Consider the following 57,482-nt stretch of genomic DNA (forward strand, 5'->3'; position numbering starts at 1 on the left):
TTTCTTAGACATACAAGACGCTCGGGAGTGCAGGAACTCAGCTTTCAGAGCTGACACCTGCATACTTTTTGAAATACCAGCAACTGATACGGAGCTGTTGTGGCTGATCCAAACCAGGCAACTCTCTGGCAGAGCAGCTGACCCCATGGATCCAACTACCCATCCCATTGCCACCAAATTCTGATGTCAGCTGATGAATAGGTGTCTTGCTGTCCCAGGGCATGTTGCTGGTTTCCCACGTGCTTCAATGTAGGCAGAAAACAGCAAGCATACAGCCAGCAAAACATGGCTTGGATGCCAGTCCAAGCTGAGGACCTGAGAATTTTGTTAAAACATTTTTTTTGTTTTGTTTTGTTTTTCAAAGTAGGGTTTCACTCTAGTCCAGGCTGACCTGGAATTCACTATGTGGTCCCAGGGTTGCCTCAAACTCATGGTGATCCTACCTTTGCCTCTTGAGTGCTGAGATTAAAGGTATGTTCCACCATGCCTGGCTTGTTAAAACTTTTTTTTTTTTTTGGAGAACTTTAATACATGAACTATAATTGAACTATAATTCCAATTCCATTACCCTCTTTGGTTCCTCTCCTGTTGCCATGCTCCTGGGGCCCTCCTCTTTCCAAGTAGTACTTCTTGTTTTGATGTCTCATTTCATCCTTCATGTCAAAATGTTTATGGAATCAGAATAGTGCAGGTCTTGTGGGAGTACTGACAACCACTGTGAGGCCATGAATGTAATAGTTGGTTCATGTCTGGAGGACAGTGCTCAAAGCACTCCTTCCAACCCTGTGACTCTCACATTCTATTGTGTTTAAATAAACTTTGCTTGAGAGAAATGGAGAGAGAGAACGGGTGCGCCAGGGCCTCCAGCCACTAAATGAACTCCAGACACATACGCCTGCTGTGCACCTGACTTACATGAGTTGAACCATGATCCTTTGGCTTTCAGGCAAACGCCTTAACCACTAAGCCAGCTCTCCAGCCCTCTTACATTCTTTCTATCCACTCTAACACATTTTCCCCGAGTCTTGGAGGGAGTAACTGAGATGCGTCATTTACTGTTGAATTCTCCCCTGCTGCCTCTTATTTTCAGCTTTTTTGAGTCTCCTCAGTGTCTACTGCCTTCTCCATAGAGAAGCTTCTCTGGCTAGCAGTGAGAGCGGTACAAATGTTCTTTCTGCCACTTCTCTGCTATGTTCCTTGAGCCTTGGTGGGTATGATAGAGATGGGGAAAAAAGGAGGGTTAGCCTGTCATGGTGGCACATGCCTTTAATCCCAGCACTTAGAAGACAGAGGTGGAAGAATCACTCTGAGTTCAAGGCCAGTCTGGGACTACACAGTGAGTTCCAGGTCCAGCCAAGGCTACAGTGAGAACAAAAAATACAATAAAAAAAAGTAGGTGGGCTATTAGTTGAAAAGAGAAAGGATGTAATGGTTAATCTGTCTGTAAATTGACAGGATTTAGTGATCATGGAAATAGATTGCTGGGCATATCTGTGAGGAATTGTCTAGATCATGTTGAAGTAGAAGACCCATCCTAACTGCAGCACCATGGGTCCAAGGTCCTGGACTGTATTAAAAAGGTGAAAGCTATCTGAGCACCAGCATCCCTTGTGTTTGTTTCCTGACTGTGAATTGAATGGGACCAGCTGTGTCAAGATCTTATCTCCGTGATGTACCTTTGAACTGTGAGCTAAAAAATAAACTGTTCCTTAAGTTGCTTTTGTCACAGTAACTAGTACAGGGGCAGGGGAGAGGTTCTGGGCTCAACAGAAAGGGCAGTGGGGAAAAAAAAGGGGTAATGTGAATAAATATGATCAAAATACATTATATACATGTGTGAATTTTTTTTTTTCGAGGTAGGGTATCACTGAAGCTCAGGCTGACCTGGAATTCACTATGTAGTCTTGGTGGCCTCCATTTTTTTTTTTTGTTCTGTTCTGTTTTGTCAAGGTAGGGTCTCACTGTAGCTTAGGCTGGCCTAGGATTCACAATGTAGTCTCAGGATGGCCTCAAGCTCATAGCGATCCTACCTCTGCTTGCCTGGATTAATATACTTATTTTTTGGCCAGATGTATTGAAATTTTATATAGGAAGTGCTATGTCTAAAATTTGCTGACATATTAGCAAAAGGTGGATGGGAAATATAGACTAAACAAGATTGGCCATAAATTGGCAATTGTCAACATTTATTGAGGCACATATGTGAGAATTTTTTTTTTTTTTTCATTTATGAGAGAGAATGAGTGTACCAGGGCCTGTAACTCCTAACAAACTCCAGATGCATGCGCCACCATGTGCATCTGCCATATGTGGGTTCTGGGGAATTGAACTTGGGTTTTTAAATTTCACAGGAAAGTACCTTAACCACTAAGCCATCTCTCCAGCCCCGTGAGAATCTTTTGATTCTTGTTATTTTTATATGTGTTTGAAAGCTCCCACAGTAAGATTAAAATAATGTTAAAGTTAGCTGGGTGTGGTGGCGCACACCTTTATCCCAGCACTTGGGAAGCAGAGATAGGAGGATCACTTTGAGTTAGAGGCCAGTCTGAGACTACCCAGTGAATTCCAGGTCAGACTGGACTAGAGTGAGACCCTACATCAAAAAACAAACAAAATAAAACCAAAAACAGTTTAAGTTTTCAGAAGCACCAGGGCAGTCTGACTTTTTTTTTTTTTTTTACCTGTTTACAATTAATTTATAGTAAATAGTAAATCCACTTTATCATAGACTGTTCCTGTCTTAGGTTTGTTTTTTTTTTTGGTTTTCTGAGGTAGGGTCTCACTCTAGCCCAGGCTGACCTGGAATTCACTGTGTAGTCTCTGGTTAGCCTGGATTCCTACCTCTGCCTCCCAAGTGCTGGGATAAAAGGCGTGCACCACCACTCCCAGTTTTTCTTTTTCTTTTTTTAATTTGGAAGTTAAAAACTTTATTTGGGGGCTGGAGAGATGGCTTAGCGGTTAAGCGCTTGCCTGTGAAGCCTAAGGACCCCGGTTCGAGGCTCGGTTTCCCGGGTCCCACATTAGCCAGATGCACAAGGGGGCGCACGCATCTGGAGTTCGTTTGCAGAGGCTGGAAGCCCTGGCGCGCCCATTCTCTCTCTCTCCCTCTATCTGTCTTTCTCTCTGTGTCTGTCGCTCCCAAATAAATAAATAAAAAATTAAAAAAAAAAAACAAAACTTTATTTGGCTTGTAAAACCCCATGTTACAAAAGCACATTTGGAGCAGTGTGGGAAGACAGGATGCTGTCCCTGGACAGGAGTCAGCAAGAACCACCTCTGGAACTGATGGTGACCCCCTAGCCCAAGATCCAGGCAGACCACAGGACTGGTGACTATGAAAGCATAATGGCTACCACCCATGGCACCTGGCTGTCTGGAGGCTGCCAGCCCCCAGACCAGGTAGAGGTAGAACAGGCGGGCAGCCAGTGGGTTCACCTGATGTCAGGCCATGGTTATGGCGGCTGCTGCCCCACTGATAAGCAGGTCTGCCAAGGCCCAACCCATCTGCTGGACGCCAAAGATGTTCAGAGACCCAATGGAACCATAGCCTCCTCTCTGAATCTCCCCCCCAGCTCTTTCCAGGACATGTAGGAGCCATAGCCCATGGCTGAATACAACATGCCCCAGAAAGGAACCAGGACCCAGTGGGGCAGATGCCAAAAGGGCTTCTGCAGGCCGGCATATCATTGGAGGCCCTCTCCACGCACAAAATAGGCACCCACAAAGCCCCCAGGCTGGGCTTGGTGAGAAGCCATGATGGCTGCTGTTCCAGAAAGTTAGAGGGGAAGTTCCATGATGGTAGGGGAAAACAATGACATGAGCAGAGGGTGAATGAACATCACCACCTGGCCAACACCAAGTGGACAGCAGCTACAGAAGAGTGTGCCTGTCTTACTTTCTGTTCTTTGCTTGCTTTTGTTTTCAGGAAAAGTTTCACCCTAGCCCAAGCAGATGAAGAACTCACTCTTGTTGCCCAGGCTGGTTTCAGAGCTCTCAGAAATCCTCTTACCTCAGCCTCCTGAGTGCTGTCATTAAATGGGTAAACCACTACTGCCCAGTTCTAGTTTACTTTTTTTGAGGCAGGGTCTCACTCTAGCCCAGGCTGGCCTGGAACTCACTCTGTAGTCCTGTGTAAGCCACATACACCAGGTAGTGCATGTGTCTGGAGTTCATTTGCAGTGGCTAGAGGCCCTGGTGTGCCCATTCCCTTTCTCCTACCTTCCCTTCATCTCTAATCAAAAAAAAATCAGAATAAAAAGCTTTAAAAAAAGCTTAGAACAACCTTAAGGATTTAAATGAAAATATAAACCAGAATGAACATGAGAAATGCTTCCCTTTGTCAGGGATCTAGCACCTTTGAGTTCTCCAAAGTACATCTCCCCAGTGTGCTCAATGTGGTATGCTGGTAAGATCCACACTTCATATACCTAAAAACTACTTTTAACTCAGGTAAGATCACCTTGAATATTTTCACATTAATTTTTATTTGTCTTCAACCACTGCAAAGGAACTCCAGAAGCATGTGCCACATTGTGCATCTGGCTTATGTGGGTCCTGGGGAATCGAAACTGGATTCTTTGGCTTTCAGGCTAGCATGTTAACCACTAAGCCATCCCTCCAGCCCTGTTTTATATTTTTAATGAGTACCTTTCAAAATACAAACTACATCCCTATTAAGATGTAATTATAGAGTTCCTGTTAAGTACTGTCTCATCTAAATACCTATGATTTTTCATATAAACTGAACACAATAATACCAATTTAAGAGAGGTTAAAAAAAAAAAAGGCAGGAAAGCCTGCACTTGCTAGAAATCAAAGGTGATCTGACTTCTTTTTATTTATATTTACTTTTATTTTTTGTTTTTTCGAGGTAAGGTCTAGCTCTCTAGCCCAGGCTGACCTGGAATTCACTATGTAGTCTCAGGGTGGCCTGGAACTCATGGTAATCCTCCTACCTCTGCCTCCTGGGATTAAAGGCGTGTACCACCCTGCCCCCACCTGCCCTCCCAACTAGACAAACCAGGACTCCTCCTGGGAGGCAGGTCTTTCAAAGGATTTAAACATTGTAGTTGATCAAGTTTAACCCCTGGAACTTGGTGTAGGGGCCTAGCCTCTTCCTGAGACAATCCCTAGCCCTAACCATCCAGCTATCCCTGTTTTACCTGAGCTGGAAGACAGCCCACCACTATAAGGTTTTAAATACCTCTGCAAGGGGAGAGCAATCTCTGACCACTTGGGAATTTGCAGCTGTGGGTGTTTTTCCCCCTAAACTGGGCCTGGGCCTGGGTTGGCTGGGAGGTCCCCTAGCCCTTACTCTTCGCATGGCTTCTTTATCCCCTCCAGATTCCTACATGGCTGAGCTCCTTAACCCTTCTTTGCTCTTTTCTTTCCATGGTTTTCCCAGGCCCTCCATGTAGGATCTCTAGCCATGTGGATGTCTCCTTGGCTCTGTGCTTCCATCAATAAATATAATAATTTAATAATTATCCTTCTCTGTCTATTTCTATTCAATTCTTTGCTTAAAATTAGAAATGAACTGGGTGCCTTGGCACATGCCTTTAATACTACCACTTGGAAGGCAGAGGCAGGAGGACTGCCATGAGTTTGAGGCCACCCTGAGACCACATAGTCAATTCCAGGTCAGCCTGAGCTAGAGTGAGACCCTACCTCAAAAAAAATTAAAAATGAACCTACGGTTTGGGTTCCAAGGACTTTCCTGGACCCCTAGCACTCCATTACAAACTCACCTAGGAGGTCAGTACTGGAAAGTGCTACATCATCTGACACACAAGGTTATAAATTTTTAAAAATTTTAATCATTATTACTTTTTTTTTTTTTTTTTTTCGATTGCAGGGTCCTGCTATAGCCTACGCTGGCCTTGAACTCACTATGTACTCTCAGGCTGGCCTTGAACTCAAAGATCCTCCTACTTCTATATCCCAAGTGCTGGAATTAAAGGCATGTACCACCATACCTGGCTTAAAAATTTTTTTTTTTAATTTTTGTTTTTTTGAGATAGGGTCTCACTCTAGCCCAGGCTGACCTGGAATTCACTATGTAGTTTCAGAGTGGCCTTGAACACACAGTGATCCATCCACCTGCTTCTGCCTGGAATCAAAGGCATGTGCCACCACAACTGGCCCCTCCCCCCCCAAAAAAGTAAAATTTCATATTTAGAGCTTCCAAGCTTACAAGTATGATTGAGTTTTTAAAATGTTTTATTTTTCTTTATTTATTTGAGAGAAAGAGAAATAGGCAGGGGGAGAGAAATTGAGAATGAGTGTGCCAGGGCCTCCAGCCACTGCTAAAGAACTCCAGATGCATGCGCCTCCTTGTGCATCTGGCTTATGTGGGTACTGGGGAGTTGAACCTGGGTCCTTTGGCTTTGTAGGCAAGCACCTTAACCACTAAGCCATTTCTCCAGACCCTGATTGAATATTTTAAAATTTTTATATATTCATCTTTTTAATCTTTTGAATCTTAAGATACACAATTTGTCCTTTAAGTACACAAGTTATACACATACTTTAGAAACTCAGTCTCCAAAATACTCGTTAAAGATGTCGGGATGACACTTTGAGAACTGACCTAGCAGTTTCTTCTTGTCTTTGGCAGACAGCTTTGAATCTTCATCAATACTCTTTAGTAAACTCAACATTTCCTCTTTGGTTGTGCGCTGGGTAATCCTGGAGTAGTCATTTCGATCAATTCTCTGGCAATAAATATAGCCTTAAGGTTTAAAAGTAAGAAATTCCATTAATGACTATTTCTCAGATGTAACAGAAAAGTCAAGCATTATTTTCATATTTACATTTTTCTTTACCATCTGGTGAAAATGAATTGGCAAGAATAAGAATAACCTGGATCTAACTGTTTTGACCTGGGGGCTTGCTGCTAAATGTGGGTGATAATGTTCAAATTCTGTTGAAATTAACTATGTATAGCAAGACGCTTCCAAATAAGCACTCACAATTCTTTAGAAGATCATGAAAATAACATTTTCAGATTACCTGGGTCTATACTTGGATCTCTTCCCTTCTGTAAGGCCAGAAGCTTAATGCTAACAATTTTATGTAGAGTTCCAGGAATCTTGAGGAAAAGAAGGGACACAGGACATTCATTCAACACAATAATGATTGGTTACAAACAAGTTAAATTTAACTGCTCTCAGGAGTTTACCTTGAAAACATCCTTTTGGTGATCCATTAAAAAGAGCACTAGCAGATCCGTTTTGCCTTTTGATAAGTGTTTATTGTTGACGATAGCTTTGGAAAATATCCTTTTCACAGCCATCCGATTGTCGCTCTACAATAAAACATACTCTATAGGACGCACTTAAAAGACTAAGTTTCGCCAGGCATGGTGGCACACGCTTTTAATCCCAGCACTCCCCAGCAGAGGTAGGAGAATCGCAGTGAGTTCAAGGCCACTCTGAGACTACATAATGAATTTCAAGTCAGCTTGGGCTAGAGTGAGACCCTACCTTAAAAAAAAGAAAAAAGAAAAAAGAAAAGAAAAGAAAAAAGAAAAAAAAGACTAAGTTTTGGCCTGGAGAGATGGTTTAGCAGTTAAGGTGCTTGCTTATGAAGCCTAAGGACGAGAGACCAATTCCCTAGTACCCATGTTAAATTAGATGCAAATGGTGGTGCATGCATCTGGAATTTATTTGCAGTGACTAGAGGCCCTGGCGTGCCCATACTCTCTCTCCTTCTCTAATAAATAAACAGCAAAATATTTTAAAAGACTTAAGTTTTAAGCCAGGTGTGGTGACTCATGTCTTTAATTCCCAGCACCTGGGAGGCAGTGACTCTGAGGCTAGCTTGAACTACAGAGTGAGTTCCAGGTCAGTATGGGCAAGAATGAGACCCTGCTTCCAAACAAATAAGAGGATATGTTTAAGTTTAGTACTAAGGGAATATTAAGTATGAACAGCTATCTTCTATTTCAGCATTTGATACCAAAGAAGGAATAATCTGATGTGAGTCTCACAAATATTAAGGACGCAATTAACATTTAAATAAGACTTACGGGGCTGGAGAGATGGCTTAGCGGTTAAGTGCTTGCCTATGAAGCCTAAGGACCCCAGTTCAAGGCACGATTCCCCAGGACCCACATTAGCCAGATGCACAAGGGGCGCACGCGTCTGGAGTTCATTTGCAGTGGCTGGAAGCACTGGCGCGCCCATTCTCTCTCTCTCCCCCTCTGCCTCTTTCTCTCTCTCTCTCTCTGTCACTCTCAAATAAATAAAGAAAAAAAAATAAGACTTACTTCTTTCTGTAATTTAAATTCAGAAGGATGTGCAGCAATAGCCATGAAATACAGCAATCTTCGAAATTCTTCTCTATTTTGAGAATTCAGAAGCTTCAGAAAGAGCTGAGTAGCTTCTAATGCTATTTCATTCTTCCCATTTACTTTTGCCAAAAGAAAACAAAATGCTTTTATTGAAGCAAATAGGACTATATTAAAGAGAACAAAACTCAAGTTACAATTTATGATAAGTAGCATAGTTATTCAAAATTATTTCCAGGGCTGGAGAGATAAGCTGAGCAATTAAGGCTCTTGCTTTTAAACCCTAAGGACCCAGGTTCAATTTCTCAGTACCCACATAAGCCAGAAGTACAAGGTGGTGCATATGTCTGGAATTTGTTTGCAGTGGCTGGAGACCATGATATGCTCTCTTAACTCTCTCTGCCTCCCTCTCAAATTAATCTTTTGGGTTTTTTTGAGGTAGGGTTTCAGTGTAGCCCAGGCTGGCCTTGAACTCATGGTGATCTTCCTACCTCTGCCTCCTGAGTGCTGGGATTAAAGGCGTGCACCACCACACCCAACTAAGTAAAAATATTTTTAAAAAATTATTTCCACTGGGCATGGTGGTGCACGCCTTTAATCCCAGTGCTCAGAAGGCAGGTATGAGGTATCACCGTAAAATCAAGGCCACCCTGAGGTCAGCCTGAGCTAGAGTGAGACTACCTCGAAAAACCAAAAATAAACAAATGATTTCCAAAACAAAACCAAACTGGGAATTAAAATGGATGACCCACACCATAAAGATAACCTGTTCACAGACTGAGAAATAGTTTGCAAATGCTTAAGTTTTTGTCATATATGGTCATAAAGCATTAACTCTAACTCTTGGCTTTTGTAGTTCCGCCATTTCTCATTATTCCAATACATTTTGAGTATGCTATGAATACGATGTACCCAATGCTACCTGAGAAAAATAAGAGCCCACCCTCCCACCAACTTGTTTTCTGAAAATCCTATGGAACAGTCTGAATCACCAACAGAATAAAAAGCAGAGTGTTTGACCTTTTGAAGACACGGAGGGGGCATGGTAGTAATGCTGGTGATTCTGAAAAGAACTTCTGCTCTATGCCCAAGCTTTCAGGGAATGACAGCAGCCTTCTCCCGGGGCACCAGAAGTGTCTACCCAACATTAGAGTTAAGCCTCACAGTGAATTCTAGAGGTTTTGAAATACACATACTTTAAATGGATTAGTCTGTTAGTCCCGACCTATTTCCAGCTTGAAGCAGTAATATTTTGGTTGATTATGGGACAATTAACTTATTCTTGATTTCTCAAAAAGATAAACAGCTGGTAACCAGTAAGACCTTACCAAGGAGTTCTGCAATCCCATTATGAACATCAGATAAGTGATTTAATAGAGGTTCCCGATTGCTATAGTATTTGGCAATAGCATCAAATAGAAGTTCCTTCACTAAGTCTGTTCTGTCTGGTTGCTCAGGAAAGTTCCTGCTTATGTCCACCACCATCTGGCCCGGCAGGTAATCCAAGCAGTCAGTTGCAGCGGAGAGCCACTCATCTTCCCTAAGGTGAAGAGTGTTGTTAAAGCAAAGAAGACCAAGTATACACATAGTATCTAACTCACTAGTTATTTCGAGCTTGTCACCTGGATAAATTTCACACATTTAGATAAGTGTTAATTAGTTAATGCATATCCAAATTGCATATGCCAGATTGAAAAAATAGCTTAGTATGTTTTCTTTAAAAAAAAAAACACTTAAGAGGAAACAAACAAGGCCTTAAGACATGTCCCCAGCTCTAATAGTTGTAATTCTATAATAAGGAAAAACAACCATAGATGTCAAAAGGGTTAGTTTCAAATCTGGAATAAATATATACACATACACACATATGACCATAACCAAAAATCACTTAATTCAAAAGATTTCTTTGGCTGGAGGGATGGCTTAGTGGTTAAGGCACTTGCCTGCAAAGCCCCAGGACCCACATAAACCAGTGGCATATGCATCTGGACTTCATTTGCAGTGGCTGGAGGCCCTGCCCTGCCCATTCTGTCTGTCTCAAGTAAATAAATAAAAGTAAAACATTTCCTTATACTGGGAACAACAGTAAATCTCTAACTTGTGCCAGGATATCCTTAAACAAGTTCTGAGAACACAAGTGAATTTGTACAGCCTTTAATGGCACCCTATGGCTCTATGGTACCAACCTTTGGCTCTGACAACCAGGACAAATTTGAAAAGGTACACTCTGGAATGCTATTATACGAAATATGGAATCAAAGTTAAATGTTGTGTATATGTTTCTGATAACTGCTAATATCTCGTCTGCTTTACAAACCATATGGAAACAGATGCAGGCCATGTCAAACACTACTGTGCCATTCGATGAATAGTTCTGCAAGAAAATCTCAGCCAGCTCATGCTCAGAAGGTCCTGAGATAATCCAACTCCATCTACCTGGGTTCTCTCCAATGCTCCCCAAGGCCTAAAAGTCCATGAAAAGGATAACCCTGAAGGCAACCAGACTGCTGTGTGCTCACTTCTCATTAACTCCTTACTTTTATTCTTTCTCCCCAACATTCTCTTCCAAGACCACCTTCCTGTACTCCATCAGCCCCCAGAGCTAATCTCTTCCTGAGACCCATGTAAGTCAGATGTACAAGGTTGCACACCCATCTGGAGTTTACAGAGGTGGGAGGCCTTGGTGCACTGGTTCTCTCTTGTTCTATCTATCTCCCTCTTTCTCTCTCAAATAAATAAATAAATAAACATTTAAAAATGTAAAATTCTGCCGGGCGTGGTGGCGCACGCCTTTAATCCCAGCACTCGGGAGGCAGAGGTGGGAGGATCGCCGTGAGTTCAAGGCCACCCTGAGATGACAGAGTTAATTCCAGGTCAGCCTGGACCAGAGTGAGACCCCACCTCGAAAAACCAAAAAAAAAAAAAAAAAAAAAAAAAAAAAAAAAAAAGTAAAATTCTGTTCTTTACATTGACAATAATCAATTCCAATTTCAAATTAGTGCCTCTGTTCCTAAGCAACACTAGATCTCAGTTCTAACATTTTTTTCATGTAGCCCAGGCTAGGCTCTAACTAACTATGTACCAAGGGTGACTTGAACTTTTTTTTCCCCCCGTTTGTCAAGGTAGAATCTCACTCTAGCCCAGGCTGACCTGGAATTCACTCTGTATTCTCAGTGTGGCCTCGAACTCACGGCAACTCTCCTACCTCTGCCTCCAGAGTGTGCTACCATACCTGGCTGAATTATTTTTTTAATCATTATTTATTGAGAGAGAAAATGCCAGGGCTTTCATCCATTATGAACAAGCTCCAGATGTGTGTGCCCCCTTTGTGCATGTGTGACACTGTGTGCTTGTGTCACTATGTCTGGCTATATGGAACCTGGAGGTTCAAATATGAGTTCTTACACTTTGCAGGCAAGCACCTTAATCACTAAGCCATCTCTCCAGCCCATGGGCGATTTGAACTTCTGATCTTACTGGGCACCCGGGTGTACACCACCATACCTGATGTTACGCAGCACTGTGGACTGAAACTAAGGCTCTGCTCATGTTACATATGCAAGCACTCTACCAACTGAGCTCCAGCCCCAGCCTCAAAATGTTACATTGCAACAAATTAAAATGGCTAATACTATTCAGTTTGTTCGCATATGTGTCTGCTGCTATAGGCTGAAGACAACTAATTCTACCATGACCCAGGTGAAATTTCTCAGGAAGGCCATTTCATCTCTCTGGGCATCAGCTTTATCAAGTTTATAAAAAGATGCATCTTTGCTGGGTGTGGGGGTGCACGCGTTTAATGCCAGCACTTGGGAGACAGAAGAAGGATGATTCTACATAGTGAATTCCAGGTCAGCCTGGGCTACAGCAACCCCCCCCTTCAAAAAACACAGTCAAAAACTCAAAAAAAAAAAAAAAAGGCATCTTAGAGATGTGGAGATGGTTTAGCCATTAAGGCACTTGCTTGCAAAGCCTAAGGACCCAAGTTTAATTCCCCAATACCCATGTAAGTCAGATGCGCAAGGTGGCATATATGTCTGGAGCTCATTTGCAGTAGCTAGAGACCCTGGGGTGGCCCATTCTCCCAAATAAATAAAAGGGGGGGCTGGAGAGATGGCTTAGCAGTTAAGTGCTTGCCTGTGAAGCCTAAGGACCCTGGCTCAAAGTTCGATTACCCAGGTCCCATGAAAGCCAGATATACAAGGCAGTGCATGCATCTGGAGTTCGTTTGCAGTGGCTGAAGGCCCTGGCACACCCATTCTCTGTCTCTTTCTCTCTCTGTCTGTCATTCTAATAAATAAATAAAACAAAAAAATTTTTTAAAAGATGCATCTTAGGTGATTTAAAAAAAATTTTTTTTGTTTATTTATTTGAGAGTGACAGAGAGAGAAAGGGGGTGAGAGAGAGAGGGAGAGGGAGAGAATGGGCGCGCTAGGGCTACCAGCCACTGCAAACGAACTCAAGACACATGCTCCCCCTTGTGCATCTGGCTAACGTGGGTCCTGGGGAATCGAGCCTCAAACCGGGGTCCTTAGGCTTCACAGGCAAGTGCTTAACTGCTAAGCCATCTCTCCAGCCCTTAGGTGATTTCTAAGGTCATTTGTAGCACAAATTCTGATACTGTATGTCAAAGTTAAGGTAATTGTAAAACTGTTGCTTTGTTACTTTAGTTTACAGAAATGTAAACCTGTAGAATAAGCTCCCTGTTCCATATGCAGACATTACTAACCAGTATGTTAAGATTAGATCTTTCAAACCAGGCATGGAGGTGCTCACCATTAATTCCAGCACTCAGGAAGCCAGCCTGGGGCTACACAGTGAGTTCTAAGGATCAGCCTGGTCTACAGTGAGAACTTGACTTGGAAAAAAAAATTAGCTTTTTCCCATAAGGGTTTAAGCTACCTTTTTTTTTTTTTTTGGTTTGTTTTTGTTTTTCAAGATAACTTTTAACATTCAGATATTTATCTTAATAGTTTGTTGGAATGCAGAACTAGGAAGTACTAAAAAGGTAAGTTGATTACATTCAAACATTTCCATCTCATTAATGAGACATTACCTGCTAAGGCAAAATGCCCTAGAACAGTATCTGCTAAGGGACAATATTAATTTTAACTGAAAACAAAGAATTCATTTAACATTTTTGCTTTGTTTTATCAAGATAAAGTCTTACTCTCCAGGCTGACCTGGAATTCACTATGTAATCTCAGGCTGGCTTGCAACTCATAGTGATCCTCCTACCTCTGCCTCCTGAGTGCTGGGATTAAAGGCGTGTGCCACCACACCCGGCTTGCCTTTTCTTTCTTTTTCTCCCTCCTTCCCTCCCTCCCTCCCTCCCTTCTTCTCCTCCTTCCTTCCTTTTTAAGAAAAAGAGAGTGAAACAGAAGGAGAGAGAATTGGTACACCAGGACATCAGCCACTGCAATTGAATTCTAGATGCTTGTGAAAGGCCCAAGAATTCAGGAGCCCAGAAATACTATCACGCTCCAAAGGGAGCTTAAGCGGGCCCCTGCATACCTCAAACTCCAGGCTTTACTCTCTGTTGAAAGCAAGTAAAGAATCCCTCTTCTCATTATATCAGAGCCCGCTCCTATTATAAAACTAGGTAAAAAGGGCATGAGATAGCCCTCAAGGATGGGAAATGAGTAATAAAGTGAACCACTTATTTGGTTTCTGTAAATAGCCTACACCATAAGCCTTAATAGCCCACACTGTAAGCCTTAGTAGCCTGCACCATAAGCTGTAGCAGCCTGCCTCAGACCACCAAGGTCATAGGAGACTGATACCACACTCTGCTACCCCCACCCAAGGACCTGCGCAAATGCTGACCTCCAAGGTCATAGGAGACTGATACCACACTCTGCTACTCCCACCCAAGGAACTGCACAAATGCTGACCACCAAGGTCATAAGAGACTGATTGGTCCACGAGGGGCTTGAACAAATTAAACTAATTGGCTTAGAAACTATGGAGTGGCACAAACTGACTGGCTCGCACCCCGCGGGCTCCTGATGTTAAAAAAATGATTGGTCTAATGCACAGGCTTTGTTAGAAACCCTATAAAAACTGTCCCGTTCCTACATTTGGGGCTCTGCAGTCCTCTACCCCTGTGCGGTGTATGACTGTGGGCCCCAGCGCACTTGGAATAAAATCCTCTTGCAGTTTGCATCAAGACCGCTTCTCGTGAGTGATTTGGAGTGTCGCCATATCCGGGCAGAGCGTGGGGTCCTCATTTTGGGGGTCTTACACTTGTACCACCTAGTGGGCTTGTGCGACCTTGTTTGCCTCACCTTTGTGCATCTGCCTTATGTAGGATCTGGAGAACATGGGTCCTTAGGCAGGCAAGCACCTTACGCACTAAGCCATCTCTCCAGCCGTTACCCTACCTTTAATAAAGAAAATGGTATTTAATCATTTTCTTCATTTGATGTAAAAGTAAGTTATATGTAAAACAAAAATGGATATGAAAATTATCTTTCCAGGCTGGAGAGATGGCTTAGTGGTTAAGGCGCTTGCCTACGAAAACTAAGGACCCATGTTCAATTCCCCAGGACTCCATGTAAGTCAGATGCACAAGGCAGCGTATGCGTATGGAGTTCATTAGCAGTGGCTGGAGGCCCTGGTCACCCAATCTCTCTATATGCCTCTTCCTGTGTCTCTCTCTCTCTCAAATAAATAAGTAAATAATCTTTCCTAAATATAACTAATGCAATTTTTGCTCATTTACTCAAATACTGAACATCAACTGATAATGTATATCATCTTCTAAAAATAGAATCCAAAAGATTATCTTAAAATCAGCATCTAGGGCTGGAGAGATGGATCAGCAGGTTAAGGTGCTTGACTGCAAAGCCTAATGACCAGGGTTCAGTTCCCCAGTACCTACGTAAAGCCAAATGCACAAAGTGGCAAATGCATCTGGAATTTGTTTGCAGTGGCTAGAGGCCCTTGTACTCCCAGCCCATTCTCTTTTTTTTTTTTTTCTCTCTCTCTGCTTACACATACTTTTTTAAAAATCAGCATCTATAGTCTCCTACAAAAATATTGAAATGATTATATATATTTGCACATACTGAGAGTCACTATAGGCCTTGAGAATCCTCCGGTCCAGACAGCTACTGGTGTTGATCATGTCAGGCTGTTTCTTAGATTGAGGAACTTTAGGTTCAACCTCTTGCTGTTTGAGTAAGGAGTCAAGAAATGGAAGATCTACAAGTTGTAGTAGACGCCCAATTGTTTCTTCTTGCCATACTTCATTAATAACTACACAGGAAAAATGACAAGGTGAAAAGTAGCAATTAAAAGTTACTATGTACTCACCACAGTATCTGTCTAGACAGGTCTAACCTATTAAAGATTTTGGCAAAGAAAGAAAAGAAAAAGGCAACTTATTTTATGAAGTACTTTCTTAGAACACAGTAAAACAATTCAAGACTGTTTAAAGTGTAGGAGAACAGACTTTGAACAACAAGAATTCTTTTCATTCTTTGTACTATACAGAGCAATTTCAGAAATAAGACATCAAGTCATGTGACACGTTAGTAAGGACTTTGGAAGAAAGAAAGGCTCATTCAGTCTAAAAACGGGCCTGAAACTATTGGCTGCAGATTATTCCACTCAAGCTTTCCATAACCATGATAGGGAAGGAAAATAGAAATGAAAATCATTAGACTGCATTCCACTGCCACAAGGAAGAACATAAAAATTAATGTTTTAATGGAATTTCAAAGTTTCATTTAACCTAATATAATCTTAGGGGAAGGAACATCTTAAAGCATACTTGAAGTAAGAATTTGCATGCAAGACATTTTAGATTTGAACCTCTGCCAGCTGATAGGACAAAAGTCAATGTTCAAGAGTGTAACACTGATGTATTTGTTAAAGATAATAGACTTCTGTTGAAACTTAACTAAATAGCTTTACTACATAGTGTACTCTTTCTCTGCACTTTGAATATTTAAATTCTCATAAAGGTTAGGACTGAAATACTGTCAACAACTTAATTTAAATAAAACTTCCATTATTTACTTTACATCATCTTACCTTGTGGAGACAAGGTTGCAGAGATATTTACATGAGAGGAGTTAGTAGGCTTTAAACTCAGATTTTCCAACAGATCTTCTAAACTGTCCGACTTGATTTCAGATGACTTAAGTAATGCATCTGAGTACCTAAAATGAATTTAGTATGCCCACAAGAAATATTTTCATATTAGAAAGCTACAAATTTCTAAAGTGTTCATATATCTAAAAACAAAAGCACATTCAAGTAGAATAAAATATAACAAAAAGCTCCTCATATTCAAGCCTGTATATATTTATACAAATACATACACTCACTCAGACTTTCCTTGAATTTGCTGAAGATGACCTTGAAGTTATAATCCTTCTGCGTCTACATTCCAAGTGCTGGGATTATAGGTATGTGCTATCTACCATTTTTGGTGCTAAGGTATATATGTATCTCCTAAATAAATTCTGAACACATACAATTAAATCCAAACATCTAAAAATGTAACTCTCTAAAGTTTTAGTCACCAACTTAAAAAAAATAAGGGGGGATGGAGAGATGGCTTAGCCATTAAGCACTTGCCTGTGAAGCCGAAGGACACCAATTTAAGGCTCAATTCCCCAGTACCCACATAAGCCAGATGCGCAAGGTTGTGCATGCATCTGGAGTTCGTTTGCAGTGGCTGGAGACCTTGGTGCACCCATTCTCTCTTTTGCTCTCTCTGCCTCTGTCTGTCACTCTCAAATAAATAAATAAAAATAAACAAAATTGAAATAAACATAGTAAGGGCTGAAGAGATGGTTTAGCAGTTATGGTGCTTGCCTGTAATCCCTAAGGACCCAAGTTCGATTGCTCTATACCCAAGTAAGCCAGATGCACAAGGTAGTACATGCGTCTGGAGTTTGTTTGCAATGGCTGGAGGCCCTGCTGTGCCCATTCTCTCTCAAGTAAATAAATTTTGTTTTTATTTTTCGAACTCATGGCAATCCTCCTACCTCTGCCTCCCCAGTGCTGGGATTAAAGGCATGCACCACCATGCCCGGCTCCAAATAAAATATTTAATTTTTTTTTTTAACTGGTTTTTGAGGTAGGGTCTCACTCTAGCCCAGGCTGACCTGGAATTCACTATGGTGTCTCAGGCAAATAAATACTTTTAAAAGCATAGTAAAACAAAACTGGAGATGGAGAGGTGGCTTAGCAGTTAAGGCGCTTGCCTGTGAAGCCGAAGAGCCCGTGTTTGAATCTCCAGGTCACACGCAGGCAGACGCACAGTGACACAAGCACGCAATGTTGCACAGGCACCACAAGGGGGCGGATGCATCAAGTTCGTTCCAGCACCCGAAGGCCCTGGCAAACCCATTCTCTCTCTCGCTCTCTCTCTCAAAAATAGAAAATAAAATAATTAAAAACAGAAAAACATAAAGCCAGACGTGGTGGTACATGCTTTTAATCTCAGCACTCAGGAGGCAGAGGTAGGTGGATCACTTTTGAGTTTGAGGCCACCTTGAGATTACACAGTGAATTCCAGGTCAGCCTGGGCTAGAGTGAGACCCTACCTTAAAAAAAAAAAAAAAAAAAAAAAAATTAAAAAGAACTGAAGGGCTGGGGAGATGGCTCAGAAGTTAAAGGTGCCTGCTCGCAATGCCTTCTGGCCTGGGTTTAATTCCCCCGGGTACCTACCTAAAGCAAGCATCTAGTGTTTGTTTACGTTGGCAAGAGATCCTTGGATGCCCATACATACATACACAAGCACAAAGACACACACACACACACACACACACACACACACACAAACACCCCACTTAGCTGGGTAAGTTAATGAACATCTGTAATTCTAACCCCAGGAAGGAGAAGCAGAAGGGCAGGAGGATTGTGATTTCTACCTGGGCCTGGGCTAGACAGTGAAACTTTGTCTCAAGAAACAAAAATAATCTTTTTTATTTAAAAAATTATTTTTGGATTTTGAGGTACAGTCTCACTCTGGCCCAGGCTGATCTAGAATTAACTATGTAGTCTCAGGGTGGCCTCAAACTCACGGCGATCCTCCTACCTCTGCCTCCTGAGTGCTGGGATTAAAGGCATCCACCACTTTGCCTAGCTCAAAAATAATCTTGAGATTATCACAGCCTTTGTTTATCCCAGTTAGCAAGAATATCCCTTTGCCACAGGAACACTAATATGCTTCATTACCAGGTGCTCTCTGAGATCCTTCTATCAGTATTCTCCAAAATATATATACAAAATGACCTATCTAAAATCTCCATAGTTGCAAATTCCTAAACATGTCTAGTCACAAAGATTTTAAATAAAGCATGAAGGTTGGGCCTGGTGGCGCACGCCTTCCTGCAGAGGCAGGAAGATCACCGTGAGTTCGAGGCCACCCTGAGACTACATAGTCAATTTCAGGTCAGGCTGAGCCAGAGTGAGACCCTACCTCAAAAAAATATATATAGGCTGAAGAGATGGGTCAACGATTGACACTTGCTTGCAAAGCCTAATAACCTGGGTTCGATTCTCTAGTACCCACATAAATCCGGATGCACAAAGTGGCACATAAGTCTGGAGTTTGTAGAAGCTAAAGGTTCTGGCGTGCCCATTCATTCACTCTCATTTTCTCTCTCTGCTTGCAAATAAACAATATTAAAAAAAAAAATTCAAGGCCACCCTGAGACTACATAGTGAGTTCCAGGTCAGCCTGGGCTATAGGGAGACCCTACCTTGAAAAACAAGAAAAAAAGAGTCGGGGGTGGTGGCGCATGCCTTTAATCCCAGCATTTGAGAGGTAGAGGTAGGAGGATCACTGTGAGTTCAAGGCCACCCTGAGACTACAATGTGAATTCCACTGTCAGCCTGGGGAAGAGTGAAACCCTACCTCAAAAAGTGAAACAAACAAACAAACAAACAAAAAAATCCAAAAGATAAAAATAAAATAAAGCATGAAGACTGTATCTGAAAGTCTAGACCATACCCTACCTTATCTTCAAATATCCTTTGTATATACAGAGGTAATTTTATGTCTCAAAAAGTCAAAAAACTGGGCTGGAGAGATGGCTTAGTGGTTAAGCACATGCCTGTGAAGCCTAAGGACCTCAGTTCAAGGCTCGATTCCCCAGGACCCATATTAGCCAGATGCACAAGGGGGCGCATGCGTCTGGAGTTATTTTGCAGTGGCTGGAAGCCCTGGTGCACCCATTCTCTTTCTCTCTCTCTCCATCTGCCTATTTCTCTGTCTGTCGCTCTCAAATAAATAAATAAATAAACAAATTTTTAAAAAGTCAAAAAATTGGCAAAAAGAATGTAAGAGCAAAGGAAGGGTAGGACTCCTTACAATGTGCTCCCCCCAGACACAAAATGGCCTGGATATCCATGACCTCACAGTGCCTGACACTACCTACACAAGACCATCATAATTGGAGGAAGAGATGATGACATCAAAGTAAGAGAGAGACTGATTGAGAGGGGGAGGGATATGATGGAGAGTGGAGTTTCAAAGCGGAAAGTGGGGGTAGGGAGGGCATAATCATGGGATATTTTTTGTAATCATGGAAGTTGTTTATTTGAAATCAACACACTAAGACTCTGACTTTGGTCCAGAGCTTCAAATTACTGTCACCCCTATAAGTTATCTAAGAATACAACTATCTTTAAGAATATAAGTAAGTCCATATGTACTCATCACCCATGTCACTAGATTCCATAATTCTTTGTCCCTTTAAATTATTTTTTCTTTTTCCTCAGGCTGTCCAGTGAAGCCCTCATCCTCTGTAGAGTGCAGTACTACAGCAGATTCCTAACCAGTTTTCTGCCACTGAGCTGCATGCTTAGCCTCAGATGACCTTTCCAAAGCAGTCTCATGCTGTCAAAACTCTTTGTGTGGCCTTCCTAACACCTATATGATTGAATCCTGAATTCCTTACATTGTTAATACATGTGGTAGTTGGAATGCATGTCCCCCAATAGACTCAGATGTTTTACTAAAGTTTGTAACTTGGATTTCCAGCTACCTGGTTTGGAAGAGGTATTTGGGGTGGAGCCCATTTCCAGGCTAAAGGTATGCAGAACAGTCCAAGTTCTGCCTGGGTTCCTGCTGTTTTGCCGCCAGTTTTGTGCCTGCTTGTGTTGCTGTTGCTGGCTATTTTGGTGGTCTCTTTCTACTTGGATCTGTGAAAGGGGGCCACCATTATGGAACTTCCCTTGGATCTGTAAGCTTCAAGTAAATCCGTTCCTGTAAACGGTGCCTGGTTTGGATGTTCATCCCAGCAATGTGGAGCTGACTACATTCTGTACATATGTACATTAGCACACATCTCACACTACTCAGAAGGCTGAGGTAGAAGGGTAGAGTGAGAGTAGGAGTTCAGGGATAGCCTAGACAACACAGGGATACCCTGTCTCATTAAAAAAAAAAAAAAAAGAAATCCTTAACATGTAATGCTCTGAGTATTCTGCCTCCCAAGTGCCTTTCACATCTCACATCTGCCACACTCTTACACGCTAATGATACCCTAGGCTCTGGGTTTTTCCTTCCTGTCTTCACCTTCTCTGGGTATGGTATACATTCTGACATTTTATTTTCTTTTTCTTTTTTTTAAATTTTTATTAGCATTTTCCATGATTATAAAAAAATCCCATGGTAATCCCCCCCCCACTTTCCCCTTTGAAATTCCATTCTCCATCATATTACCTCCCCATCTCAATCATTGTAATTACATACATACAATACCAACCTATTAAGTACCCTCCTCCCTTCCTTTCTCTTCCCTTTATATCTCCTTTTTAACTTACTGACCTCTGCTACTAAGTATTTTCCTTCTCATGCAGAAGCCCAGTCATCTGTAGCTAGGATCCACATATGAGAGAGAACATGTGGCGCTTGGCTTTTTGGACCTGGGTTACCTCACTTAGTATAATCCTTTCCAGGTCCATCCATTTTTCTGCAAATTTCATAACTTCATTTTTCTTTACCGCTGAGTAGATCTCCATTGTATAAATGTGCCACATCTTCATTATCCACTCATCAGTTGAGGGACATCTAGGCTGGTTCCATTTCCCAGCAGTTATAAATTGAGCAGCAATAAACATGGTTGAGCACGTACTTCTAAGGAGATGAGTCCTTCGGATATATGCCTAGGAATGCTATAGCTGGGTCATTCTGACATTTTAAAATTATTTATTTATTTGACAGAGAAAGAGCAAAAGGCAGATAGAGAGAAAGTGTCAAGAGAGAAAAAATGGGAGCACCAGGGCCCCTAGCCACTGCAAATGAACTCCAGACACATGCACCACCTTGTGCATGTGGCTTAAGTGGGTCCTGAGGAATTGAACCTGGGTCCTTTGGCTTTGCAGGCAAGCAAGCACCTTAACTGCTAAGCCATCTCTCCAGCCCCATTCCCTAACATTTTTGATACTGTAACAATACCTTGAGATAGAAAAATCAGTTTGTTGACTTTCTGTGAATAATGAACAAAGAAGTCTATAGAATATCTAGTAAAGTCAACAAAATTTCAGTATACTTTATCACATTTACTCAGATTCAGATTTTAGCCAAAAGATGTGTGTATGTACACACACACACATGCCAAATGTAGTGGCAGGGAAGAGAGAAATGAAGGTACCAACTCATGATGTATCCATACAAAGATTCTACTTAATTTAAAAAAAAAGAAGATTTAACTGGAGTAAGGCATGGTAGCACATGCCTTTAATCCCAACACTAAGGTAGCAGAGGAAGGAGAACCACCTTGAGTTCAAAGCCAGCCTAGAACTATAGAGTGAGTTCAGGTCCGCCCGTGCTAGACTGAGACCCTACTTCAAAAAAAAAAAAAATTAAAAAAGAAAAAAAGGCAATATAAAGCCAGTTAATATCTCTTTTTTAAAGTATAGGAAATCTGGCTAATCTCCTCATGATATTCAATCCCGATACACTCACCTGGAAGCTGAGTATACACTGTTCTCTTTGCCTGACTGACCGTCTTGACTAGATGCTGTTGTGAATCTATAAAGGCTGCAACTACTATCTTCAAATGCAGGTTTTTTGTCTTTTCCAAAGACTTTGGTTGGAACTGCTTCAAATACTTTATAATCCATAAGTGCTTGACACACTCTCACCACTTTGGCCCGAGGAATGTCCACATCACCAAAGTACTTATTCTGAATGAGGTGAGAATAAATGACATCTACAGCATCTGAGCCAACAAAGCAGTCATTGTGATGTTTTAAATGGTGCCTTCGTTTCTTCACCTCCACTTGTGTCTGAAGGGTGGTTATAATGCTGCTCCACACGTATGTGGCTCCAAATGGCTTCTGGGCCACACTGAAACCTGGAAGGGGCAAAGTCCAAGACATTGAGGATTAGTACTCTGTTCATTTGCAGTGGAATCTAAGCAATCCTTAAAGTGCTATCAAAATTGAGTTTGCACACTGTATGAGGCCAGCCTGAGACTACATAGTGACTTCCAGGTCAGCCTGGACTCGAAAAACCAAAAAGTAAAAAAATAAAAGAAAATAGAGTTTGCAGTTTCTGCCCCCAGCAGGCAGACTCCTGCTGGGTGTAGTGGCACACACCTTTAATCCCAGCACTCAGGAGGCAGGGCTAGGAGGATCTCTGTGAGTTCAGGGCCACCCTGAGACTACATAGTGAATTCCAGGTCAGCCTGGGCTACAGCAAGACCCTACCTCGAAAAACCAAAATCTAAAAATAAAATAAATGAGATGCACGAAAGATCTTTCTGATAAAGTTATATCTGAGCAGGAACTTGAGTAAAACCAGGAGGCAGGCTGTGCAATCATGCGGGGAAAGCAAAGGTCCTAAGAGGTGTGCACTGTACTAGAACAGGAAGGAGGCCAGTGTGACCAGCAAGGCATGAGGAGGTGAGATCAAGGACAGTGGAAAAGGTGTCAGAGATGGGCAGGGGATGGGGCACATCAGTTATAGGCAAGAACTCTATTATGCCTCACATAAGTTATCCAATCCAAACAGCAGCCCTATGAGGCAAGCAGCATTTGTTTGAGAGGTGGAAAATGGCTTCACGTGCCAATTTTAGGCATCTTGAAGTAGTCCTGGAATTAACATATGGTCTATATGACTGAAGCTTTTGCAAGTAATGCACACATACACATGATTGTAAGAATAAACTTACATTTTCAAAGATACTTAGTTTGCTGGGTGTGGTGGTGCACACCTTTAATCCCAGCACTTGGGAGGCAGAGGTAGAAGTATTGCCGTGAGTTTGAGGCCATCCTGAGACTACATAGTTAATTCCAGGTCAGCCTGGACCACAGTGAGACCTTACCTCAAAAAAAAAAAAAAAAAAAAAAAAAAAAGTCCTTAGTTTGCAAGTTTATAACTAAAGTACTTTTTATAATCTATTTATTTATTTTGATTTTTCAGGGTAGGGTCTTACTCTAGTCCAGGCTGACCTAGAATTCATTATGTAGTCTCAGGGTGGCTTCAAACTTGTGGTGATCCTCCGACCTCTGACTCCCAAGTACTGGGATTAAAGGCGTGTGCTACCATGGCAGGCTCTAATTTTATTTATTTATTTGAGAGAGAAAGAGGCAGATAGAAAAATGGGTGTGACAGGGCCTCAACCCACTGCAAACAAACTTCCAGATGCATGTGCCACCTTGTGCATCTGGCTTTACATGGGTGCTGGGGAATCGAACCTGGGTCCTTAAGCTTCATAGGTTAGTGCCTTAACCACTAAGTCATCTCTCCAGCCTAGGCTCAGTTTTGTTTAGGAAACCACAGCTACTGTGAATTCAGTGAAACAGCCATGTCGTATCTAGCAGAAATTTTCCAGTCCTCCTCCCACCCTCCTGCTCTTACATCCTTTCCACCCCTCCTCTGCAAGGTTCCTTGAGCCTTGCTGTGAGGCTGAGTACAAAGTCACCACTTATTCTCCACACTTTGGCCAGCCATGCGTCCCTGCATTAATCACTGCCCGTTGTAATAAACTGCTGTGATTGAAACTTCAAGTAGCATTAATTTATGGGAACAAATACAGATATTTAGAAGCAGTTTGACATGCTGCCTGTTTAGCATAACCAATAGTAGTAAATTCCCCCTAGTGCCTATGTCCCTAGCCATAGGCTTTTGGCTACATTTACAGTATTAGGCATGACATCCTTCCTATGGACAGGGCTTTTTTTGGTTTTGTTTTTGAAAATAGGGGCCCAAGTCATTATTCACCCTCATTACTAAAGTACTTACTTATATTATTCACCCTGCTTACTAAAGTGCCAGGGCCTCCAGCTGCTGTAAATGAACTCCAGATGCATGTTGCACCTTGTACATCTGGCTTTCCTGAGTCCTGGGGAATTGATCCTGGGTGTTTTGGCTTTGTGGGCAAGTGCCTTAACTGCTAAGCCATCTCTCCAGCCCACCTTTTTTTGGGGGGGGGGGTAGGGTCTTGCTCAAACCCAGGCTGACATGGAATTCACTATGTTATCTCAAAGGTGAACTTGACCTCACAGCAATCCATCTACCTCTGTCTCCTGGGTGCTAGGACTAAAGGCATGTGCCACCACAACCAGCTATATCATTCCGGTCTTAAAACTGCTTACATGACATCTGTAAGACTAGTAAACCACAATTACTTCTTTTTTAATTTTTTAATTTTTATTTATTTATTTGAAAGAGAGAGAGAGAAAGAGAGAGAGAGAATGGGTATGCCAGGGCCTCCAGCCACTGCAAACAAACTCCAGATGCATGCGCCCCTTGTGCATCTGGCTAACATGGGTCCTGGAGAATCGAGCCTTGAACCGGGGTCCTCAGGCTTCACAGGCAGGCGCTAACCGCTAAGCCATCTCTCCAGCCCACAATTACTTCTTTTGTTTGATATTGCCTTATGACTTATATTCAATTTTAAGATATAATTTTTATAACTAAAAACAATTTTAAACTAACATAATAGTAGGTAGGTAATAAATTACTCACTTACCTTTGGTATTGAAGAATCTACAAATAAATAGTAAAGGGCTTTGTATGTGGGCTAATCATTTTCACAGTAAAATACCGGGATATGATGTTATAAACTTTACAGCATAGCAGTAGCTTTAATAAAGTAATACAATTTAGACTCACTGTCTCCTTAATTTCAGCAGAAAGGATTGATTCCAAATGAGTCATTTAAAATTTATGGCTTTTACCCGGGCGTGGTAGCATCCACCTTATTCCTACCGCTCGGGAGGCAAAAGTGGGAAGGCCAGCCTGAGACTACATAGTGAATTCCAGGGCAGCCTGGGCTAGAGACCCTACCTGGTAAAAATATATATATGGCTTTAGGAGACTGAGGGTGTAACTTTGTGGTAAAGTACATGCTCAGCCTGCACTAAGGCTTTCATTCAATCTCCAGTGCAAATTAAAATAAAATAATGTCTCATAGCCAAGCATGATAATGCATTCCTTTAATCCCAGCACTAGAGAGGCAGAGGTAGGAAAATCACTGAGAGTTCAAGGTCACCCTGAAACTACATAATGAATTCCAGGTCAGCTTGGGCTAGAGTGAGACCCTGCCTCGGGGAAAAAAGAAAAAAAGGAAAAAAAAAAAAAGCAAGCCAGGTGTGTGGCACACACCTTTAATCCCAGCACTTGGAAGATAGAGGTAGATGGATCACTGTGAGGATTTTTTTAAATGTTTTTGTTTTATTTATTTATTTGAGAGCGACAGACAGAGAGAGAAAGAGAGAGAGAGAGAGAGAGAGATAATGGGCGTGCCAGGGCCTCCAGCCATTGCAAAGGAACTCCAGACGCATGCGCCCCCTTGTGCATCTGGCTAACGTGGGTCCTGGGGAATTGAGCCTCAAACTGGGGTCCTTAGGCTTCACAGGCAAGCACTTAACTGCTAAGCCATCTCTCCAGCCCAAGGATCACTGTGAGTTTGAGGATCACCCTGAGACTACTGGATGAATTCCAAGTCAGCCTGTGTTACAGTGAGACCCTACCTTGAAAAATCAAAAATAAAAAAATGAAAATTGAAAAAAGTAAATGTCTCAAAAAAATCATGAGGCTGGAGAGATGGCTCAGTGGTTAAAGACACTTGCTTGCAAAGCCTGACAGCCTTGATTTAATTCCCTGTTATCCACATACAGCTGGATACACAAAGTGGCATGTGTCTTGATTTCAAATTTTTTAATTTATTTATTAGAGAGAGAGAGAAAGAGGCAGATACAGAGAGAGAATGGGCACACCAAGGCCACTATCCACTGCAAACGAACTCAGGTGCATGTGCCACCTTGTGCATCTGGCTTACATGGGTCCTGGGGAATCAAACCTGGGTCCTTTGGCTCTGCAGGCAAGGGTCTTAAGTATTAAACCATCTCGCCAGCCTCTCAAATCTTTTTTAAAAAATTTTAAATTTTTATTTGTTTGAGAAAGAGAAAGAATAGGTGCACCAGGGCCTCTAGCTACTGTAAACCAACTCCAGGAGCAAACACCACTTTGTGCATCTGGCTTTATGTAGGTCCTGGGGAATCAGATCAAGGTTGTTAGTTTTGCAGGCAAATGCCTTAACCACCGAGCCATCTCTCCAGTCCTAATTTTTTTTTTTTTTTTTTCCCGAGGTAGGGTCTCACTCTTGCTCAGGTTTACCTGGTATTCACTATGTAGTCTCAGGGTGGCCTCGAACTCACAGCAACCCTCCTATCTCTGCCTCCTGAGTGCTGGGACTAAAGGCATGTGCTGCCATGCCAGGTGATAAATATTCTTTTAAAGAGAGAGAGAGGGCTGGAAAGATGGCTTAGTGGTTAAGTGCTTGCCTGTGAAGCCTAAGAACCCCGGTTTGAGGCTCAATTCCCCAGGTCTCATGTTAGCCAGATGCATAAGGGGGCGCACACATCTGGAGTTTGCTTGCAGTGGCTGGAAGCCCTGGTGCACCCATTCTCTCTCTCTCTCCATCTATCTTTCTCTCTGTGTCTGTCGCTCTTAAATAAATAGATAAGCATGAGCAAAAAATATTTTAAAAATAAAAATAAAAAAAATAGAGAGACAGAATATCATGTATCCCAGGTTGGCCTCCAGCCAGCTATGTAGTGCTATCCTTGAACTTTATTCTCCTGTTTATACTTTCCACGTATGTATACAGGCATGCATCACCAGATTCAAATTTTACACTTTCTCCTGTGTGTGTGTGTGTGTGTGTGTGTGTGAGAGAGAGAGAGAGAGAGAGAGAGAGAGCGAGGCAGAGAGAGCAAGCTGTTCCTTTGGGAACGCAGGGGTGTGCATGCCGAGAGAGAGAGAGAGAGAGAGAGAGAGAGAGAGAGAGAGAGAGCGAGGCAGAGAGAGCAAGCTGTTCCTTTGGGAACGCAGGGGTGTGCATGCCATGGTGCACATGTGGAGGTCAGAGGACAACTCTGAGTGCCAGTCCTCACCTTGTGTGAGGCAGGGGTTCTGTTATTTTCTGTTTCCCAGGCTAGCTGCCTCCCTTCTTGCTCTGCATTGCTGAGATTGTGGATGCTTGTGTTAAGTAGCTGGCTTTATGTAGGTTCTGGGGATCCGAACTTGAATTGACAGGCTTGCACAGCAAGCGTTTTAGCCACTAAGACATCCCCCCACCCTTGCCTCAAACCTTCTTTGCATCATTATTCATAAGATATAACATTTGACTGCATACCATATGACAGAATGTGTCTTTTTTCATTTTAACCAGACACACTGTCCTGTGGAATAATTAGTAACAATCCTATTTTGAGCAAATTGAGGCTCATTGAGTTAAATAAAGTTAGCCTTAGCTTAATAGCCAATAAATATTTTTCATAATAATTTTTAAAATTTTATTTATTTGAGAGAGTCATAGAGAGAGTGGCCTCCAGCCACTGCAAACACACTCCAGACACATGTGCCACCTTGTGCATCTGGCTTATGTGGGTCCTGGGGAATTGAACTTTGCAGGCAAACACCTTAATGGCTAAGCCATCCCTCCAGCCATTATTATTATTATTATTATTTAGTTCTTTTCAAGGTAGGGTTTCACTCTAGTCCAGGCTGACCTGGAATTCACTATGTAGTCTCAGGATGGCCTCGAACTCATGACGATCCTCCTACCTCTGCCTTCCGAGTGCTGATATTAAAGGCGTGTGCCACCATGCCCAGCCCTCATAATAATTTTTATATAGTAAGTCAGTTAGCAGATAATTGAGTTTGCAACTTCAGCCCCTAGCAGGCAGTAGGGAGTATCTGAATTTCAGCTCGAAGGTGTAGACAATGTTTTAGCTCTGGGTTTGTGCTTGCTGCTTGTTGATGCTTTGCTTGCTACAGTTTTACTCTGCTTGGATGAAAGAAAGCAGCTTCTTCCACCATTGATGGAGCTTCCCCTGGATCTGTGAGCCTGACATAAATCCCTTCCTCCCATAAACTGTGTCTGGTTAGAGGTACGTCCCAGCAACTTGAGCTGACTACAACACAAGTCAAGTTCAAACATGGAGCTCTGATTGCCATTTAGGTACCAGGGAAGCAGACTTTTAGCTAGTGCTTTCCTTTTAACAGACAAGGCCTCAGTATACTGTTCAGGCTAGCCCAGTACTCCTGAGCTCAAGAGAGTCTCCTGACCCAAGTAGCTGGACCTATAAGCACCAGCACTGAGATTATCAGAGGGATGTTGAGAGAAAGGATATACAGCCCAAGGACTGAAAAAGGCTAATCTTCACAAAGGATTTAAGAAGTGAATAAATTTCCTCATATTAACTTGCAGCTCCAGTGTGGGAGATAAGGCAGTTTTACATGTTTACTTCAGAAAAAAAAAAGATTAAACAGGTTAAAGCAGGGCAATGGGCACCTGTGTGCCACATGATGCTTCCAGAGTCCTCCAGGCATGATACAATTCAGCCATTTCATGGTTCCTTCTGTTCTCCCTGACCATTAATTCTTAACATTGCATACTACAATTTCCCCTAAGGCATCACCACCCACAGACACAAAATTGCTCATGTTCATACATATACTGTAATACAAAATGTACTCTGGACTTAAGTAAATGTGCCAAAACCGGTACCAGGACAGCCTATGTTTGTTTTTGTTGTTTGGTTTTTTTTCACAGTAGGGTCTCACTCTAGCTCAGGCTGACCTGGAATTCACTATGTATCTCAGGGTGGCCTCAAACTCAGTGATCCTGCTACCTCTGCCTCCGGAGTGCTGGAAGTAAAGGCATGTACCACCACGCCTAGCTCAGCCTGTTTTTTTTTTTTTAAATGGTGACTTCACCAGTTGAATATAAATCCCCCATATTCTGGTTAGAAATGTGTTGAGCATCATCTAAGAGCTGAGATGAATAGTTGTATAGCAGACCACAGTCAAGTAAGATTCACTTACTGTAATTCCTATTCAGGATTCAAGAGACCAGACAGTACATAGGGAATGCTTTGTACCACTGGCAATCAGAATTTAAGCTGCAGTTGGTCCTCAAATCTCACTTGCAAATGAGCTGGGCAACTTGATAAAGCTCTGTTCTTGAGGCTTTTCTTATTTACATTTAGTCAAGCATGTGGTAAAAGCATCAGTTAACCAAAGGAATCTAAGAGTCTAAAGATAAGCTTCAATAACCCTGAATGTCTGTAGGTTGGTTATTTCACCCACAGATACAAGAGTTGAACACTACATGTAAGGTTGGCTTTAGATATAAAAACTAATGATCCACTAAGGCAGATGTAGAAGGACTGCCATGTGTTCAGGGCCACCCTAAGAATACATAGTGAGTTCTAGGTCAGCCTGGGCTAGAGTGAGACCCTACCTCCAAAATAAATAAATAAATAAATAAAATAACTACTGATTAAAAGAATTTAGACTGAAGTTATATCTCCATTTAGATATAGATATCAAATGTCAGACTACAAAATATGTAGGCCTTTAGGTAACAAATAAAATAGAGAAAAAATAAGAGGGTTGAGAGATGGCTCAGCAGTTAAGGCACTTGCCTGCAAAGCCTAACAACATGAGTTTAATTCCCATGTCAAAGCCAGATGCACAAAGAGCCACATGCATCTGGAGTTATTACAGTGGCTGGGGGGCCTGGAGCACCCATTCTGTCCTATCTCTTCTATCTCTTTTGTGCTCACACACACACAAAAAAAAAGCTTGGTGTGGTGGCACACGACTTTAATCCTAGCACTCTGGGCTACAGCGAGACCCTTCATTGAAAAAAATTAAAATGAAAATAAAATAGAAATGAAATATAAACCATGGGGCTGGAGTGATGACTCAGTGGTTACAGGAGCATACTTAAGCCTGCTGTCCCAGATTCAATTCCCCGGTACCCACATAAAGCCAGATGCACAAAGTGGCACATGTGTCTGGAGTTCATCTGCAGTGGCAAGAGGCCTGGTATGCCCATTCTATCCTATCTCTTTCTGTTACTGTTTACAAATATGTACTACATACATATATACAAATATGGGGACAAGGCTGGAAAGATTGCTCAGTAGTTAAAAGGCCACATGCTTTCAAAACCTGACAGCCTGGATTTGATTCCCCAATACCCATGTAAAGCCAGATGTACAAAGTGGCACATGTGTCTGGAGTTCATCTGCAGTGGCAGAAGGCCCTGGCCAACCCATTCATTCATTCTTTCTCTCTTACTCATTCTCTGACTCTTTCTCTCAAATAGTTTTTTTTTTCCTGGGGGGAGGGGTTTCACGGTAGGGTCTCACTCTAGCCCAGGCTGACACCTGGAATTCACTATGTAGTCTCAGGGGGGCCTCGAACTCACAGAGATCCTCCTACCTCTTCCTTCTTGAGTGCTGAGATGAAAGGTGTGCGTCACCATGCCCAGCTCGGATTTTTATTTTAAACTAGATTGCTAATATTATACATGCTGTTGTATTTGTTTGTTTTAAAGATTTTATTTATTTATTAGAAAGACAGAGAGAAAGAGAAAGAAGACTGGGAAGACGGCTTAGCAGTTAAGGCATTGCCTGCAAAGTCAAAGGACCCAGGTTCAAATCTCCAGGACCCATCCATGTAAGCCAGATGTACATGGTGGTGCATGTATCTGAAGTTCACTTGCAGTGGGTAGAGGCCCTGGCACATCCATTCTCTCTCTATCTGCTTCTCTCTTTCCCTCCTCCCCCTCAAATAAATAAATGAAATATTTTTTTAAAAAATTTTTAATTGGGTCTAGGGAGATGGTTCAGTAGTTAAACCACTTGCCTGCAAAGCCTAAGGACTCAGGTTCAATTCCCCAGCACCCACATAAGCCCGATGCACAAAGTGGTACATGCATCTGGAGTTTGTTTTCAGTGGCTGGAGGCCCTGGTGCACCCTCCTTGCAAACTAACAAATAACATTTATTTTTGAAAAAATTTTAAAAAGATAGATCGAAAGAGAATGTGCATGGCAGGGCCTCTAGCCACTGCAAATGAACTCCAGATGCATGTGCCACTTTGTGCATCTGGCTTTACGTGGGTACTGGGAAATCAAACTTAGATCCTTAGGCTTTGCAGGCAAGCGCCTTAACTACTGCGCCATTTCTCCAAACCTGTTTTATTTTTTTTTTTTGAGACCAGATTTCATATCCCAGATTGGCCTCAGTCAAGGCTGGTTTTGAATTCATTTTCCTGTCTCCTTCTCCCAAGTGCTGAAATTATAGGCATGCTCCACCACCTAGTTTATATATACTTTTAGGTACTAGATTACATCTAGGGTAGTAAACACTGTTTTTCAGCAGGATCCTCGTTATTTGCTTAAAACACTAGCTATATGGTAAAGGCAAGACCTGCCCTTCACAGGTATGTGAACTCTACTCTAGAACATTTACCAAAAATAAGGAATGTAGGCCGGGCATGGTGGCGCATGCCTTCAATCCCAGCACTTGGGAGGCAGAGGTAGGAGGATCACTGTGAGTTCGAGGTCACCCTGAGACTACATAGTGAATTCCAGTTCAGCCTGGGCTAGAGCGAGACCCTACCTTGAAAAACCAAAAAAAAAAAAAAAAAAGAATGTTACCTTCCAAGATAATATTGAGTATTTTCTTCTTTTTAATTATTTTTATTTATTTATTTGAGAGCAACAAACAGATAAAGACAGAGAGAGAGAAAGAGAGGGAGAGAGAATGGGTACACCAGGGCCTCCAGCCACTGCAAATGAACTCCAGACGTGTGCGCCCCCTTGTGCATCTGGCTAATGTGGGTCCTGGGGAATTGAGCCTGGAACTGAGGTCTTTAGGCTTCACAGGCAAGTGCTTAACCGCTAAGCCATCTCTCCAGCCCTAATATTGAGTATTAATGAATAGTAATCATTTTAATGAGTATACAAGTTATTACCATTAAAATCAAGTCATGAGAGACATATCAAGATTACATTTACTCAAAAGTTACAAAGGATATTCAGTATTAGCCCTGCAGTCAGCAGTTTCAACCTTACTGTGGAAGCCCCACTTCAAACAGTAAAACTATACAAAACCCTTAGATGTAGATCAATATACACACTGTAAAACTAAGAAGTAAAAACCCTTTTTAAGGTTAACCCAGTGGTTCTCAGTGGGTCATTTTACTCCCCACCAGACAAGTCTGGAGACTTTTTTTTTTGGCTTTCGAGGTAGGGTTTCACTCTAATCCAGGCCGACCTGGAATTCACTATGTAGTCTCTGGGTGGCCTTGAACAACTCAAGGTGATCCTCCTACCTCTGCTTCCCAAATGCTGGGATTAAAGGCATGCCTCACCACACCCAGCCTGCTCTGGTGACATTTTTGTTGTTGTTTTCCAAGGTAGGGTTTCCCTCTAACCCAGGCTGACCTGGAATTTACTATGTAATCTCTAGGTGGCCTTGAACAACTCAAAGTGATCCTCCTACCTCTGCCTCCAAAGTGCTGGGATTAAAGGCATGTGCCTCCACACCCCAAGCCCCAGCTGGAGGCATTTTTGAGTAACACAAAAGGGTGGAAAGTTCCACTGGCATTCAGAGGCTAGAGGACAGAAATGCTGGTAAACACATGCTATAACGCACAGGACAGTCCAGACAACAAAGAAAATATCAACTGTCCACAGTGCCCAGTTTAAGAAACCATGGGCTGACTACCATTCAGATAAGGAAATTTGTGTGAGCACAGCAGACTAGAATGCTGCACACAAACAGTAAGATTAGCATGGACTTGAGCATCTCAGAGACCTGTGCTCCTTCCTGGGGTCCACTATTTAATAAGAATACAACCTTGGGCAAACAGCACCAACTCTCCTGATGCAAGATAGAGCCACTGCTCTCAGTTATTACAAGGACTGTGGGACAACATATGTTAATGTGGCAAACAGTGTCCAGCAATAAACAGTGTCACTAAAACCAGGACGGAAACTGTCACTGTCTAGAGGAGCCTCAGAAGACATGATGACTCAGTGCACTGTAACAGGACAGGCATGGGATCATGGAAGAGAGGTGGTGGTGGGGAACCAAAAAAAAAAAACCAGGAAATCAGAATAAAGTTTGGACTCTTTTGGTTCATAATTATGTATCAATATTGGTTCAATCAGGTGACAAATGGGCCACAGTCATGTAAGACAGTAAGAGAAACTAACTGCAGGACATATGGGAACTCTTATGTGCTAACTTCATGACACTTCGCAAATCTATAAAATGTTATTTAGAAAGCTGGTCGTGGTAGTGCACACCTTTAGTCCCAGCACTCCTGAGGCAGAGGTAGGAGGATCGCTGTGAGATCACCCTGAGACTACATAATGAACTCCAGATCAGCCTGGGCTACAGCAAAACCTTACCTTGAGAAACAACAACAAAAATGTCTCCAGAGCCGGGCGTGGTGGCGCACGCCTTTAATCCCAGCACTCAGGAGGCAGAGGTAGGAAGATCGCTGAGAGTTCGAGGCCACCCTGAGACTACATAGTGGATTCCAGGTCAGCCTGAGCCAGAGTGAGACCCTACCTTGAAAAAAAAAAAAATGTCTCCAGAGCCAGGTGTGGTGACACACGCCTTTAATCCCAGCACTCGGGAGGCAAAGGTAGGAGGATAGCCATGAGCTCAAGGCCACCCTGAGACAAGAGTTAATTCCAGGTCAGCCTGGACCACAGTGAGACCCTACCTCAAAAAGCAAAACAAACAAACAAACAAACAAAAAGTCTCCAGAGCCAGGCAGGTGTGGTGGCCCATACCTTTAATCCCAGCACTTGGGAGGCAGAGGTAGGAGGGTCACCATGAGTTCAAGGCCACCCAAAGACTACAGAGTGAATTCCAGGTTAGCCTGGACTAGATTGAAACCCTACCTCAAAAAAATAAAATAAAATGTTATTTAGAGCTGGGCATGGTGACACACACCTTTAATCCCAGCACTCAGGAGGCAGAGGAAGGCGGATCACCATGAGTTTGAAGCCATTTTGAGACTACAAAGTGAAATCAAGGTCAGCTTGGGCTAGAGTGAGACCATTTCTCCAGCCCTAAAAAATAATTTTGTGGCCGGGCATGGTGGTGCATGTCTTTAATCCCAGCACTCAGGAGGCAAAGGTAGGAGGATCGCCGTGAGTTCGAGACCACCCTGAGACTACATAGTGAATTCCAGGGCAGCCTGGGCCAGAGTGAGAACTTACCTTGAAAAACCAAACAAAATTATAATAATAATAAAAAAAGTGAGGCATATAAGAAATTATCAACTGCAGCAGAGAGGTAGGAGAGATCCAGAGCATCCGGAGTCCACATAGTCAGGCAGACGCAGCTCCAGCAGCAGTGGAACCAGGTCCGTGTGGTCACAGCCACCAGGCTCAGCCTGAGCACAGGAAAAGCCAGGTAAGGGGATTCTCCATTCACACTGGCCTCCTCACAAACTCAAGATACGTGAAACACCATATACAGCACCCCCCACACACCTCCACCAACTCAAGCTCCAGTAAGCACCAGACACTTGGGGAGGAAGCTCACCTACACAGTACCTGGCAAGGGCTATCAGAGCAGTGACCCACCAACCCAGCCCGTCTACCTGAGCCCACTGCACAGCAAAGAGGGTCCCAAGCATGAGCGCAGGTAACTGGGATTACACCAGGTCAGTACCTGCCAAATAAATCTGGTATATAGGCTTGAATCGGAACTGCTAATTGCACCTTCCATGTCAAGATAAATTATATGTTACATACAATGGATGGTCAGATTCGCCAGTCTTTTTTTTTTTTAAGGTAGGGTTTCACTGTAGCCCAGGCTGACCTGGAATTCACTATGTGAAAATACTTGAAAGGATCCTCCATGCTGAAGAGAAAGAAAATCACACATATAAGGAACCTGTAAAAAACAAACCATACTCAAATACCAGTTAATACAAGAAAGCAAAGTTTACCTTTTACTGGAAGAACTACAAATAAGAAAAAAGTTATAAATAAATACACACCTTTCAATAATAACTCTTAATATCAATGGCCTCAGTGCCCCAACCAAAAGACATAGGTCTGCAGACTGTATTAAAAGCAGGATACTTCAATATTTTTGTTGTTGTTCAAGGTAGGGTCTCACTCTGGCCCAGGCTGACCTGGAATTCTCTATGTAGTCTCAGGGTGGCCTCGAACTCAAAGCGATCCTCCTAGCTCTGCCTCTGAGCACTGGGAAAAAGGCATGTGCCACCATGCTTGGCTAGGATCCTTCAATGTGTTGCCTCCAAGAAACTCACCTTACTACAAAGGATGGGCACTATCTTAAGGTGAAAGGTTGTACAATTGTGTCTCAAGCAAATGGGCCTAGAAAACAAACAGGGGTTGCTATCCTCATATCTGACAAGGTAGACTTCAGCTCAACATTAGTTAGGAAAGATAAGGAAGGTCACTTTATATTGATTAAAGGCACACTCCAACAGGAGGACATTACAATCCTAAACATATATGCACCTAACATGGGGGCTCCCAACTTCATCAAACAAACTAAAGTTACAGATAACACCAAACAGTTGTGGTGGGTGACTTCAACGCCCCATTCTCATCAATTGACAGGTCACCCCAGCAAAAAATAAACAGAAGCATCTGGATTGAATGAGGTCACAGGACAAATGGACCTAACAGATATATACAGGCCATTTCATCCAAATGCTACAGAATACACATTCTTTTCAGCAGCACATGGAACATTCTCTAAAACAGACCTTATATTAGGACACAAAACAAATCTTAACAAGTTAGGCAAATTGAAATAATTCCTTGCACTCTCTCTGATCACAATGGGATCAAACTACAAATCAACAGCAAGAAAAGCTATAGAGCATACACAAAATCAGGGAAACTAAACAATACACTACTAAATGATGAATGGGTCAATAAAGAAATCAAAAAAGTCATGGAGTCAAATGATAATAAGAACACAACATACCAAAACCTTTGGGACACAATGAAGGCAGTCCTAAGAGGGAAACTTATAGCTTTAAGTGCCTATATTAAAAAATTAGAAAAGTCACCAGTAAACAACTTAATGTTATACCTTAAAGCCTTGGAAAAAGAAAAACAAGGCAAACCAAATACCAGTAGACTGAAGAAATAATATAGATTAGGGCAGAAATTAATGAAATAGAAACCAAAAAACAATCCAAAGAATCAATGAAACAAAGAGTTGGTTCTTTGAAAGGATAAACAAGATTGATAAACCCTTAGCAAATCTGACCAAAAGAAAAAGAGAAAAGACTTAAATTAACAAAATTAGAGATGAAAAAGATACCATCACAACAGATACCAGAGAAATTTTTTTTTTTTTTTTTGAGGTAGGGTCTCACTCTGGCTCAGGCTGACCTGGAATTCACTATGTAGTCTCAGGGTGGCCTCGAACTCATGGCGATCCTCCTACCTCTGCCTCCCGAGTGCTGGGATTAAAGGCGTGAGCCACCACGCCCGGCACCAGAGAAATTTTTAAAAAAATCATAGGGACCTAAGAACACATACTCCACTAAGTTTGAAAATCTGAAAGAAATGGATGATTTCCTTGATTTAGATGACCTACCTAAATTAAATCAAGATGAGATTAACCACTTAAATAAACCTATAACAAGTATGGAGGTCCAAGCAGTTATCAAAAATCTCCCAACTAAAAAAACATCCAGGCCCAGATGGATTCAGTGGTGAATTTACCAGACCTTCATGGAAGAGCTAACACCAATGCTTCTTGAACTTTTCCAGAAAAAAGAAAAAGAAGGAATTTTACCAAACTCCTTATATGAACCCAGCATCATCCTGATACCAAAACCAGGCAAAGACAGAACAAGAAAAGAAAATTACAGACCAATCTCCCTCATGTACATAGATGCAAAAATTCTCAACAAGCCAGGTGTGGTAGTGCACACCTTTAATCCCAGCACTCAGGAGGCCGAGATAGGAGGATTGCTGTGAGTTCGAGGCCACCCTGAGAATACAGAGTGAATTCCAGGTCAGCCTGGACTAGAGTGAAACCCTACCTCGAAAAACAAAACAAAACAACAACAATAAAAAATTCTCAACAAAATACTGGCAAAAACGATACAAGAATATATCAGAAAGATCATTCACCCCAGAGATGCAGGGATGGCTCAACAAATACAAATCGATAAATGTAACAAATTAATTAAATGGGCTGAAGGATAGTAATCATATGATTATCTCATTAGATGCAGAAAAAGCATTTGACAAAATCCAACATCCCTTCATGATAAAAGTCCTACAAAGAATGGGAATAGAAGGAACATATCTCAATATAATAAAGGCTATTTATGACAAACCTACGACCAACATAATACTAAATGGAGGAAAACTTGAAGCTTTTCCACTAAAATCAGGAAAAAGACAAGGATGTCCACTGTCCCCACTTTTATTTAATATAGTACTGGAAGTCTTAGCTATAGCAATAAAGTAAGAGACGCACATAAAAGTGATACAAATTGGGAAGGAAGAGATCAAGTTAACATTGTTTGTAGATAAGCTTCTATACATAAAAGACCCTAAAGACTCTACCAGCAAACTGTCAGAGTTGATAAACACCTATAGCCATATAGCAGGATACAAAATAAACACACAGAAATCAGTAGCCTTCCTGTATGCTAACAACAAAAACACAGAGGATGAAATCAGAGAATCACTCCCATTCACAATTGCATCAAAAAAGTAATAAAGTACGTTGGAATAAACCCAACCAAGGAAGTGAGGATCTCTACAATGAAAACTTTAAAACACTCAGGCGAGAAATTGCAGAAGACACTAGGAAATGGAAAAACATCCCTTGTTCTTGGATCAGAAGAATCAATATTGTGAAAATGGCAATCTTACCACACCCAATCTACACATTTAGTGCAATCCCCATCAAAATTCCAATGGCATTCTTCACACAAACTGAAAAAAGAATGCATTTGGAAGCACACACACACAAAAAAACCTCAAATATCTAAAACAATTTTGAGCAACAAAAATAAGGCTGGTGGTATCACTATACGTGATTTTAGCCTATACTACAGAGCCATAGTAACAAAAGCAGCATGGTACTGGTGCAAAAGCAGACATGTAGATCAATGGAACAGAATAGATGACCCAGATGTAAGTCCAGGTAGCTATAGCCACCTCATCTTCAACAAAAATGCCAAAAATACTCACTGGAGAAAAGACAGCCTCTTCAGCAAATGCTGCTGGACAAACTGGATATGTATCTGTAAAAGGATGAAAATAGATCCGTATCTCTCTCCATGCACAAGAATTAAGTCCAAATGGATCGAAGACCTTAATATCAGACCTGATACTCTGAAAGTGCTAGAGGAAAAAGTAGGGGAAACCCTTCAACATCGTGGTCTTGGTAAAGACTTTTTGAATATAACCCCAACTGCTGAGGAAATAAAACCACTAATCAACCACTGGGACCTCATGAAATTACAAAGCTTTTGTATAACAAAAGACAGTGTGAGTAGAGCAAAGAGGCAACCTATAGAATGGGGGAAAATCTTTGCCAGCTACACATCTGATAGAGGATTAATATCCAGAATATACAAAGAATTCAAAGAATTAATAATATGACATCAAACAACCCAATTAAAAAATGGGCTATGGGCTGGGCGTGGTGGCGCATGCCTTTAAACCCAGCACTCGGGAGGCAGAGGTAGGAGGATTGCCATGAGTTCAAGGCCACCCTGAGATTCCATAGTGAATTCCAGGTCAGCCTGGATAAGAGTGAGACCCTACCTCGAAAAACCAAAAAAAAAAAAAAGGGCTATGGAAAATAAAAATATTTTTTAAAAATGGGCTGGAGAAACAGCTTAGTGGTTAAGGCATTTGCCTGCAAAGCCGAAGGATCCCAGTGCGACTCTCCAGGATACACATTAGCCAGATGCACAAAGGAGCACATGCATCTGGAGTTCATTTGCAGTGGCTGGAAGCCCTGCCATGCCCATTCTCTCTTTCTCCTTCCCTCTTTCTCTCTCAAATAAATAAATAAAATACATTTTTTAAAAATGGGCTATGGAATGGAGAATGGAGTTTCAAAGGGGAAAGTGGGGGGGAGGGAGGGTGCTAAAACTAAGGCAGCTGTGAGTGAGGGAAAAAAAAATCTATATTACTGAAACCAAGATTGCAACACTTTCCTGGATATTGTCTTTGATAGTCCAAAGTTTATTACCCTTCCATTTGGCATTAGAGACATGCTGATGGATCCAAACTCACCTCTGGAAAGAAGGCTTATCATAAGTCAAAAAATCTCTATTAACAAGAACTCTGGGACATGCTAAAGGAAGTGTGAGGGGAAGCAGGCATTGGCCCTGCTTTGGCTCACACAGATCAAGAGACAGCATATGGGAAGTGCTCTGAGCTCCCTGGGAAAGTGACACCAGGCAAACTCCAAGAATTAGGTTACAGTATAAAGGGATAACATGATGACATACCACTTTCTTCTTTGCCTATACTAAAATGAGTATCTGAAATTCTGGCTGGCATTTGGCAAATAAACTTTATTTCTTCTATGTAAGTATAAGTCAGATGTCTGGTCATGACAGCCCCTTTCAGGTATGAGACAGTTACTCTACTAATCCCTGGAAAAGGGAAAGTACAGAGCTCCTGTTGGAGCACACAAAGGAGATGGCAAGCAACCAGAACCTCGGGCTCCCATTACCTTGCTTACGAGGACTGACAAGGCTGTGGGAGGTGGAAGAGGGATAAAGCAATACCAACAGGTATGGACTCCAGGTGCAGAAAATAAAACCAGTGAGAACAGACAGTGGACCTGTGCCCACCACACCTGGTGTGGAAGACAGTGTTTTTTTTTCCTTTTATTAAAACCCCACTAACCTTTATGTCAACTCTGCTCAGTCTACTTTATTTTTGATACATTTCCTCACACCATCTAAGAACATGTTCACAAATGCCCAGAATTTACATTTCAGTTGTTAGAAAGGACAGGGCACCATTTCTTTTTAGGTGAAATTTAGAAACCTCATTTACCCCAGGAAGAGCCTTAAGATTTCTCAAAAAAAATATTATTTTATTTTATTTTTATTTGTTTATTTTGAGATAGGGTCTCCATCTAGCTCTGCAATTCACTATGTAGTCTCAGGATGGCCTACACTTCATAGTGATTCTCCTACCTCGGTCTCTCGAGTGCTGGATTAAAGGCATGTGCCACTATGCCCAGCATGGCGAGATTTCTCAATTTTCATTGTCATTTGGTTTTAGATTTCCCAAATGCTTTATTCTCTTCCCTTCACAAGTTAAATCAAGATAATACTACGTAGCCTTTAAGGGAGAGCAGAATGTGGTTAATCTTTTGCTTCTTTTTCCTGGTAGAGTCTCCTCTAGGCCAGGCTGACCTGGAATTCACTATGTGGTCTCAAGGTGGCCTCGAACTCACTCTGATCCTCCTACCTCTGCTTTCCCAGTGCTGGGATTAAGTGTGCACCACCACACCTGGCTGTGGTTAATGTTATAATTTGTCTTTTGAAAGGCACATATGTTCTCAATCATAATTTATAATTAACATTTTGAAGATTAAAAGGAACAGTAATTTAATTATTAAGACAAACACAAGAGTAGGACCGCTGAGATTCACCCATTTAAACCTAGAGGAAGCAGTCACTGTTTCATCACTGGTTGGTAAAAGCTTTAGTGAGATTGGAAACCAATGCCTACAACCCTCACATTGCAGCTGCAGAAAGGGATAAAGGTTCTATCTTATCCAAGCAAAGCCAAAAGTTATCTGACTATCTTCAGTCATCAGACCCACCCTATTGACTCGATGAGAGCTATGACGAGGACAGAATTTTGGAGCTGATCTTGTGGTTCCGCGCATTTGTTTGTCTTCAATGATCACCGTCTTTACTTCTCAATATCATGTAACTGTCAAAAGTGGCAAGATCAAAATCCCATGCGCTGCAACACTCCTCTCCCCTGCTCTGGGTCGCGCACCCTCTGGACTCTTTCCTCCCCGCCCGAGGAACACAGTGGTCCCCTCCCCCGGCCTGCGGCCCTACTGTGCAGCCAGAGCAGAAAGCGCTGCAAACTTCCCACCAGTCGTCGCCTGGCCCGCGGCGCGCGCGCGGACGGAAGCGTGGGGAGTGATTGAGGCGCTGGGCTCCGCGCGCGGCGTGTCCCCGCGCCACCCGTACCCGGTCCCGGGCACCTACCCGGAGGCCTCTGCGTCGGGCTGTGCTGGGCAGAGAGGTTGAGCGCGGCCGCCGTCTCCCGCACTGTGGCCATGGCCGGGACCGCCGGCTGCCCTCCAGGACTGCCGGACTCTGCACCGTGCGCGCCCTCAGCCGAGCCCGCGCCGCCAGTTAACCGGCCGTGGCCCCGCCCCTCCGCACGCCCCGCCCCTCCGCGGCCACGCCCCCTCCCGGGCCCGGGCCTTCAGCTGGGCTCCTCCCCTCGCCCGGGCCCCGCCCCCGGCGGTCACGTGCCTTCTCCCCAGGCATCTACCCGGCTGTGGCCGGGGCGGGTCACTCGCGAGCGGGGGAGTGGGGTCCAGGTAAATTGTATTCCACCGGGCGTGGCCCTTGGAGTGGCTGAGTTCAAACACGTCCCGGAATGCCAACCCTTACCTGCCCGGTGTCCCAGAGGCTTCCACCTGGAGCGCCTACCTGGTCAGGGAGTTACCTGTGCCCATCAATCCGTGTCCCGTCCGAAGCAGAAACGCTCACACGTATGCCATAGTAATAGGCGCATCGAGTCTGTCACACAGGTTCTGATCTGTCCCCAGCTTGCAACGTCTGCAGGTCAGAGGAGGGCCGCGGCCACAGGCCACGCATGAGACTTCCTGCCCAAGAAACCTGTGTGCGTTCTACATTGTCTGCTGGGATGGTGCTGGGAAGCACTGGTTTCTTGGGAAGTCGTGGCAAGGGTATATCTGGAAGGATAAACAGTCTAGGTGGACAAAACCCCTTTGGCAGATGCTTGCTCTTTTTAAAAACTATGTTTATTTGCTCTCTTTCTGATCATCTGGGAACTTCCAGCTGTGGGTGAGTTTTTCCCTCCAGGGGCTCGGCCTAGGCCTTAGCAGGCCCCTACTGGAGGGCCCCCTAGCCCTTACTCTCCCCATGGGTTCTTTACCTCCTCCAGCTCCCCACATGGCAAGAGCTCCTTTCTTTTTTCTTTCCACGCTTCTTTTCCAGCTCCATCTGGTCACGTGGACTCCTGAGCTACACGTGACCCACATGGGCTTTTAGGCTTCATGTGGTGTACTTCCCCACTTTATCGCCTCTTATCTTCCAGCCTTCCCCTTTCCCACTCCTTTGTAAAATCTGAATTAAATATGGTATTTTTAAAATGAAAAAAATATGTATTTGCAACCAGAAAGTGACAAGAGAGAGAGAATATGGGCATGCCAGGGCCTCTGGCCTCTGTAAACAAGCTCTATATGCATGCGTCACTTGTGCATGTAGCTTTATGTGGGTACTGAAGAATCGAACTTACATCATTAGGTTTTGCAGGCAAGTGCTTTAACCGCAGAACTATCTACCCAGCCCGCCTTTTTTTTTAAGTATGGGAATCCCACAGTTGTTCTGAACGTTTGATACATATGTAATAAATGAAATGTCCTTAGGATGGTGGTTATGTGATCTCTCTCAATGATCATTAGAATGGTGCTTTGGTGTTTATATAGAAGTTACCTTATTAGAAAAAGCTCTTCTATGTGGTTGTGGCAGACAGCACCAGCGGTGACCCTAGCCGCAGGCTTAGTGAGTGTGATTGATCAGGACAGGTGCTGTTCCTAAGACTGGGAGAAGCTCACTATGGCCTTTTCAAAATGTGCTCTCGCCCTCTGTTGGTAGTCATGGCCAACCTCAATCAAGTTCCAGGCATTTTCTTTGTAATTGCTCAGTTGCCTGTTGCTCCAAATGATTCACCTCAGCTCTGTTTTCAGGTCCCAGGGCAATGGTTAACTTTTGTCTCTCCCACGCTGTATGCCTGAGTGATCACACAAGGCCATCCTCATTTCTTGGAAAATGATTTCGGTAAAGAGATCTTGACCTTGACAAACACTAACATTGGGTCTTTTGAAAGGCAGGTTAGCTCAGTGACCATTTGGATGTGTTACATATCATTTTTCCCCCCCAGATAGGGTCTCGTTCTAGCTCAGGCTGACCTGGAATTCACTATGTCCTCTCAGGATGGCCTTGAACTCACAGCGATCCTCCTACCTCTGCCTCCCAAATGCTGGAATTAAAGGCGTGCGCCACCACACCTGGCTCTGTTACATATCATTTTGATGAATTTTTCAAAAGAAGCTTGTGCACTATGTGTCTACTTCAGTCGTCAATATGTTATTTAGCTGATAGGAAGAACTTCACTTTATCTAAACTAGTCTATAATCAAACTTGCCTGAGCCAGTCAAAAGATAGAAAACAGAGCAGAAAGTTTATGATTTCACTCATCTGGCACAAGCCGAAAGAAAGAAAGAGAAAGAAAGAAAGAAAGAAAGAGAGAGAGGGAGGGAGGGAGGGAGGGAGGGAGGGAGGGAGGGAGGGAGGGAGGGAAGAAAGAAAGAGGGAGGGAGAAACTTCTGTTTTCCCTAACAATGTATGACAGTGATGAGTGAAAATCTTTTTAGTTTTGTTTATTTTTGCAGAGTATGGCTACAGTTCAGGAACTCTATATGCTAGCAAGTGCTGTACCACTGAGCCACACATCCTCAGTTGTTATTTTATAAAGGTTTTTTTTTTTTTTTTTCCTTGTTGTGAGAAGTGTCTTCTTTGTTGCCTCAACTGGCCTTGAATTCCTGGGATAAAGTGTTTGTCCTGCCTCTGCCTCTTGAGTAGCTGGGACTACTGGTTCATGTCACCATGAACTTTTTGTTTGTTGTTTTTCAAGGTAGGGTCTCACTCTAGCCCAAACTGACCTGACATTCACTATGTAGTCTCAGGGTGTCCTTGAACTCATGGCAATCCTACTTCTGCTTCCTGAGTGCTGGGATTAAAAGCATATGCCACCATCCCCCCCCCCCCGCCTTTTTTTGAGGTAGATTCTCACTCTGTAGTCCCAGGCTGGGCTTGAACTCACACTGATCCTCCTACTTCTGCCTCCTGAGTGCTGGGATTAAAAACATGTATCACCACACCCGGCTGAACACTTTAAGACTGAGTAAAATCCGGCCCATTTTGTGGAGCACATCCCTGGAATTACAGAAACTGACTCTTGGATTTGTTTGCCCAAGTGAGCTAGCTGCCTCTAGGAGCAGCGCTTGAAAGAAGGAAAACTGACCCCTGGAGATGTTTAAACCAAGGCTGAGCTCAATGCTTCTGCTGCCGCCGATGCTTTGATGTTTCTGCTGCTGTAACTTCTGCTGACAGGCACTTATTGGTCATGTCACTGAACAGCAATAAAACACAATATGTGAAGAATCAGTAGAACATGGGCAAAGGGCAGGCAACGTGAATAAGGGCAAGGAACTTTTCAGTTTAAATAATTCTTTACACATTTGGCAAAGGAAGGGACTCTGGATCCACAACAACCACTTACTTCCTTCACAAACACAAGCCCACCTGTTGTCTTTAACAGATCTGCAGACAGTGCGTTACTGACTGTGATGTCTTCAATGACATGGTCAGCACTTCTCATACATGTACACTTGCTCTGGGCCAGAAGTGCAATGAGTTCACTGAAGAAGCAGAACAAAGGGCATAACTTAAGATCAGCCAGCATCTCTAAACATTGCTTGTCAATATTGGGTCATCTGTGCTTTTTAGGCCAAAGGTACATGAAGGCAGAGGAAGTCTAGTCGCATTGCTTTAGGCAGGTGAGTTACATGTAAGATTTCACTTTTAGAGCTGGGGGACTAGTTCAGTGATAGAGTACTTAGTATGTACAATGCACAGATTTCCATCCTTAGCACAACACACACACACACACACACACACAGATTCTCTTTTCAAATCATTGGATATATGTACCTAGAAGTGACATCTTTGGATTATATAATAATTTTCAAAGTATTTTTATTTATTTATTTATTTGACAGACAAAGAGGGAGAGAGAGAGAATGGGCACACCAGGGCCTCCAGCCACTGCAAATGAACTCCAGACACATGCGCCTCCTTGTGCATCTGGCTAGTGTGGGTCCTGGGGAATGGAACCTGGGTCCTTTGGCTTTGCAGGCAAATATCTTGAACACTAAGCCATTCCGCCAGCCTAATTTTCTTTAATTTTTTGAGGAACTTTATATTTTCTATTTTCCATTCTCAGGAGTGTACAAGGGCCAACAATTCCTCCACATCTCTAACACAACAATATGCAAACTTGTATATTGTTAATGATTAGTGGCTCCTAGAATCCTTGTTCCAATTCAATGCCAGTGATGGAATGAATCTAAGACTCTGTGCATGCTAGGTAAATGTTTTACCACAGCGCTATACCGCACAGTCTTGTGTAGCCCAGGTTGGCCTGAAAGTTGTGATCCTCCTGCAGCAGCTTCCTGTGTGCTGGGAGTAGAGATGTGTGCCCCCACACCTGGCTTGCTGTTGAGAATCTTTTCATAAACTTGTTGCCTATTTGTATGTTGTTTGTTTGTGTTTTTGGTGTTTTGAGGTAGAGTCTCACTTTAGCCCAGGCTGACCTGGACTTCATTATGTAGTCTCAGACTGGCCTTGAATTTACAGCAACCCTCCTACCTCTGCCACCAGAGTGCTGGGATTAAAGGTGTGCGCCACCATGTCCAGCCCTTGTATGTTGTTCTTAGAAAAATATTTGTTCAGGTGTTTTGCTCATTAAAAAAAAATATTCCATTTATCTGCAGTGTCACTTTCCAAAGATTTTATTTATCTGCATCCAACCAGTCTGAAAATACTGAATAGAAAGTTCCAGCCAGGTGTGGTGGTGTACACCTTTAATCCCAACACTCAGGAGGCAGAGGTACGAGGATTGCCATGAATGAGGCCACCCTGAGATGACATAGTGAATTCCAGATCAGCCTGGGCTAGAGTGAAACCCTACGTTACCAAACAGAAAGAAAGTTCCAGAACCAAACAATTCACAAATTGTAAATGACACACACTTTTTCTTTTCTTTTTCTTTTTCTTTTTTTTTTTTAGGTAGGGTCTCACTCTAGCCTAGGCTGACCTGGAATTCACTCTAGTCTCAGGGTGGCCTTGAACTCACGGTGATCCTCCTACCTCTGCCTGCCAAGTGCTGGGATTAAAGGCGTGTGCCACACTCCTGGCTTTTTTTTTTTTTTTTTTTGAGATAGGGTCTTGCTCTAGCCCAGGATGGCCTGTTATTTACTATGTAGTCTCAGACTATGATCTTCCTACCTCTCTGCCTCCTGAGCACTAGGATTAAAGTTGTGTGCCACCACACCTGGCACGTTTGCTGGGATTAAAGGCAAGTGCCATCACACCTGACCAACACACACTTTTGAGAAATATGAGGAGTCTTGTGTAGTTCCCCTGTTCTTGACGTGAATCATACCTTCTTCCTGTGAATCACATTGGATACTATTTCTGCCCAGTAGTAACTCAGTACTTATCTGGGTTATCAGACCATCTGCATAGTATTGTACTGTTGAGGAATCATTATTTTATTCAGTAATGGTCCACAAAACACCACTCTAACAGGATTTGGTACTAGTTGCAGTTTCTTGCATCAACTAGGAGTCTTGGGGAGGGGTTGTACCATCAGCCCTGTGGGAAAGTGGGGACTGCTGTAATACAGCCTGTCCAGTTTTGTCTGGGTTAGTATGTACATGGTGTATTAGTTTCCTAGGTCAGACATAACTTGTACGACAAACTTAGTACCTTAACAGAAATTGCTTTTTTTACATTCTGGAATCCCAATGTCTAAAACCAAGGCACAGCACCATATACTCTTTGCAAAGTCTCTTGGGGAGAACTCTTGTCTTTTGTTCCTGGTGGCTCAGATATTTCTTGTCCTGTGGCTGTCTGCCTGTATTTCTACATCACCATCCCTTCTTTCTCTCCCCTTATTTGCGTCTCGAGAAAGCCCAAAATGGCCTGGAATCTGGGGTAATTCTCCTGCCTCAGCCTCCCAGTTGTTAGGATTCCAGGCATGAGCCATCATGCCTGGCACTCTTCCATCTTTTGAATTTATTTTGTGTTTATGGGTGCTCATGCCACACACACATGTGGCGGTCAGAGGACATCGTCGAGGTATTTGGAGGTGTCTGTGCTCCTTCTTTGAGATAGGGTTTCTTGCTGCTGCAAACAAATTACCAGATTATAAAATTGTCAGACTAGCTGGCCCACAGGCTTAGATCCTCCTGGCTCAACAAAATGCTCAATGTAAGCACACTGGGCTTTTTGTATCCAGCTTTATGTAAGTGCTGGAGAAATAGGCCCAGGCTGGCAGGCTTTGTAAGCAAGTGCCTTAACTGTTGAGCCATCTCCCCAGCATGTCTCCCATCTTTTATTTTTATTTTATTTTGTTTTTACAAGGTAGGGTCTCACTGGACACCAGGCTAACCTGGAATTCACTATGTAGTCTCAGGGTGGTCTTGAACTCTCTGCAGTCCACCTACCTCTGCCTCCTGAGTGCTGAGATTAAAGGCATGTGCTACCACACCTGGCTATTTGAGAAAAAAAAAATATATATATATATACACACACACACACACACATACATACATATATATGTATGTATGTATATGTGTGTATATATGTGTGTGTGTGTGTGTGTATACAATATATATATATATTGAGTTTAGGGGCTGGAAGTACAGTTTAGCAATTAAGGCATTTGTCTGCAAAGCCAAAGGACCCAGGTTCAATTCTCCAGGACCCATGTAAGCCAGATGCACAAGGGGACACACATGTTTGGAGTTTGTTTGCAATGGCTGGAGCTCTGGCACACCCATTCTGTCTCTCCCCCCCCCTTTCTCCCTTTCTGTCAAATAAATAAAAATAAAATATTTTTAAAAATATTCAGTTTAACTTACTTATTTGAGAGAAATTGAGAAAGAGACAGAGAGACAGAAAATGAATATGGGAGTGGCAGGGCCTCTGCATATGAACTCCAGACGCATGCGCCACCTTATGCATTTGGCTTATGTGGGTCCTGGGAACCTGAACCTAGGTCCTTTGGCTTTGCAGGCAAATGCCTCAAATGCTAAGCCATTTCTCCAGCTCGATCTTATTCTTTCAAATGAGATCACACTCATAGGGATGCTAAAGAGATCACTAGCATGGGAGAACAGTAAGGTAAGTAAGCTGTTTGAGTTAGGTCCTCACCAGAAAAGATTGCCAGCCTTGGTCTTGGAGGAATTACGCACTGGTAAGGGTAAGTATGTGTAAGACAGCAGTCTAGTGGTTCTAAAATCAGGTGGTACATGCCTTAATCCTAGTACCTGGGGTGGGAGAGAAACTGGAGGATTGCGTGCTTGAGGACAGTCTGGGTTTCATAGAAGACCCTGTCACAAGACAGAAAAGATAGTCAAGGGCTAAGGAGACAGCTAGATGGATAAAGTCCTTGCCATACAATTCTCATTACCTGAGTTTGGATCCCCACGTAAAAGCCAGCAGCTGCGGTGGTCTTTTGAAACCCTAATGCGTCTATAATGTGGAGGGAGACAGAGGCAGAATTTCCCAGAAGCTTGAAAACAGTGGTGAACGGTAAGGTTATCTCAAGTGAGATTGAAGGCAAAGATAGACCTAAAAGTTGTTCTCTGAACTCCACACATGCCCATACTCATATGAACAGGCACACACACATACACAATAAATGAAGCAAAAACACAGTAAAAACCAGGTGTGGTAGTGCATACCTTTAATCCCAGATTGGGAGGCAGAGATAGGAGTTTAAGACCACCCAGAGACTACACAGGGAATTTCAGGTCAGCCTGGGCTAGAGCAAGACCCTACTTTGAAAAACCAAAAACAAAGCTGGGCATGGTGGCGTGCACCTTTAATCCCAGCACTTGGGAGGCAGAAGTAGGAGGATTACTGAGTTTGAGGCCACACTGAGACTATATAGTGAATTCCAGGTCAGCCTGAGCTAGAGTGAGACCCTACCTTGAAAAAAAAAAAAAGAGGGAGGCTGGAGGGATGGCTTAGCAGTTAAGGCATTTACTTGCAAAGCCAAAGGACCCAGGTTTGATTCCCCAGGACCCACACTAGCCAGATGCATAAAGGGAGCACATGCCATCTGGAGTTCATTTACAGTGACTAGAAGCCCCAGCACACCCATTCTCTCTCCCTCCCCCCCCTCTTTCTTTGTCAAATAAATAAAAAGAAAAACCAAAAAAATAAAAAATAAAAAGTAGTAAGACCTTTCCATTAATAATATTCTCCACCCCCCATCAAACTACCTACATTAAACCAAAGAATGTTCAGAGTTTAAAAAGTTTCTTGCCTTGGGGCTGGAGAGATGGATTAGCAGTTAAGGCGATTGCCTGCAAAGCCAAAGGACCCAGGTTTGACTCCCCAGGACTCATGTAAGCCAGATGCACAAGAGGGAGCATGCATCTGGGCTTCATTTGAAGTGGCTGGAGGCCCTGGTGTGCCCATTCTCTCACTCTCTCAAAAAAAAAAATTTTTTTTTCTTACCTCACCTACAGGATGAGCAGACTAGCTTCATGTGACATGTCTGAGAGCTCATGTAGTGGAGCAGGAGCAGAAATGAGCCAGGCAGTATGCAGTTTTTTTTTTTTCTTTTTCTTTTTTTTTGATTTTTTCAAGGTAGGGTTTCACTCTAGTCCAGGGTGGTCTCAAACTCATGGTGCTCCTCCTACCTGTCTCCCGAGTGTTGGGACTAAAGGCGAGCGCCACCAATCCTAGATATGCGTTTCCATCAAGCCTTCCCTGATGCTCTCCAAGTACATACACTCCCTGCAGAGCATTGTGCTCATGGGAACTGCACCTAAGACACATTTAAAATGTTTTTAATTCCATACCTAATTTAAAAAATGTTGCTTAAATAAAAAAATTAATTATTTATGAGAACTGGGAGTGGTGGCACACACCTCTAATCCCAGCACTTGAGATGCAGAGGTAGGAGGATCTCTGTGAATTTGAAGACACCCTAAGACCTCAGAGTGAACTCCAGGTCAGCCTATCTCGAATCCCCCCCCAAAAAAACCCCACATTATTTATGGAACAGGAAAGATGGCTAACTTGCTAAATTAAGGCACTTACCTGCAAAGTCTAATGACCTGGGTTCGATTCCCCAGTACCCATGCAAAGCCAGATAGAGTGGCACATGTATATGGAGTTTGTTTGTAGCGGCTAGAGGCCCTGGCACACCCATTTTTCTCTCTCTGCTTCCAAACAAATAATTTTAAAAATTATGTGTAGCTGGGCATGGTGGTGCATGCCTTTAATCCCAGCACTTGGATCACTGAGTTCGGGACCCCCCCCTAAAAAAAAGTGCTGATATTTTATGAAAGAAATGCTATGAGCCAGGTGTGGTGGCGCACACCTTTAATCCCAGCACTCGGGAGGCAGAGGTAGGAGGATCGCCGTGAGTTCGAGGCCACCCTGAGACTACATAGTGGATTCCAGGTCAGCCTGAGCCAGAGTGAGACCCTACCTCGAAAAACCAAAAAAAAAAAAAAAAAAAAAGGAGACCCAGCATCCTGCTGGTGTTGGTGGAGCTCCTCAAAAAAAAAAAAAAAAAAAAAAAAAAAAAAAGAAATGCTATGGCCATTGTGTCTTTTTTTTTTTTTTTTTCCTCTTGTGCAGGGAGCTCAGGGCCCAGATAAAATCCCTGTCTTGGTGCTTGAGATCCTCCAGATAGAATAATAAGAAAGTCAGGAAAACTTTTAAAATGGCCTAGGAAGATGGCTCATTGGTGAAAGGTACTTGGCTTGCCAAGCTTGCCAGCCTGGGTTCAATCCCCCAGCACCCATAGAAATCTACTTACAAGTCAGACTCATAGCTGTCAGAGACAGTCTCACAAAGGGTGGATCAAAGATAATTCTACCCCCCACACTTGTGCAATCACCTGAGCACACACACATAATTTTTTTTTGTTTGTTTTGTTTTGTTTTTCAAGGTAGGGTCTCACTCTAAACCAGGCTGACCTGGAATTCACTATGTAGTCTCCGCGTGGCATTGAATTCACAGCAATCCTCCTACCTCTGCCTCCTGGGATTAAAGGCATGCGCTACTGCACCCGGCAGCACTATTTGATATCCCAACTCTTCATATAGACAAGTTGTACTTACTACTTCTATGATTTATGACTTAACTGCAAAGTCCAGTATTTTTCCACTTTTACTATAGCTTTTACTAAAGCTATTCACTATGGCTTTTCCTTCATATATCCAGTTATTCATCACATCTTTAATATGTGATATGCTATGTTCCAGATGGCACACTAGATGCTGGCAATGTAATGACAGGAACCAGCAAGACAGCAACGACCAACCATAACCAATGTGGTCAGTGCCACCCTGGAGGCTCATAAGTACATGATATGCTCAGAGGACAACAACTTAACCTGGTTCCACAGAGGGAGAAGGATAGTAGGCAAGGCTATAAAACTGAGACATGCTCCTCAAAACTGGGCCACAATGAGGCAACTGGCAAGAGGAATAAGGAGTGACTGTAATAAAGAGGTAATTCCTTATAGTCCTAAAGGACTGTGAAAGTCAGCACACCACAGAGATACGTGCACATCCATGTTTACTGCTGCACTGTTCACAACAGCTATGAAATAGAACCAGCCTAGAGGTCCATCAACAAATGAAAATGTAAGAAAAGTAGCACATACACACAATGAATTTTTTTTTTTTTTTTTTCAAGGTAGGGTCTCACTCTGGTCCAGGCTGACCTGGAATTAACTCTGTAGTCTCAGGGTGGCCTCGAACTCATGGCGATCCTTCTACCTCGCCTCCCGAGTGCTGGGATTAAAGGCGTGTGCCACCACGCCCGGCCACAATGAATTTTTCATCTGAGAGAAAAATGAAATCATGCCAGGTGTGGTGGTGCACGCTTTACTCCCAGCACTCAGGAACAGAAGTAGGAGGACCACTGTAAGTTCAAGGGCACCCTGAGACTACATAGTGAAATCCACCCAGTTCAGCCTGGGCTAGACACTACCTCAAAAAAAAAAAAAAAATGTTGCTAGTTAGAATGTAATTGTCCCTCAACCCCTAGCATCATGTTTGTGATTAAGCCTCATAGTCATCCAGCTGGTGACAGCTTGGGAGGTGGAGCCTTGTTCTTGTTCAAGGACATGTCCCCTTGCTAGAGCTAGCTTACTTAGACTACTTCCTTTCCCAGTTATCTTGCTGGGGCTATTTTTCCCGCACTATAATGAAGTATTCTTGCGAGACTAAGCTGCTTTTGGTCAGGTGTTTTGTCCTAACAAGATAACTAATAACATGTGTAATCTAGATTTATACATATATGTGTATAAAAAGGCCAGGCATGGTAGAGTATGCCTTTAATCCCAGCACTTGGGAGGCAGAGGTAGGAGAATCACTGTGAGTTTGAGGCCAGCCTGAGACTACATAGTGAATTCCAGGTCAGCCTGGGCTAGGGCAAAACCCTACCTCCAAAACCCAAACCAAGCCAAACAAATTAACAAAAAAAAGTTAAAAGAGGAGCAATATAGGGGAGGGAGATGGAAAACATGTGACATGAAAGCAGAAGAAAGGGTGGGGACCAGCAAGAGAGGGGCACGGGAGAGGGGGAAGGCAGTGGGTAAGGAAGCATAAGAACAAAACATTATATATGAAAGAAATGCTATGATGAAAACAGTTACTTCGGGTTCTAACTTCAAAACTAAAGGAGGGCTGGAGTGATGGCTTAGCAGTTAAAGTACTTGCCTACAAAGCCAAAAGACCTAGGTTCAATTCCCCAGTACCCACATAAAGCTAGATGCACAAGGTGGCAATGCATCTGCATCTGGAGTTAGTTTGTAGTGGCTAGAGACCCTGGTGTGCCCATCTTCTCTCTTTTTCTCTTTCAAATAAATATTAAAAACGACAACAACAACAACAACAAAAACTGGCCAGGCATGGTGGTGCACGCCTTTAATTCCAGTGCTTGGTAGGCAGAGATAGGATGGCTGTGAGTTCAAGGCCACCCTGTGACTACATAGTGAATTCCAGGTCAGCCTGAGCTAGAGTGAGACCCTACTTCAGAAAAAAAAAGAAAAGAAAGAAAAAAAAAAAAGAAAGGAAACAGTGCATCACATACCAATAGATAAATGTACCTGCCTTTAGTGTGAGAACCAGTCAGCTCTCAACAACAGGTGTACACATAACTAGAAATCACCAATAATCCAGATTCTGACTTGACTTTGGGATTATGCTTTTCATTTGCAATTAACATGGTTGTCTCTAAAACCTAGGAATCCACTTAAAACTGTGCACAGGAAAGGGCAATTGACATGCCATGCCTGTGACTCTTCCCACAAAGGAAATGGGAGGCATGTTTTAGGCCAGTACCAAGACTTACTAGGTAGAGGTTTTGTCTTTACACGTTTTCACATTTGTTTTTCCAGGTAGGGTCTCACTCAAGCCCAGGCTGACCTGGAACTCACAGTAATCCTCTTACATCTGCCCTCCTAGTGCTGGGATTAAAGGTATGTGCCACCATGCCCAGCCACTAGTTTTCTAAATAAGCGTAAGTAGTTTTTTCCTCTTTCTACTCATAATCTATTTAAAAAATTTGATTTATTTATTTCAGAGGAGAGGCAAAGTGAGAGAGAGAGAATGGGTGTGCCAGGGCTTCCAGCCACTGCAAACGAACTTCAGATGCATGCACCACCTTGTGCATCTGGCTTATGTGGGTACTAGGGAATCGAACCAAGGTCCTTTGGCTTTGCAGGCAAGCACCTTAACCACTAAGCCATCTCTCCAGCCCCTATTTTTTTTTTTTCTTCCTAAGGTAGGGTCTCACTCCAGCCTAGACTGACCTGGAATTCATTATGTAGTCTGAGCCTCCTACTTCTGTCTTTCGAGTGCTGGGATTAAAGGTGTGCACAACCACACCCAGCTTGTTTATTTATTTATTTTTTGTTTTCTAGTAATAAACTGTTTCTATTTGGAAAAGAAATGGGTGTATTTTCCTGGAGAAGGATTGGGTTAAATTACTGAGCTTAGAGAACTTTGAGATATGAAATTCATTTAAATATTAAAAACTAAATTTAAATAAATACTAGTGGAATGAGACAATAGTAAAACATTAACAAGATAATTTAAGAACTACCCTTTAGGTCTGCAATATCGATAACTGAATATTTTTCATAACATGTGGAAAATATTAAAATGCAGTTTCAAAAACCAGTGTAGTTATAAAACAGGAGTTTTGGGCTGGAAAGATGGCTTAGCCTAAGGAGGTACAGTTCCTCAGTACCCACATAAACCAGATGCACAAGGTGTTGCATGTGTGTAGAGTTTGTTTGCAGTGGCTAGAGGCCCTGGCATACCCATTTTCTCTCTGCCTCTTTCTCCCTCTCTTAAATAAGCAAATAAATAGAAATATTTAGAAAAAAAACAGGGGTTTTACAGAATTTTTAAATACTTTGACAGACAAGTGAGTAAAGATTTTTCTGTGTAAAGTACAGGAATAAAAAGCCACTATTTTGAAATCCAAACTAGTTTACAAGACACTAAATGTTGACAATAACTCCATTTGAAAAATTAATTAGACTGGAGAGATGGCTCAGTAGCTTGCTTGAGATGTTTAATGCTTTTAAATATTTGATGAAGGTTACGACACAGCATTAGAGTAAAAGGACTCTGTCCTTTATTTATTTTTTCTTTTTTTGTTTTTCAAGGTGGGGTCTCACTTTAGCTCAGGCTAACCTGGAATTCACTCTGTAGTCTCAGGGTGGCCTCGAACTCACAGTGATCCTCCTACCTGTGCCTCCTTAGTGTTGAGATTAAAGGTGTATACCACAACACCTGGCTATCTTTCTAGTCTTAAAATGGTGGGCTTGGGCTAGAATGAGAGTGAGATCCTACCTTCAAAAACCAAAAAAAAAGATTAGAAAGATGTAATTTATTGGATTTAAAATTTCTCATATAAGTAAAAAAGTATTAAAAGACTTGTATCTTAAAACAAAAGATGCCCTAACACTGTTAGCAAAGGCTATAAAATTTATCATAAAATATCTGAGAAAAGAGTGGGTCCTACACTATTTGTTTAGTAATTTGTTTTAGTAATCTGTAATATTACATATGTTCTAAAAGAAATATGAACATGGATGCCTTCAGATATACAGTACATTTTTAACTCTTAAACAAAACCACCCTAAACATTCTGTTGTTTACAAAACTGTTTTCATTTTAATGATATGAGTTGGTAACAAATATACAAAATTGTCTTTCACATTCCCATACATTGTGTTGTGAACCAATTGAAAATGCTGGACTACAAATGCAGGCTTCTTTGTACACTTAGCTCAGTTACTGTCATTTGTAAATAGAGGTGATTTCTGCAAACATGCATTTGTGAACACAGATGTCAGAAGCTGTGCATGTCAGCTAATGCACAAACAACAGTGCACATTGCTCATTTGTGCAGCTGTGTGTCAATATACCTGACACAGAAGCAGCTATCCTGGGGTTAGTTCACTCTGTTTTGAAAAAGCATTTTTGTGAAACAAATTTAAAACTCAATTTGCATTCTGCAAACATGGTAAAATTCGCAGTTTACATATCTTAAAACAATTTTGGGGAAAGCTGCATCAATAAGTCACCCGCTGAACTCATTAAGCAGAACTGAGTGATAATAAAATGGCAAGGGGATCCCCTTCTCCAGCCATTAGTCTGAGCCAATTAATCATGAATACCATCCCCAAGTGATTTTTATATTATATGGGTGTACCTTCAGAGACACAGGTTGGAATTTATTGGCTTTAAACAAAATAAATACATATATTGAGAAAAATTACAGTTTAAATATGAGACAACTTGAAATTAGTCCTAATGAATAATCCTATCTATACATTTTCAAGTTTTAGAAATTTAACTAAATTTAGAATTGTAAAAGTAATCTGAAAACAAATTTTAAACATTTAAAAAAATTTCCCCAATCTTACCAACATTTTCTATTTGGCAAAATCACAGGAAAAAGGACAGTCTGTAGCTCAAAGTACCATGATAATTTATACACCATGGATTTATAACTTCATTAGATAAGTAGGTAGTAATTGGTTATAATGAAAATGGCAAGGAGACCTCTTCTCCAACCACTCATCTGAAGTACTAATGAATACTAACACAATAATTTTTTTTATTAAACCACTCCAGATCTCCATGTGCATTCTGAGGAGGGGTGCTGGGGATTGAATCCAGAATCTTACACATGCTATGCTGGGCAAGCATTCTACCACTCAGCCATATCCCCAGCCCTCTGGATCTCTACAGATAGGAAAATCCAGTCATTCTTAAAAACATCTTCTTAGGTTGGGGCAATATGTGCTTTACCTCCTTAACTTTATCTACAGGCTAAGTTTATTCCTATATTATACATTTCAAAATCCCTGGCAAGGAATGCAAATGCTAACCAACTAGGTATTTAATTAGCTTCATAACGAAAAGAAGACTCATGTATGGTTGTTGTAATATAGTTCCATTTTCTCTAAGGCCTGAGGTTTATATTTTCCTATGCTGTATAGAACAAATGAGAGAAGATAATACATTAAACAATATGGTCTCTGAGGCAATATCACAGGACTAGGCCTCTCAATGCAACTGTAAACAGTTTGAAGGCAAGTGCAGTTCAAAAGGAAATGAAATGCCAAGCATAGTGACCTACAATCCCAGCAATTTGGAGGTTGAGGCAGGAGGATTGATGAGAGTGAGGCCAGCCTAGGCTAGACAGTTGAGCCACTGCCTCTCTCATTTCTCAAAAAAAAAAAAAAACCTCTCAGAAATAAGATTAACTTAAAGAA

General features: G+C 42.4%; 1 protein-coding gene across 2 annotated transcripts; it reads right to left on the minus strand.

Moving 5' to 3' along the window:
• Nucleotides 1-6,366: 6,366 nt before the first annotated feature.
• Depdc7 (DEP domain containing 7) lies at nt 6,367-41,928 on the minus strand. 2 transcript variants are annotated; one of them, XM_045157173.1, is made up of 10 exons: nt 41,813-41,923; nt 38,805-38,857; nt 22,227-22,617; nt 16,331-16,458; nt 15,361-15,550; nt 9,619-9,830; nt 8,270-8,412; nt 7,181-7,306; nt 7,012-7,090; nt 6,367-6,730 (listed from the first exon to the last, which is right to left on the minus strand). In XM_045157173.1, exons 3-10 carry the CDS (start codon nt 22,382-22,384, stop codon nt 6,537-6,539), a joined length of 1,230 nt encoding a protein of 409 aa, XP_045013108.1. In that variant the 5' UTR covers nt 22,385-22,617; nt 38,805-38,857; nt 41,813-41,923; the 3' UTR covers nt 6,367-6,536. The 2 variants fall into 2 exon arrangements, with proteins under 2 accessions (XP_045013108.1, XP_045013107.1); XM_045157172.1 differs by lacking the exon at nt 38,805-38,857 and having other exon boundaries at nt 41,813-41,928.
• Nucleotides 41,929-57,482: the final 15,554 nt, after the last annotated feature.

This window comes from Jaculus jaculus, chromosome 8 (assembly GCF_020740685.1).
Source record: "Jaculus jaculus isolate mJacJac1 chromosome 8, mJacJac1.mat.Y.cur, whole genome shotgun sequence".
In the NCBI taxonomy this organism is placed as follows: domain Eukaryota; kingdom Metazoa; phylum Chordata; class Mammalia; order Rodentia; family Dipodidae; genus Jaculus; species Jaculus jaculus.

Coding starts and splice junctions, on each gene's coding strand:
- Depdc7 (XM_045157172.1), bottom strand. CDS start 41,885: ATGGCCACAGTGCGGGAGACGGCGGCCGCGCTCAACCTCTCTGCCCAG. Junction 16,459..22,226: donor AGTGTATACTCAGCTTCCAG/GTGAGTGTATCG, acceptor AATTCATTTTAG/GTACTCAGATGCATTACTTA. Junction 6,731..7,011: donor AGATCCAAGTATAGACCCAG/GTAATCTGAAAA, acceptor TTAAACCTTAAG/GCTATATTTATTGCCAGAGA.